This window comes from Cryptomeria japonica, chromosome 6, assembly GCF_030272615.1.
Source record: "Cryptomeria japonica chromosome 6, Sugi_1.0, whole genome shotgun sequence".
Taxonomy (NCBI): Eukaryota; Viridiplantae; Streptophyta; class Pinopsida; order Cupressales; family Cupressaceae; genus Cryptomeria; species Cryptomeria japonica.
Genome location: NC_081410.1, coordinates 47,666,912 through 47,739,000, shown reverse-complemented (window position 1 = coordinate 47,739,000; position 72,089 = coordinate 47,666,912). Strand labels below are relative to the sequence as shown.

The following is a 72,089-nucleotide window of genomic DNA, read 5'->3' as shown; positions in this document are numbered from 1 at the left end:
GGCTACCGGTGCAAAGGTTTCATTGTAATCAACTCCTTCTTTCTGAGAATATCCCTTACACACTAGTCTTTCTTTGTTTCTGACAACCTTACCATCTTCATTAAGTTTGTTTATAAATACCCACTTAGTTCCAATTACATTTTTATCTTTAGGCTGGGGAACTAATGTCCAAGTATTATTCTTCTCAATTTGTCCTAATTCTTCTTCCATAGCTTTAATCCAAAATTTATCTTCACATGCCTCATTAATAGATGGTGGTTCAATTTGAGAAATAAGACATACCTCTTCATTTGCCAATCTTCCTCTTGTCATAACTCCCTTGAATTTGTTTCCAATTATCTAATCTTCAGAATGATTCAATCTTACATACCGGGGTGTCTTAGTTTGCTGTTGTTCTTCAATTATTGTGGAATCTTTTGATGATACCAGGGTAACTGGATCTTCATTCTGTACCAGTGGATTCAGTATAGGTTCATTTGTCACAATTTCTCTTGCCGGTTCAGAGTCTATATACCTTGAAGTTCCTTTGAATTGTTCATCAATCTTTACATTTGTACTTTCAACAATTTTTTGCAATCTTTTATTAAAACATCTATATGCCTTGCTCTTAGATGAATAACCAAGAAATATTCCTTCATCACTTCTAGGATCAAATTTACCAATATACTCATCTCTTCTAATATAACATTTACTTCCAAAAATTCTGAAATACTTAAGAGTAGGAGTATTACCAAACCATAGTTCATGAGGGGTCTTGCCGATTTCACCTTTGATGTGAACTTTGTTGAATGTATAGACAGCAGTGCTAACTGCCTCTCTCCAATACACATGTGGAATATTTGCTTCTGATAACATAGTTCTAGCTACATCTAAGATAGTTATGTTTTTCATTTCAACAACTCCATTCTGCTGTGGTGTCCGAGGTGCTGATAACTGTCTTTTGATTCCATTCACTTCACAGAATGTATTAAAGTCCTTAGATGTGAATTCTCCTCCTTGATCTGATCTTAAACATTTGATTTTCGTACCGGTTTCATTTTCAACCATTGCTTTGAATAGTTTGAACTTTCCAAGTGCTTCTAATTTCTCTCTGAGAAAAGTAACCCAACACATTCTAGAATAATCATCAAGAATTAGCATGAAATATCTATCACCTTGTAAGCTTCTAGTTCTAGCTGGACCACATAAATCAGTGTGAATTAAATCAAGAGCATTATTGGATTTTTCTGGAATACTTTTGAAACTAGCTCTAACTTGTTTTCCAAATTGACATTCCTTACAAATTGTATTATGAGGTTTCACAATTTTAGGTAGATCTCTAACTGCCTTAGAAGTACTAATTTTTACCATGCAATCAAAGTTTACATGACATAGTCTCTTATGCCATAACCAACTTTCATCTATATGTGCAATTAAGCATGCCTTTTCACTGTTATTCAAATGAAAGATATTGCCTCTAGTCTGATTATCGGTTGCAATTTCCAAACCAGTTCTATTCATGATTTTGCATTTTCCATTTCTAAATTGTAACTGAAACCCCTTCTCAACTAATTGACCAACACTTAAAAGATTATGCTTTAATCCTTCAACATAGTAGACATTGTCAGTGTTATGTTTACCATCAAGAGATATTGAACCCTCACCTTTGATTGAACAGGCTTTGTCATCTCCAAATCTTACTAAACCTCCATTGTATTCTTGAAAGTTCAAGAATTTACCTTTGTCTCCAGTCATATGATGTGAGCATCCTGAGTCAATAATCCATTCATCTTTTGTTTCAACTTTAGCTGCTAGGGCTTGTTCTACCGGTTGAGCAGTGGGTGCCAGTTGATCTTCTGTTATAGCAACAAAAACCCATCCATTCTCTGTTGGATCCTCATAAGAATCATCAGTCACACCTTCATCAGCAATGTAACAAGATTTGTCTTTGTTCTTCTTAAATTTGTATCTCTGATATTCAGGATTAGGCTTGTATGTTCTTCTAGCTTCTTCTCTTAGTCTAGCATGTCTATCAGGGCATCTTGAAGCCATATGACCAATCTTATTGCAGTTAAAACATTTAAAGGGTGCTTTACCTTCATACTTACTTCCAATTGGACCTTTTGGCATTTTTCTTGCAAATAGTGCTTCAAGCTCTTCAAGCTCTTCATTCTCCTTTCTGGGTTCTTCAAGTTCTCTTGCATAAAAGGCTCTCCACTCTGATTTGTCAAATGATGGAGCAGATGATGTTGATGCTTTAAAGGCCAAATCAGTCTTTATAGCAACAAGACCAAATTCCTCAATTTCAAAGGCTGAAAGTTTTCCAATCAATGTATCCCTAGTTATTGATGTATTAGGCATTGTTCTCAACTCATTTATAGTAGTAACCTTCATTTAATATGCCGGTGACAAACCTCTTAAGATTTTTGAAACAATTTCATCCTCACTCAAGGTTCCTCCACAACATTTAATACCCAAAACAATTTCATTTACTCTTTCCATAAAAGCAGAAATCCTTTCATCTTCTTCCATTTTCAGATGTTCATACCTGACTCGGAAGCTTTCAAGTTTTGCAATCTTGACCATGGAATCTCCTTCATTCAGTGTTTCCAAATGATCCCAAATAGCTTTATCAGTAGACCTATATGATAATCCCATGATTTGTTGATCTAATAATGCGCTCAAAAGTGTTTCTCTTGCTTTGCAATCATTTTCTTCATCTTTGGCTAAGGTAGTTGGAGCATTTTGACCAGCTACAGCAGCAGTGTAACCATGCTTACCAATGCAATTCAGATGTGTCTCCATTCTGATCTTCCATATCCCATAGTTGGTTCCATCAAGTTTAGGACTGTCCTTCCTGAAATAATTAGTAGACATTGGATCTCCTCAAGTTGGTAAACTTCTACAAAAGAGGACTAGGCTCTGATACCAATTGTTAGGTCCCGGAGACAACTGAGAGGGGGGGGGGTAGGGTGAATCAGTTGTCAAATAAATTCAAAACCAAAAACTTATTAACCAACTTAATGCTCAATACCAGTAAACTAGTTAAGTATGCCGATAGACAGTGTTAACAGTAAATTGCTATATCGATAAGGATTAATGCATGAAACATAAAGTCATCCACAACACATGACACCAATATTTGTATGTGGAAACCCTGTAAGGGGAAAAACCACGGTGGGAAACCTTACCCACAATCAGATGATACTACTGTAGATAGTAAGTGTACATAAATGGGGTCTGCACATGCAGAAAGGCCAACAGCCTAGAGCTCATTGCTCAATCACAAGATGGGAGTCACACTGACTATAGTTGGATGGTTAAATCCAATAAGAATGTACTGCACAAAATAGTATCCTCATATGCTGGATTCAGTACCGGTGTAATGCTGGTATGCTTCTACAAAAACATAGCTTCACCTTCAAATGATGTCTTCATGTATATCCCTGCTTGATTTCACATATACCTTCACTTAATTCTTTTTCACATTCCACACTTGATCTTACAAATAAGATCTTACATTTATACCATACCCTAAGACCAATTTTAGTAGGTCGGCTCTACAAGATATTATAATAAAAATATTTTACATACAATATAATATCTGATGCAATAACTGATTGAACATGTTGGCTTAATGCATTTACAATAATAATAAATCATCTCCATAACATGTCATGCTAATCTGGAAAAGATAAACCTGCCAGTGTAACTCTAGATAACCTGGACCTATTTTGCCAGTAAAAACAAATATGCAAATATGAATATACCAATGATTATTTCTTCAAAATAAAGTGTCCACATGATGTCTTTGACATTACCAAGTGTCTTACATATCATTCTAGGTACCAGTGAACAATATATCATGTCGGTGAACCATATACTAGTAACTGTTGCATAGTTTACTGCTTGCCGGTGAATGTTACTGGATCTCCAAAGTAGGTGTATTAGTAGGTGTTGACATCAATGACAAAACCATACCAAAATACCAACAGTTTCTCCTTTGATATGTACTTTGTTGAATGTATAAACTGTTGTACTCACTGATTCTCTCCAGTAGATATGAGGTAGACTAGCTTCCATCATCATTGCTCTAGCAACATCCAAGATAGTTATGTTCTTCCTTTCCACAACTCCATTCTGCTGAGGTTTCCGGGGAGCAAAAAATTATCTTCTTATACCATGCTTGTGACAAAAGTTATTAAAATCACCGGATATGAATTCTCCACCATGATCTGATCTCAAACATTTAATCTTCAATCCTGTCTCATTTTCCACTTTACCCTTAAAGTATTTAAACTTTTCAAATTCTTCAGATTTTTCTCTTAGAAAAGTAACCCACATCATTCTAGAATAATCATCAATGATTAGCATGAAATATCTATCACCTTGAAAACTTTTAACTCTAGCAGGGCCACAAAAATCAGTCTGAATAAGATCAAGAACATCATTTGATTTATCTTTTATACTTCTAAAAGAGGTTCTGACCTATTTACCCATTTGACATTCTTTACATACCGGATTATAGGGCTTCATAATCTTAGGTATATACCTAACTGCCTTAGTTGAATTGATCTTCACAATGCAATCAAAATTCACATGACACAACCTTTTATGCCATAGCCAACTCTCACCAATCTGTCTAATCAAACATGTCTTCTCACCAGAGTTCAGATGAAATATATTTTTTTTTGTCTATGTACCAGTTGCAATCTCCAAGCCAAATCTGTTAATGGTTTCACATTTTCCATCCTTGAATCGTAATTGAAATCCCTTATCTACCAATTGTCCTACACTCAAAAGATTATGATTCAAACCTTCAATATAATAAATATTGTCGGTATTGTTCATACCATCCAATGATACAGTTCCTTTTCTTTTGATCATACATGCTTTGTTATCACAAAATCTAACTAGACCACCATCAAATTCTTGCAAAGACAAAAACTTCCCTTTATCTCCAGTCATATGATGTGAACAACCATTGTCAATTACCCATTCATCCTTGTCTTCAATTTGGCAGTAAGTGCCTTCTCTTCAGGTACAATCTCTTCTAGTGCTAGATCATCTTCCTTGATAGCTAGGAACACCGATTCCTTCCCATTGCTGGATCCACTAGCAGAGTCTTCTGTCGGTTTATCATTTGAATTAGTAATGCCTTCCTCATCTGCTATGCAGCATGATTTGTCTCTGTTTTTCTTGTATCTATACTTGTTTTGATATCCAGGGTTAGGCTTAAATGATCTTCTAACTCTTTCTTCAAATCTTGAATTCCTTTCAGGACATCTAGATGCAAAATGACCAATCTTATTACATGCAAAACATTTAAAAGGTGCTTTTCTTTCATACTTACTTCCTATCAGTCCTTTCGGTACTCTTCTAGAAAATAGCGCTTCAAGTTGCTCAAACTCATCATCTTCTCTTTTCATATCTTCCAACTCTTTTGCATATAAATCTTTCCAATCTTTCTTACTGGTTGTAGATGTAGATGGATGGAAAGCGGGCTTAGCCTTCATAGCTCAAGAAGGTCCAAATTCTTCAAGCTCAAAAGCAAATTTTTTCCCAACCAAAGTATCTCTATTGACAGATTTATTAGCCATTGTTCTCAACTAATTAATAATAGTAACCTTCATTTTGTAAGATGGTGGTAGGGCTCTCAGGACTTTAGAAAAAAATTCATCTTTGCTCATAGTTTCACCACAACATTGAATTCCCATAACAATCTCATTTACCCTTTCCATGAATGCAGTAATCCTTTCATCTTCTTCCATCTTCAAGTTTTCATATCTCACCAAGTTACCATCAAGTTTAGCAATCTTCACTGTAGGGTAACCTTCATTAAGAGTCTCCAACTTATCCCATATAGCCTTTCTAGGTGATTTGTTGGTTAATCCCATTATTTGTTGATCAGAAAATGCACACAAGAGGGCTTCTCTTTCTCTACAATCATTCTCAAGCTCCTTGTGTAGGTTTGCTAGAGGAGGATTGCTAGATCTCATATTATAGGGAGTGACACCATTCTGTGTGATCTCCCAAATCTCCTTTCCAAGACATCTCAAATAAGTCTCCATCTGAATCTTCCATATTGTGTAATTTGTTCCATCAAACCTCGAAATATCCCTTCAAAAAATAGCTCCAGAAGAACTGGATGAACTTGAACTATTAGTCACCATAGGATCTTCCTCAAGAAGTTAAGCTTTCTTCAAAGAGGACCAAAGCTTTGATATCAATTGTTAGACTGTTGAAATAATCGGAAGACAACTGAGAGGGGGGCGGGTGAATCAGTTGTCATATATTACAGGAACCATTAGCAATTTAAACTTTAATACCGGAATAGCAATTAAACCAATTAAGCATAAACAATAATCACATAATAAATTCCATCCACATAACACCAATATTTGTACGTGGAAAACCCAGTAAAGGGAAAAACCATGGTGGGTAGCCTACCCACAGTCAGATAAAACTTCTGCCGTAAGTATGTGAATTACAATTGAGGGTCTTGCACTTGCAGGAAGGTCAACAACCTAGAGCACACTGCTCATCACAAAAGGAGCCTCATTGACTACATATAAATCTAGACTACAATCCAGAGAAGTGTTGAACTGCAAAAGATAGCATCTCCTATGCCTAATTATAGTTTCGGTTAAGCTCAATACCGAAGGACTAAATCCTCTTACATAAACCCAATGATCGACCAAATCCTCTGCCTGAATGATATTACATTATTCACACACTACATTCCTTGACCATGACCTCTTACACATAACCATGATGATCTACAATAAGATCTTACATCTATATATACAAACCCTCGACCATAAACAATCAGGTCGGCCACTAGATAATAAACCAATTAAATTATTACAAACCATGTCGGCCTTAGACCAAAAAAATAATATCAATACATAAGACATCCCAAAAATACATCAATAGGTCCTATCCACATGTTACATTAAAGCCGGTCCATAACCTAGATCAACCAGGACCAATTATAGGTCTATACGCTACAACAATGATCTCCATCCACCAAGTCTCGAACATGATCACCAACAACATCCTCAAACTCCATCAGAAGATGCACCAACACGACTTATGCAATTCATCAAAGATCTCCATAAAAAGCTCTTCCAGTGAAACCCTCACCAGAACTAGAAACCAATCTTCTAAGCAACCAGAATAGCAACCGATCTCTAGACCAATACCAACTGACCAAATATGAGTATAAGTATCATGAACAAGTTGATTCCATTATGAGACTATACCAGAGCCTACCAGATCATGTCGGATCTAAGTTAACCAGAAACCACTCAACCTATCAGGACCAGAAGGGTGTCGGTAAAGCACCCAAACAACTAGTGTTGACATCAATGACAAAACATCAATGCAACACATAATCAATTCCACCAAATGGCCAATATATATATATATATATATATAAAGAGAGATGGATAGGGAAATAGATAGAGATGTGAAGATGGAGTTAGAGATAGATAGGGATAGAAAGTGATAAAGAGAGTAGAACAAATGGAGGGAGAGATGGAGGGAATAAGTGACATATAGACATAATGAGATATAAATATATATGAAGATAGATCTATAGGGAGATAGGAATAGAGGGGACAAGATAGGGAGAGAAAAGAGGTGATAAAGACAAGTAATAAGTAGGTATAGGAAGGATAAGGTAGAGAGGGGAGATAAATAAAGAGAAGAGAGATTATTAGAGAGATATAGAAATAAGGAGTGACAAGGATAGAGTGGGAGAGGGATAGATAGGAATAGAAAGAGGGAGATATATGTAGAGATAGATGTAACTTCAGAGATATCTATATGGGATGAGAAAAGGATTGAGATAAGTAGAGAAGGATAGATAGATAAAATTATAGAAGTATAGATAGACAAGTGATAGATAGAGGAGGTGATAGGAAAAAAAAAAGAGACTTTGTATGCAAAATTTGTGAGTATTTAAAATTTTAAAAATGAAGGATTAAATTTAAATTATTATAATTAATTTATTTGTCTATAATATAATATAATTACCTTATTCATTTTATAGGTCTTTGAATTACCTTTCTAATGCCTGTAAAAGATCAAAATTTCAATAAGAAATGCAAAAATTATGCCCATTTTACTATAGTATATTTTTTATGTTGAGCAAAATGGATATCCGTTTTGGTTTACATGACATCACAATAATTATGTGACAAAATGGGTATCTATTAATATCGGATATCCGTTATTAACAAATATCCTTTTTGGTTTGGTATTACCAAACCAAATTCAAATTTTGGCCGATCCATACAAAAATTCAAAGCAAAATTTGGCATGTTTGGAAAAGTTTAAAACATGTTTTTTTCCAATTGCCACTTTTTGGCCCCTCATGATCCTGCACATATCCTTATTCAAACAACATACCATATGAAAATTTGATATTATTTGGAATTTTTATTCTTGGATATGTTTGAATCTTCAGGTCATCACGATGATGAGGTTTCTTTAGATGTTCATTCTCCTCCTTCAAAGATAGTTGTTAATTCTTCAACTTCATTGAATCCTTTTATAGAATCACAAATTGAGGTTTCCATCACTCTTGTTTAGTAGGACCATCTCTATCTTTTAGATTTAGTTTTGTGGGATGATCATTTGATAAGTATATTTGATTATTATTACGAGTCTCATATTAAAAATTTGGAAGAAACATTTGAGGGGCTATCTCCCCTCTTTGATGATAGTTATTGAACAACTATTGTCAAACGATCATTGGTTTTAGAAATTGTTATACATTAATTTCCACATAGTCCTAGGTTGTTAATTTCTTTCTTAACTAGGCATTTACTTGATTTAATTGTGACATCATTATCTTTGATGGACATGGTGAAACATGAGAAAATTTTATAGACATCATCACACATCTTCATCCTTATTCCTAGCAATTCCTATTCAAAATGAGAAGCATTCTTGTAATTATACTTAATTTTGTTTCTTCTTGTGGAGAGGCATGTTTTTTGTAGGCATTATTGATCAATAATCTACCATTTTTAAAAGACATTACACATTGTGGGGGCACTACATATACTCTCTCTTTCCCTCTTATGGGGAGGATACCTAATGTATTTTTTGATGGATGTCATCCTTGGGGCTCATGTTGAGTCTTCCATTCATCACTTCTTTGTCACTTATTCATGATTATTCTTTTGTATTCTATCATTTGGAGAGGGATTTTTCTCATGTGTTTTTTCTCCTTTACTCTACTTGCGAGAGATCATTTGAAAATGGGTAACAAACATGACATAGTAGCCAAGAACCATCATACATTCATCTTTGTATCATATGTACATTTTTGCATTTTTCTACTTGTCTGAATTACACTTAATGGGGTTCTTGGTATGAATAAGTTGTTTTACATATCTAGTTCTTCTAGTAGGTCCTATTGAAATTTTAATTACTAGGAATATTTCTAAAAGTCTTAGTTGGCATGAGATCTCATCTTATCTTATGTCATAATTTACTTCTTGCGGTTTAGGTCATTTAATGTTTGTTGTCTCATGTCATAAGATTGTGACACTTTTCATGATCTTGTCCAATTCTATCTCTCACCTTGCCTATATAAGAAAGGCCTCTTGTAAATTTGTATTATAATAGGGTTTATACTATATTTGATCCATTATTAATCATTGTACAAATTGCATTCATAATCAATCAATTCATCTTCTTCCTCTACTCTTTTGTGGAAGGATATATTTTGTCTTGCAAGTGATCCTAGGCTATGTAAGCTCAATATCAACTGCTACAACTATATCTAAATTATAATTAATATATAATTTTATTTTTTGTTAAAAATTTTTTTTAATGGAATAAATGCAATTTTTTTCAAATGCTCTCAGTTATTTTTAAAAATAAGATAAAAAATTATGTAAAATATTTCAAAAATACTCTTAATTTCTCAGAGTTCGCATGTGTGAAATCTAACGAACTACTAGTTTACATTATCTTCAAATTTTTAATAGTTTAGTTATTATCGATAATAGAAAGTGAAATTTCGATTAAAAATGTTAACTCAATATCATACTTTGACTTAAATGTAAGAAACAATATTCTGAGGTCACTCTTGTTATTAAACTAAGTGTCATCATCCCTTTGATTTAATGTATGAAGTGCAAATATCAAACTATCATTATCAACTATCATATAATTATAATTGCTTAATTATGTTTATTTAATTACCCTAAATCAACTTGCATATATAAAAAACCGAATTTATTAGATTAATTTATCTTTTATTAATAATTTAAAAGAAAAAGCAAGCTATCAACATCTAAATTAAGAACCTAGTGAAAAGTCACATGACAAGGGGATGCTTGGTACCTCTATTCCCTGATGCTTTTGGCTAGACTACAAAAGGGCTAAAGAAAACTCTTTCCTTTCCATTCTCACCTAAGTAAATTGGATTATTATTAGTTTATAATAATATTAATTTAATAAATTTGATTTTATATATGCAAGTTGATTTAGGTCAATTAAATAAATATAATCAAGCAATTATAATTGAATTTATAATCAGTTTATTAGTTTATAATTAAATTTATGGTAGGTAGAACATGAGTATTCCGTTTCCACTATGAGATTATATATTTGCTTACGTATGTCTTTTTATTTCAAGTCAATGAGAAAATTATTCGATTGTTCACATTTTGTGTCGCCGACAATATAAACACATTTTTATTGAGCATATGATTTTTTTTTTAAAATTAACTTACATGACGCACCATACAAAACATTAAATACAAAAATTGATGGGAGAATCAAAGAGCACCCGCCTGTTAACATAAAAAATAAATAATGACAAATTTAAATAATCCATTTCATTTACAATTGCCATTTTTGCAATCAGATAAATAACAAGGTTTCTTTTGTGTTGGTATTTTAGGAGTAAATGTGAATAGACTGTAATCTATAATGAAATATACTATTTTCAAAATTTATTTGATTATTCTAAATGTTCTTTTTTAAAGATTATGTTTCAAATTGTGATGGTTTATATTTTTATTTTTATTTTATGTTTTGTGTAGATATTGTAAATGTATAATTTTGGTATTCAATTTGTTTTTTGGTATTAAATTTGAATTTTTTATTATATTATATTAAATCTATCATTTTAATACTAACTTAAATTTCGAAGTTTTTATCTAAACAAATTAGACCAAGATTATAGTTATGTCTTCTTGATAGAAAATATAGTTAATCTGATGCAGGAGCATCCAGTGGTGTAAGGGCAATACTGCATCACCCAAAAATATTTCCTTTTTGTTTAAGTTTTCTTTAATGTTTTTGTTTTTCTAGATACCCATTTGGACGAATAAGAGACGAAAACTTTCAGAATTGACAAGATGCTTTTTTCTAGCCAACTGCCCAAAATAGAAAGTTTTTATTTAAAGGCGGATAGAGCTTGAATTTTGCAGGAAGCTTGAGAATGAAAAAATAAGCACTTTGGCAAAAGAATCGGGTTAAAATAATTTACGATTTGAAATTCATTCAAGTTTCAGTTTCCTGAAAAATCGAAAAAAATTATTCCGAGTTAGATTTGAGGCATTAAACGACTTCAAGTGGCCCCAAAAATGATGGAAATCAACAAAGCGGATTCGTAGCATATTCTTCACTCAGAGAACTAACTTTTTGGAAAGTTTCTAGTTTTCGAATTTGGCGAAATTTTCAAATTTCCAATTTCATGTTTTGGCATTTGTCTGCCAAATGGTAATTTCTAAATTGTAATTTTGGCTCCAAGATGGAGGAAGGCTATTTAGGAAATTTGTAGTCAGTTCTGGGAGTTAGTTTTTGGGTTGGAAAAGTGAGATTGTGAGACAATGGTTTTTCTAGAAATTTGTATAAGTTGTAGTCTGTTATAGCCTGTGAGGATTATTCCTCTTAGTTGCATGTATGCATGTATGGAAGATAGTTTTATGATAATATTAATATAATCTCTTTATTGCAATTTGTTGTGTTTTTTGGTTCTCAGGTTGTGCCCTCATCATAATCCTCTCTACTTTCAAATTTCAAATTTCTGATTTTTGGGCCAAAAATCCTAGAATACATTGTTATCTATGTAAAGTGGAAAATTCAGAGGCTTAGCAAATTTGCCACTTGGAAGGGGAGATTCACTAAGCTCGATTTTCACTTGAGGAAACTTTACATTCAAAAGAGGGGTATGAATCTACTACATCCAATCCTAAAGGATACAAGGACTGAATACTATGTAAATTGGTTGAAGTTGGAATGTAGTTGACCCTCTTTTGTAAGTTGAATAAGTAAAGTGCTGGAAATGAAGACAAAGTATGAGAAAACAATGAGCTACAGATTCGGGATTCAGTTGTGCACCTAGATCTGAGAAGTTTGAGATGATTTGAAGCTGCTCCGCAAAATTGAGCAAAAGTTCTAGGGATCGTGTGTCCGGATAGGAGCACCCTCCAATCGGTCCTCTGAACTTTCTGCGAGTCGAAAAGGGTTTTTTGTCTCTGTGAATAAAGCTTGATTGGACAGAAGTACATTTATGAACCTATTCCTTGCACACAGAAAGAAGAAGAAAGGGGTTGGGAATAGGGGTTTGCTTAAGTCAAACCCTGGTTTGGAATCAACCTTGATTGAAATACTGCAAATGCTTGAAATAAATGATGGAAAGGTATACCTTCATATCTATAATAGATGATGATGATGCTTTGCTTCTTAGATGTAATCACATATGTTGTATGAAATGGCATGAACATGACAAAACCCTAACACACACACATACTTGCAAATGAATGATGTAATGATGCTCCAATGGATGAACGAAGAGTATGCACATAGATAATGAATGCTTGAATGTAGTCTCCTTTCCTTATCCACCTTGTCATGCTCTCACCTTATGATTGTGTGTTATGCTGCTATATCAAAATGAGAGAGGAAGACCTCATTATATACATGCCTATTGTCAAATATTTAATTTTTTGATAAAGGCCGACATAGGGGATTCATTTCCCACTCAAAATTGAGATAGGGCCTAGGGGCCAAGATAGGTCCCAATTAGGGAAGACCAGGTCATGGCATCTTGGTCCTGAGGAGGACCAGGGTGTGGTGCCCTATTCCTACCCTATTTTGGGTAAGGATCACCAGGCTATGGAAGTTGTAAGATGAAAATATGAGGTTTGGTTGCATAGAAGAGGCATAAACAAGGCCCGATCAAGCATGGGGATGAGACCGGTAAGGTGAGGGCCCAAAATGTGGTCAAAATTGCAAGAGGTGCAATTTTAGGATGTTATATTTAGCGCCCACTTTAGCAGTAGTATGAGATTATGCAAATAGTCACGGTAAAGTAGAAGAAAGGGAGATGAAGATGAGGAATGTGTAGAAAAATCACAGAGTATAAGATATCAATAATTTCAAGGAACTAAGCCCCTAATATCAGGATCTTAACTCATTCAAACATATGCAAGGGCACACAAAACAAGACAAAAATAAAAAGACAAACAAATACAAAAAGACAAACAAAGGCAAAGACACAAAGGCACACAAGACCCAAAAGCTAAAGACCAAAAATAAGACCTCAAGTCAACTAGCCGAAGAGACCTTGATATCAAAATGTCTCAACAACTAATATCATTCTTGAAAATGCCATCTCACGAACACAAATGATCACATAAAAGAGCAAAGAAAGTATCATCCATGAACTATCAATAGACATGCTATGAGTTCATGAGAGGAAAGAGAGAGAGCATGAATACATGCTAGATGTATTTTTCCAGGTGATCCATGAGAAGAATGATGATAGAGGGCATGGAATACTCGCCCCTAGATGTTTTTATCTAGGTGATCCATGGTGAGAAAGGAAATAGAAAACTCGCCCCTAGATCTTTTTAAATAGGTGATCCATGTAAGGAGGAGAGTAAGAATAGTCTAGTTGTTTTTATCTAGTTCCACCCATCCTCCTGCGTGTGTGCAAGTGATGTCTAGTTTCAAGTGTATAGCACCCTGCGTATGACTCTTTGCTCTAATTTTTGGTGTGCTTCAATCTATTTAAGACATGTAATGTAAATACAAATTCCAAGGGGCAATTGTGTGTGTGCAAATGTGTAAATGCCAAGTGGAAAAGATACATGCTTGGTTTCGAGGCCATCTTGTTTAAGACTTTATTGTTTTTCGATGATGTGTTAATCCCATCTAAGACATATATCAAATGTTGCATCTAGTTTTGAGTGTGAAGCATCTCGCTCAAAGATTTTTTACTTTGGTTTTGAGAATGAACACCCTGTTTAAGACATGTAAAAATGATATGCAAGAGTTATAGTACAATATTGTACAAGGGGAGAGATGTGGATGACCCCCTCTCCCATTAAGATGTCAACATAGTTTCATGTCGATGTATTAAGGAAGCTAGAGACAAGGATTCCTTACCTTCAAGAACAAGGAGATATCCTTTAGACAACAATGTCATAAATCCAAACTAGAGAGGGAATATTCTTCAAGCAAGGATAAGATAGTTGAAAAAGAGATATCTTGCAACAAGTGTAAAGAGGATCCTTGGAGGAGAAGAGATCTTTGCTAAAAAGACATCTACCTCCAAGAGGAGCTATCTTGAACTAACATTACATCTTCTACCAAAAGAAAGGAAGGAGAACAAGAATTCATACCTTCCTCCTATTGCTAGGTGAAAGGGATTCTTGATGAAGGATGACACAATTTTGACCCAATGTGAGGGGTAAGTTTATGGTAGATATACATTACCAATTGAAGAAGAGGTTGTAGCCAAGGACTTACACCTCTTGTATAAGAGAGAATCCTTGATCAAACAATAACGTCACACAAGGAATGACACCAAATCATGAACAAAACACCACTCCACAAAGAAAAAGTGGATCCTTAGAGAGGAGAGAGAGGAGGAGAAATCAATCATTGCTCCCCAAGTATAAGGACAATGAGAAGAATTACACAATCTTCTAAGGAGAGATTAGGCATAAGGAAATGTAGGTAAGTGCAAGAAGTTGTGTCCACTTAATGTGGAAGTTTTAGACTTAGGAAAAAAGTAAAAATCGGGTGGAGTCAGTAAGAGATGAATCAAGATCCCGATTACGCACGGGATCCCGAGTCTAAAACCCCAAATGGGATCCCATTTTAAAATGAAACGGGATCCTGAGTCTAAAACCCCAAATGGGATCCCGTTTTAAAATGAAATGGGATCCCATGTTAAAATGAAATGGGATCCCGTTTCGAATATATATATATATATATATATATATATATATATATATATATATATATATATATATATATTAGAAAACAAGGTGGAGTTCATTTTTACCATACGAGATCCCGATTGAAGCACTGGAACCCTCCCCAGAAGCCACTAGCAAGTCTTCTAGGTACACCCTTTACCATTTTTTTTCAATATTTCATATTTAAACTAATTTTTTACTTAAAAAAATTAGATTTTTAGTTTAAAAATTATTTTTTTAGTTTAAAATTATTTTTTTGTTAAAAAATTAAGATTTTTTAGTTTAAAAAATAATTTTTTAGTTTAAAAAATAATTTTTTTGTTTAAAAAATTAGATTTTTAGTTTAAAAATTAGATTTTTAGTTTAAAAATTATTTTTTCATTAAAAAACTATGTTTTTAGTTTAAATATTAGTTAAATTTAGTTTGAAATTTACTTTTTTAATTTTTGATAATGAATTGATTAGATTAGGATTTTTTATAAAGGTTAATCTAGAATTTAAAGATAGTAATTTTTTATAAAATTGTTTTTTCATGGTTGATGAATGAATTTAATAAAAAATGTTGAAAACCTTGAAACGAAAAGAAAACCAAAAAAAAAAATCAAAATGAAAACAAAATACAAAATCAAAACAAAAATCAAAATGAAAACCAAAACCAAAAAGTTACAACAAAAATGAAACTATTAAAACATTGTTAAAATTTAACAAAGCGAAAACCAAAACATAGAAATTTAACTAAAACGTAGAAAAACCAAAACCAAAACCTTTTTAAATGAAAATGAAAATGTTGAAAAACCAAAGTATAGGATCACATACATGGCCATAGGACCCATATGAACTAATTTGACCATATAGGATCACAATGGACCCTAAGGGGTCATATGTAGTCCTAAGCGGTCAAGCATGTGTTCCAACACATGTGCGACCGCTTAGGACCAAACATGACCCCACAAGATCACATCACATCCTAAGGGGTCATATTTGGTCCTAAGGGGTCACACATGTGTTTTAACATGTATGCACGTGACACCTTAGGACCACATATGATCCCTTCTAACATCAAGTGTATACAACATACCCCCTATGACCACATACGATCACATCACGTCCTAAGGGGTCATATTTGGTCGTAAGGGGTCACACATGTGTTTTAACACATGCCTGGCCCCTTAGTCCTAGACCACATATGACCCCTTTTAACATTCTAGTATCCCAAGGGGTCATTGAATATGTTGTCCTAAAGGGTCATGTACACATGTGTTCTAACACATGCGTTCAACCTCTTACAACCACATATGACCCCATAGGATCATGCATAGTGTCCTAAGGGATCACACATGCACATTCTAATGTGCATGCATGACCCCTTAGGACACTATATGATCCTATGTGATCATACATGTACATGGTCCTAAGGGGTTGAATGCATGAGTTAGAATGTGTACATGTGTGATGGGCCTTTAGGACCACATTGTGTTCTAACGGGTCATATGTGATCCTAAGGGGTCATGCATGTGTTAGAGCACGTGTGACCCCTTAGGACCACATATGAGCCCTTTTAACATCCTAGTAGTTGGGGTATATTGTATACACTACTAGGATGTTAAAAGGGCTCATATGTAGTCCTAAGGGGTCACTCATGTGTTCTAACACATGTGTGACCCCTTAGGATCACATATGATCCCTTAGAACATAATGTGGTCCTAAAGGCCCATCACATATGCACGTGTTCTAACTCATGTGTTCAATCCCTTAGGACCATGTACATTTATGACCCCATAGAATCACATAGTGTCCTAAAGGGTCACACATGTACATTACAACACATGTGCATGTCCCCTTGAAAGCCATGTCTTATTTTCAAATTCATTCCCCTTTTAAGCCACATGTCCTATTTAGTTTGATCCCCTTTCTTGCCACATGTCCCAATTAGGCCTCCATCCCCAACATAATCCATGTCCATGTATTATGGCATAATAGGTCTTATTATGGAATTGAATAGGACCTATAGATGATGCCATATTATATGGCATATATATTAGGTCAAGTTAGGTCATAAGGGGTATATATTATATACACTAAGTTAAGATGTTAAAAGGGCCCATATGTGGTCCTAAGGGGTCATGCATGTGTTCTAACATATGCGTGACCCCTTAGGATCACATATGACCCCTTAGAACATAATGTGGTCCTAAAGGGTCATCACACATAAACGCGTTCTAACTCATGTGTTCAACCCCTTCTAGGACCATGTACATGTGTATGACCCCATAGGATCACATAGTGTCCTAAGGGGTCATATGTGGTCAGGTAAGGGGTCATGCATGTGCATTAGAACACATGCACATGTCCCCTTAAGCCATGTCCTATTTTAAAATTCATTCCCCTTTTCAGCCACATGTCCTATTTAGTTTGATCCCCTTTCTTGCCACATGTCCCAATTTGGCATGCATCCCCTTAAGCCATGTCTATATTGTAGAATGAGTTACAACACATGCATGTGTGATGGCCCTTAAGGACCACATTGTGTTCTAAGGGGTCATATGTGATCCTAAGGGGTCACGCATGTGTTAGAACACACACGTGACCCCTTAGGACCACATATGAGCCCTTTTAACATCCTAGTAGTTGGGGTATATTGTATACACTACTAGGATGTTAAAATGACTCATATGTGGTCCTAAGGGGTCATGTATGTGTTCTAAAACATGAATGACCCCTTAGAACACAATGTAGTCCTTAAGGCCCATTACACATGCATGCATTCTAACTCATGTGTTTAACCCCTTCTACGACCATGTACATGTGTATGACCCCATAGGATCACATAGTGCCCTAAGGGGTCACACATGTACATTAGAACACATGCGTGTGTCCCCCTAAGCCATGTCCTATTTTCAAATTCATTCCCCTTTTAAGCCACATGTCCTCTTTAGTTTGGTCCCCTTTCTTGCCACATGTCCCAATTAGGCCTGCATCCCCTTAAGCCATGTCCATATTATAGCATGAGTTAGAATGTGTGCATGTGTGATGGGCCTTTAGGACCACATTGCATTTTCTAAGGGGCCACACATGTGTTTGAACACATGTGTGACCCCTTAGGACCACATATGAGCCCAAGTTTAACATCCTAGTAGTTGGGGTATATTGTATACAATACTAGGATGTTAAAAGGGCTCATATGCAGTCCTAAGGGGTCACGGATGTGTTATAACACATGTGTGACCCCTTAGAACACAATGTGGTCCTAAAGGGTCATCACACATGCACATGTTCTAACACATGTGTTCAACCCCTTCTAGGACCATGTACATGTGTATGACCCCATAGGATCACATAGTGTCCTAAGGGGTCATATATGGTCCTAAGGGGTCACACATGTACATTAGAGCACATGCACATGTCCCCTTAAGCCATGTCCTATTTTCAAATTCATTTCCCTTTTAATCCACATTTCCTATTTTGTTTGATCCCCTTTCTTGCCACATGTCCCAATTAGCCCTGCATCCCCTTAAGCCACGTCCATATTATAGCATGAGTTAGAATGAGTGCATGTGTGATGGTCCTTTAGGATCACATTGCATGTTCTAAGAGGTCATATGTGATCTAGGTAAGGGGTCACACATGTGTGACCCCTTAGGACCACATATGGGCCCTTTTAACATCCTAGTAGTGTATATAATATACCCCAACTACTAGGATGTTAAAAGGGCGCATATGTGGTCCTAAGAGCCCTTTTAACATCCTAGTAGTGTATCCAATATACCCCAACTACTAAGATGTTAAAAGGGATCATATGTGGTCCTAAGGGGTCACATGTATGTGTTGTAGCATATGTGTGACCCCTTAGGATCACATATGACCCCTTAGAACACAATATGGTCCTAAAGGGTCATCACACATGCATGCATTCTAACTCATATGTTCAACCCCTTCTAGGACCATGTACATGTGTATGACCCCATAGGATCACATAGTGTCCTAAGGGGTCATTATATGGTCCTAAGGGGTCATGCATGCACATTAGAACACATGAACGTGTACCCTTAAGCCATGTCCTATTTTCAAATTCATTCCCCTTTTAAGCTTGTTCGCCTTGTTTTGACACCACCAAATTTGAACTTTTGATGAGTTGATTAGGTCAATAAAGTGATGATGCCATATGATTCTTGTCTTCATCCATGTTTGGATTATCATTTATATTTGGGTCATTTAAAAAGGAACAATGGTTTTAACAAGAATCCTCCTCCAATTTCATTGAATTCTTGGGAGAGATGATGTAATTTGCCAAGAATCACGAAAATAGCTACATTTGAATATTCATAAGGAATGATGCAAATTTGAAGCATTTTTGGCACAAGAAAAACAAATCAACATTGGTCTTCAAAATGGTCTTCAAAAAGTTAAAATCTCTTCACAAAATATTGGTTGCGGGTTGTTAAGTCATGAAAAATATTCAAAACATCATTTAAATCCTCATCAATTATTTGGGAAATAAGTTGAGAACAAATATCTATGACTCCAAACACTTACATTGAGGATTATGTTATCTTCTAGGAATAAGAAATTCACCGACAAGTTGCTTCTCTTTACCAAAACACTAATGAGTACTAACCTAGTGCAAACTATGAAGTTTCCAAACATTTGCGGCAAACAAGTGCATTTAATTATGGAGGCACCATATGCCAGTTGGCTTGAGTTAATGAAAAAAAAACCAATGCACTTGGGTTCATTATCTCAAAGTAAGAATTCAAATATTGGCAACATGAGGCACTCTCAAAAGTCATCGATGGAGTAAAGGTGAAAAGGATAAGTGAACTATATCGACAAGTTTTTTTATTTGTGGAAATGACCGAAAGGAAGAGACGGCTATGACAATTCATATTTTGGCAACTTGGTCAAGCTGCATAGCTTGCTGGTGCATTTATAATTTAGTTAATAAAACCAAATTTGAAAGAGATGAAAATACTCACGTTGGCCATTTTGCTAAGTTTCACAAGTGTAAAGAGACTGACAAACTTATGGCTATCACCAAGCATGTCGATAATCAAACTACATATGAACCGGCCTTTTCAGCCAATTAAGCAAGAGTCCAAAATTGCCGATGAATGAAAACTTAGTTTTCATTGTGAAAGAAAAGGTTGAAAGAAAAAGTTGGTTATTATAACCAACTCATTATAAGGATAAGGGAAACTTCTCATGGATACCATTTCATCCTCCCTGCCGCGAGATGAGAGCTTTGGAAGACGTCACAAACATCCACAAAAAACACATTGATATGAAGATTCTTGTCAGATATAATAGCTTAGGAATGCACAGGTAGATATACATGCTCAAGGTTGAATCACAGACCAAAAGCCCAAATTATTCGATAGATTGCTTCACCAAACATTGTCATCCCATTAGATGTAATGATTGCAGATCGAGCACAAAAAGGAGTTGTTGAAAATCTTTCAAAACTTCAAACAAATGCAATTCATAGTTGCAGGTTCATGTTGACATGTATGCAAAATGTGTAACCATGGACAAGGCACCAAGGTTATCATCAAATGTTTTAGTCGCTATTACCCTGACCAACATGAATGCAAAATGTGGAATCATATACACACAACTAAAGTGGTTTGCCGAGCTCCTCAAAGGGATGTGATTTCAAGGAATGAAATAAAAAGGTTGCAAAATGTGTATACAGAATGTGTCAAGAATTGTGGTCTCACAAAATGTACGATTTCATCTTACACATGACAGATTTAGTGAGATAGATTTGAAAACTTTTGTTTTCTAGCATTCTTAATGCATGAATCAAAGTTCTTGAGGATATTATTAAGAGGTTTGATCAGTCTTGTGGTGGTTGTGTGTACATAATATTCTTTTATTCCCAACAACACTATGGTATGTAGTTGGAACATCATACATGGAGAGAACTATTAGCAATAAAGACTTGACATCTTGATGGACTGGAATTCATTACTCAAAGGTGCAAGTGTGGGAAAGTTTATGATAGTCAAACAATATCCTAACAATTGGATCATCTCATGATACAAGCTCCAACATGCTAGCTTTCAAACGTGTAGCTGATGGTGCTTTCAAAGGAAGAAAAAAGAGGATTGAAGGTTGTTGATGTATTGGAATTGTTGGATTGGATGTTTCAATATGTGAAGACACTTTGTAGTGCAATCAAAGATCTTTTTCATTCTTATGAAAAGGTTAAAGATTATTTGTGCATAGAGTTGATGATGAAATGGTTACAAAGACAAAAGTTGCAGATGAAGACATGAAGGCCACCTCGACAAAATTGACGTCGAGTTCTTTCTTCAATGTAATGGGCTTCAAATTGCCTTTTGAAAAAGTTCTTATGTCATTTATTGTATTTAAAGTTAGCCTTTTGAAATTAGCTTTGTAAAAGATAGGTAAATCCTAACTTATCTTCAAAAAGGTAGTTATTCTAAGCATTGGCTTAGGTAGTTATCCTAAGTAGCTAGACTAAGTGGTTACCAAAAGTGGTTATGAATTAGTTATTGTAGGATGCATATAAATACAAGGCTATTTTATTTGTAATGGGGGATTGATATAGGGGGGAGATGTTGGAGAACTTTTGGTTTTCACTTTTTGTACACAAAGCTTTTGGACTTGTATATTTTCAAAAGAATAATGAAGAATGCATTGAGTTCGTATTCCTTGAATGTATTCATGATTTATTGTTACTAATGGGCTTCAAATTGCCTTTTGAAAAAGTGACTTATGTCATTTATTGTATTTAAAGTTAGCCTTTTGAATTTAGCTTTGTAAAAGTTAGGTAAATCCTAACTTATCTTCAAAAAGGTAGTTATTCTAAGCATTGGCTTAGGTAGTTATCCTAAGTAGTTAGACTAAGTGGTTACCAAAAGTGGTTATGAATTAGTTATTGTAGGATGCATATAAATACAAGGCTATTTTATTTGTAATGGGGGACTGATATAGATGGGAGATGCTGGAGAACTTTTGGTTTTCACTTTTTGTACACAAAGCTTTTGGACTTGTATATTTTCAAAAGAATAATGAAGAATGCATTGAGTTCGTATTCCTTGAATGTATTCATGATTTATTGTTACTAATTTCTTGTATGTTTAATTAGTAATCCCTTTGTGTATCGGTGGAATCTATCTATTTTCAATTTAATAATCTATGTAACTGACATGATGAAATACATCATTTCTTGCTATATTGACTTGTTCGTGCTAGTATAGCCTATCTCTTCGTATATTGAGAGTTGTTGTGCTTCTTTCATCATCATTGCATATTTTAAACCCATATTATGCTTAAAACCCCTTGTAATGGTTATCTATTGTGGAATCTTAGTGTGTATCCGTGTGTTTGCCATTGGGGTTTTTGTTATCTACTTTCTTTAGTTTTGTGTTTTTCTTTCTTTTTGTACGTTCAAGTTAAAAGTACACAAAAATACCCAAAACCCCCCATCATACGAGGGAGTTTCCCCTCTCAAACGCAGAGGAAGATTGCTGTTTGATTGCAATCTCTCCAATTGTTGGAATGGTTGTCACTGCTCTTTGGGCAAACATGGTCAATTTTGAAGGAGAATTCACAGTGACAAATCTGTTTACCAACAAAGCCACATGTCATATTTAGTTTGATCCCCTTTCTTGCCACATACCAATTAGGCCTGCATCCCCTTAAGCCATGTCCATATTATAGCATGAGTTAGAACACATGCATGTGTGATGGGCCTTTACGACCATATTGCATGTTCTAAGGGGTCATATGTGATCTAGGTAAGGGGTCACACATGTTAGAACACATGTGTGTGCCCTTAGTACCACATATGAGCCCAAGTTTAACATCCTAGTAGTTGGGGTCTATTGTATACACTACTAGGATGTTAAAAGGGCTCATATGTGGTCCTAAGGGGTCACACATGTGTTCTAACACATGTGTGACCCTTTAGAAAACAATATGGTCCTAAAGGCTCATCACACATGCATACATTATAACTCATGCGTTCAACCCCTTCTAGGACCATGTCCATGTTGGCATTTGGCATAACTGAAGATGGATGACTGTATCAGTAAAGGATAGAAGTCTATTTGTGATGAAGAGATTGAGATTCTATGATTAGATGACTTGATCAATTATTTGTGTTGTCATTGATGGCAACTGATGTCAAATCATGTTCCTAATTTTTAGTTTTGTCATCTAAGTGATTTGGTTTACCAGAAGACAGGGTTTACTGACAAAGAACTAAAGTCTGTGAAATAGGACTTTAACCGGTAAAGTAGAGTTGTTTTGATTGAATCAGACAATCGGTGATGTTTGGTGATTTGTAGTTTGGATGGTGAACTTGTATCATGGAAAGGAGTATTTGATCGGAACCAGAACTTGTGAAGATTACCGGAAGGCATGTTTCAAATTTCTGACGAAGTTTTGCTAAGGTTTTAGTAGGGTTTAAGATTGGGGAAGAAATCATTAAACTGGTAATGATTTATATTAGGATGGTGATCGATGATGATTTTACATGAAGGTGGTAACATGACACAACCCATGTGAAAATATTTAATTGTTGTTTTGGCATGATTCAAGGAACAATTTCTTGGGAATCAGTGAAGTGCTTAGTAGAGTTTTTTGAGGGTTTGACTTTGGTACAGATCAGATTTTTGTGATGGGTTATGATCAACCAATAGTTGGTAGTTGGTATTGCATTGTAATTCGTTGTAATGATCTGTATATCAATCTGTGATGATCTCTTATGATTTATATTATAAATTCAAGATGTAATTAGCATTTTGTGGTCAACCTAGTTGAGATGGGTATTTAGGATGGCACAACTAATGTTTATTGTGTCAGTGGTCTTAGAGAATGTGTTGAGCCGTTTAAGTGAAGTATGAGATCTTCTTGAGAGTTATAGAGTGTTGTGTATAATTGGATCTGATCAAGCAAGCAAAGAAGTTCAAATAACAAATTATTTATTCACCGTTGTTCCCTAATAGTTGCAGTAGGTTAAATCCCTTAACCAAGTAGGTCCTAACAAGCCTTAAACATTTAAGTCCCCTAATAGGGCATCTCTTGAAAAAGTGTTAAATTCTCTCATTAGGTTGATCCTAATAGATCATCAAGCTCCTAACCGGGTTGCTAGGCAGATCCCTTAACCGAGTGACTCCTAACAGGGTCCGCTCCTAACTGGGCGTATTGTAAGATCCTAACAGGGCATACTTCAAAAGAGTACAAATATTTTCTGGGTGCCAACTCCCACGGTGGTTTTTCCCTATTTGGGCTTTCATGTCAAAAACTTATGGTGTTCATGTGTGGAATGTTTTTCATGTGATGTTCTTATTTATGTCTCATTTCATGCATTATTTATGAGACACCAGTTATGATGTTTATCAGAGGTTACGAGTACTGATATGTGTTGGTAGAGAAAGTTCTTTGATCTGATTGATGAGGATATAGAATTGGTAAATAATCAGATCTATATGATTGCTTTGGTGGTGAAAGTATTGATTGATGTGGTAAATGATTTGACTAATGTGTATAAGAAAATATGATTAAAGAAGTTGAGATAATTTTAAAATGGTTTCGGATCTGATATAAGTTTTATTTTTGGTTTAAATATTAATTGGTCTTAATACTAATTCACCCCCCCTCCCAGTATTAACCAGATCCTCATATTATTAACAATACATGTGTATGACCCCATAGGATCACATAGTGTCCTAAGGGGTCATACGTGGTCCTAAGGGCTCACACATGTACATTCTAGAACACATGCATGTGTCCCCTTAAGCCATGTCCTATTTTCAAATTCATTCCCCTTTTAAAACACATGCGTCCAGCCCCTTAGGACCACATATATATGACGGTCCCTTAGGACATAATGTCACCTTTTTAACATTAGTGTATACAACATACCCCTTATGACCCAACTTGACCACATAAGATCTCACATTGTGTCCTGATTGTACGACCATCCCCTTAAGATAGTATGCAATTAACTAATTACGACCATACCCCTTTTAACATGTATTATTATGACCATACCCCTTAAGCCACATGTGTGTCCTATTTCATTTTTCTTCCCCTTAAGCAACATACATCCTAATTAGGCCTATCCCCTTAAGCCAATTTTCCTATTTCTAGTTTGATCCCCTTAAGCCACGTGTCCTAGTTAGGCCAATTTCCTTAAGTCATATGTCTTAAATGATTAATTACAAAATTTGTAGATGTTATATTTGAAATTCCTATTCTAAGCACATGAAATTAACTAATTACAACCATACCCTCTTAACATACTATTGCGACCATACCCCTTTTAACATGTACTAGTGTACACATGTACAACATGTACCCCTTATGACCACATAGGATCACATCACGTCGTAAGGGGTCATATATGGCATAATAGGACCTATTAACTATATGAAATTAAGTAATTACGATCAAATTTAATTTAATTATGATCATCCCCTTAAGACACATGTAATTAGAACATGTGTCTTAAGGGGCTGGTCATAATTATTTATTTAAAATGATCCCCTTAAGCCACATGTGTGTCCTATTTAAAGTTTCTTCCCCTTTTACGCCACATACGTCCTAATTAGGCCTATCCCCTTAAGCCAATTGTCCTATTTCTAGTTTGATCTCCTTAAGCCACATGTCCTAGTTAGGCCAATCCCCTTAAGTCATGTGTCTTATGATTAATTAGAAAATTCATAGATGTTAAATTTGAAATTCTTATGTGATCATAAAAACATGTTCTTTATTTCATGTGTACACATGTATGTATATATATGTATTCTTGATCATTTATTTATCTATAGAGCTTGTATGTATGTACATATGTAGATTTGACATATTTTAAAATTATTTAAAATTTATTCATGTTTTAGTTTCAAAAGTTAGTTTTTAAATTTTTATTTGATTTGTAATTATATATATATATATATGTATGCAGAGCTCATATTACATACACATCATCATGGATGAGTTTGACATAGAAGATTTACTTAATGCAGTAGGGGCTCAACCCAACCCCCCCACCCCGCCTCCCAAATGACCCTGGCCATGGTGCACCACCTCCATGCCCACCTCCACCTCCACCTCCACCTCCACATCAACCTCCACCTCCTAGATCTAATGAGGCTCGATATCGAGCCATTATTGATGAGAATGTTGTTTTCATACAAGGAAAAGTTATTGAGATCCTTATAGCACCACATATGCAATGTTTGGCATCGAAGATGCAAAATATTATTGATGCAGCTAGGTCTATAGATGTGGAGATCAATTCACATCAAGCATGGAGAGACGAGAGACACTGGTTTTATTCTAATGGCCTCTCCTATAGGGATATTTTGGACTAAAAAATAGACAAATCTCACTTAGTTCCATATTTTTCAAACTTTGTCAAAGGTGAATCCATTCCACCAAATAAATCTCGCATATCCATGGGGTGGTGTACACATCAAGGCATGGCCGATAACTTTTGGGATTAGTGGCAGATAGTATTTGACTCCCCACCACATACCAAATTTGAGTGCCCTTTATACTTTCTTATTCTTTTTTTAATATCATTAACTTGATAATTACTAAACATCCAAACCGAGGCATAATAAATTTTGTAAGAGGAAAAAATCTTCATGAAGTCTACCTGCTAAGGAGAGGTAGTGCTTATCCCACTTATTCAATTTGGAATCAATTTTGTTTCTAACCCACAACCACATATCCTTCAAACATAGAGAGATGGACAAGGGGATCCCCAAGTGTCTTACCTATTTGCTAGGTCCTCCCCATTGGTAGCCATAATTGCACAACCAGTCGGATGGGTGATCCAACTACCCCAGTAGAGTAGACTTAGTTTGAGAAATCCTAGCTCCAGAATCATCACCAAAATCTCTAAGTTTAGTAACCAATGAGTCCATATTATCTTTTGACAACTCCAAAAATAAAGCAGTGTCATCAGCAAATTGGATATTCAACAGGTCGAACTTGTCAGGAAAGGTAATTCCACTAACTTTGTGTGAGAGGTTGCCCTCCCTCAATAAGTAAAAATTAGCATCGGAGGCAATAAAAAATAAGGAAGGATTCAGAGGGCCCCCTTGTCTGATGGATCTCCCTAGCTTGAAGGCTTGAGATGTGGATCCATTGATTTTAATTTGAGAAGAGGCATCCTTGAGGACGACCTGAATAAACTAGCAAAATTCTTTAGGAAAGCCAAATACTTCAAGCATCATAATGATGATACCCCACTCCACCCCGTCATATGATTTTTCAAAGTCCAACAAGAACATGAATACCTTCTGATTAGACATTTTAGCCCATTCCATGGCCTCCCAACTTGTGATAAGGTTCTCTAAAATATATCTACCTTTAATGAAACCAGTTTGAGTGGAGCAAATAAATTTAGGTAAAATGTCCTCAAGTTTGAGGGCTAAAATTTTAGCAATAATCTTGTAAGAAAAATTTAACAGAGTAATAGGTCGGCCAATTCTTAATCAAGGACTTTACCCCATCTTTGGAGGGAAGTTTGATGGTTCCTTTATTAATATCAAAGCCTAGTGAACCTTGCTCAAAGGCTTCTTCATAAACTCCCAGTAAATCATCACAAATCCAATTGATGTTAGCCTTGTATAACTCGATGGGAAGATCGTCAGGTCCTGGGGCCTTCTCATTCTTGAGGGCCCTAATGGCCCTCTTGATTTCTTCCACAGTGATAGGCCTTTTAAGAACTTGCCTATCCTCATTGGAAATAAGATTTGGAATAAGGTTCCTGTAAAAGCTTTTGGCTTCAGTGGATAAGGGGGTGTCTTCAGAAGTAAAAATATTCTGATAGAATAGGAGGAATTATTCCTTAATCTAATCAACATTCGTGATCTCCCTCCCATCAATCTAGAGTCTATCAGATTTTTTCTTGTATTCCTTTTGCCTTCGTGTGTTGAAAAAGAATTTAGATCCTTTATCTCCATGTTGTAACCAGTGAAGCCTTTCTATGGTCTTATCCCCTGTAACCTTAATCTATTGTAAATTCCTCAATCTATCTTTGGCTTGGGCTAGAGAGTGTGTTAGTCTAATGTTATTAGGCTCCTTCTAGATCAGGAATTCAACATTATGCAAATTATCCATTAGGACTCTCTCTAAAAATCTGTAATCTTTCGCTTTCTTCCTAACAATAGTTTTGAGCAGACATTTCCAATTGTTAACATTCTTATCCACCTCCTAATACTTGATTCGGGGATATTGTTCCACTTATTGATCTTCCTGATCATGAATACAACAATGAGTACATCATGATCCTCCAATAATTTAGTATTTAAGATAAACTTGTATTTACTGATAGCCCTACTAGTCACACTATCCCTCAAGAAAATGTGAGCTACAATTGGATCATGGTCTGAGAGCGAATATGACCACACAACAATAGATACCTTTTTTTATCGAGCATGAAAGAGAAATAGTCCTTATTGGTATAGAACCGATCAAGTTTGCAATAGATTCTTTTATATCCTTTCTGAAAGTTGCACCATGTATACCAAATCCCCTTGTAGACATGTTTCAATCCTTCTAGGGGATCAAAGAGTCTTTTTAAATTCTTCATCTTGTCCCACTATAGTCTTTCACCTCTTTTCCAATCCATGGCCACACATCCCAACTTGTCTTCCTGATTTTCAATTATATTAAAACCCCCCCAATAATCCAAGGGATATTTGGGAGAGAACTCATCCACTTCCATAAATCTGATCTTTCCTTATAATCATTAGGGGCATAAATCAAATAGACTCCAATTGTTAAGCTGTCTGATTTAAAGGTGACCTAGACCCATGTATTAAGGAGAAGAGCCAAAACTCAAAATAAAGTCCCTCCACGTAGCACTGACTAGAAGGACAGTCCTTCCTTTCCCCTTATCATGGTATAAAATTGAGGTTCACCTCCAAGGTGAAATTGACAACTTTGACTTCTTGCAGCATCACAATGTCAACATCCTTGTGAAGGTTAAGAAATATCCTAATGATGTGTTTCCTATCTGGGGATTCAAATCCTCTAATATTCCAAGAGATGAACTTCATCATAAATAGGGGATTTAATTAGAATCCTTGGTAGTCCTGAAAATGCTAAAACATTTGGGGACGTCTACCTTCCCATCAATTATTTTAGGAACATTTTGGCCTTCCTCTTTTTTGTCTAGGGCAGGTGTTAGGATCATTCTCAGCCAAATCATCAACATCCCCACCCTCAATATCACCTTCATATAAAGAATCATCACCATGATTGAACTCCCCACTTGTGACCAAGATGTTGGATGCCATTTATTTCTCCACCTCAGACTCAAAAAAGTCATCTAAATTATATTCCTCACAAGTATTGGCATCAGCCACTCCAAGATTGGAGAGAGTGGGTAGGTTATTAGGATTAGACTTACCAATAGATAGGTCAATAGTAATGATCTCAAAGTAGGCACTATTGGCATTGGCTAACTATCTATATAGAAGAGGTGAGGGTCAGTCCACCAATGAGTTGGGGGGTGGGAGGATCTACCTCACCCCCTCGGGGATCTAGGGCCTCTCAGATTTCAACCAAGATAACATTGACAGGAGGTGTCTCAGACAATATATCAAACTTATTAGATACCTCAATTGTCTTTGCATGATGGGGGGGAGAGGGGGGGTAAATTTCCTTGCCCCTCCCAGCTCATTGATGGCATGTTCTAACCATTCAAAGTCACAAACAATAGATTTGACCAAAGAATTTATATTTTTACCAGAAAATCTAATCTCAGGTGGAGTATCAAAAGCATCATCATCCATGGGCACCGAGGCAGAACCATTATTGGGAGGGGTTGTTTGAGGATTGTTACCCTTGTTACACATAACTTCTCTAATATTATCAAGGGCCAACTATTGGGCGTTCTTCCTCTTAATCTTTCTAGATTTAGGGACCAAAAATTGGAAGCCATATTTATGAGGCTCCTCGAGTTGCGAGATTGCTTTAGAGATCATAGAATGAGGAGGGGGTTCAACAGTGAATGCTCTGAACTCAACCACTTGATCAAGCATAGGAGGCTCCTTGTGAGGCTTAGATAAGGCTTTGTTAACAACCTCCTTGAGGGAATCAAGTTTATCCATAAAAGGGGGGGAACCCACAGGATTGGAAACTAGCGGGGGATGGGGGGTGGTTCCTTGTTACCCATATTATTCACAAAAATCATTTTACTGGACCATTATCATTCTTATTAGCCACTCTCCTAGAGGAGAGAATCAGATAATTTCTTCTAATGTGCCCCTCTTGTCTACACAAGAAGCATGCATTGACCCCACCAAGGGATTCGATACGACACGAGATGGGTTCATCGTCTAGTTTAGTATCGATGAATCAGGGGATATCCTTACCAAGGTTAACCAAGACCAAGACTCTGGCATCAAGGTACAACATGAGACTAGGGGAATTATCAACCCTAATTACTCTATCGATTGGCTCCTTAACCTGCAAAATAAATTTCCACAAAATAGGTGGTAAATTTTTAATTTGAATCCATCCAGGGCAAGCCAAAGCAAGAATTTCATCATTGAACGCATCATGGGAGCAATTTAGGGCTCTAAAAGTGCATTTACCCACAACCCATAATTGTTTTTTGATAACCTCCACCTAAGATTTATTATCTTTGAACAAAATTCAAAATAATCCTTTTTGTATCATTCGACAAAATGAAACATGGAAACCTAATTTTTTAACCGAAACATTTTTAAACCAATCATCCATAAATTTCCTGGCAAGAAATTTATCTACATCCATGACCACAAAGAAAATATCAATATATAATTTTAGTCTATTATTTTCCATATCAATGGCTTTAGCCATGAAATCATTAGGCATGATAGACAAAGTAGTCAAGGGAGAGATAGGGCACTTGCCTCTTCTTTGGCCTCTGTCATCACTCTCAGAACTAGAAGAACTCACTAGAAAAAGCTTAGCCTCATCAAGAATAGGAAAAGTTGAGTCTATCACGACATCTTTAAAAGATTTAACATTATTTCTATCACCCTCATCCAACGAGGCCCTCAGACGCTCGACAGTAAATGCCTCTCCTCTAAAATCATCTCCCATGGGAGACTATAAACCTTCACATGCACAATCTGAACGGAAACCACAAACCATGGAAGATGCAATAAATGCAGAAAGAAAAATAAAAACAAGGAGAGAGGAGGCTTACTAGTGCAGAGGAGGCCTTACCACCTCCTCCACATGCAGGGGACAACCCCTCCGCAAACCCTACCAAGCATTTCTAGGTCACGAGATGCAAAGCATTAGAGACCATAGCATGTCTCAAGCACCGACCTACAAGAACTAATTTCAAGATAGTAGGGTAAAAGCACAATGTTGTGTCACACTTTTATAAAGGAAGTGGCCAACACAACTAAAATTATTTAACTTCCACCGCATAAAAGTGATATTCATAAATTAAATTTCAAAATGATGTAAACTGATCAAATATAGAAATATTAATGAAATTTATGTTTGTTATTTTTTAAAAAAAAAATTAAAAAAATTGACATTTGTTTTATATATTCAAAGACACATTTTTTATTGTTGAAAAATCAGGGGTTCTAGTCGGCATCACCAAACAAAATAAAAATGAACTTATTTTTTGTTGATTTTAATTCTCCAAATAGAGGACATATATATGCAGGGTGAAAAATAAATAAATTAAATTTTGATGTATATTTTTCTCGTAATAATATTTTTAAGTACAATATAGCTGAATTTGGTAGTTTTCATTCGGTGTCACCTTTTGTCTACTAAATTTATGATTATCAAAAAATAAATTACACCCTTTTGGAGAAGATTCTCTCATCTAGTGAAAAATATATTTTAAAAAAATTTAAATATCATTTAATTTTATTTTTTAATTTCTAATTAACGTCTTTTTTAACTTCAAAAACCTACTCACAATGTTTAATTAATAAAAAATATTAAAATTAATCAAAATAATAAAAAAATTATATGTCTAGATTTGTGATTTCAAGCTCTAGAAAAGGGTTTTTTTTAATTTTTGTAACAAAATATTATGTCTGAAGAAAAATTGAGAAGAAGTGAAAATTTTCAGAAATAGAGACAAAATAGGTGATTTGGCTACCACATAGGGGAGTTCGGCCAAACTATTTTGATTTTTTTTGAAAAATTTGAGCTCAAGCACTCACAAAAAGTGCCTAAATGGCGCCAAGAGTCTAGCCAGACTCAGTTTACCCAAACTCTTGGCATCATTTAGGCGTCAGACCAGTGACACGTGGTGCCACGTGGTAGGGTGGTAGTCCGGTTGGACTACCCCCAGTTAGCCCCAAGTGCGACACCACTTCATGATTTTTCCCAATAACAAGTTGACAAGTCATATCCCTATATATACACTATATCCTCAAGAGGAGAAGAAGAAAAGAATGATGGAATAGAGGTGAAAACTAGAAAGAAGTTAGCAAAAATAATTCTTTCATTTCATTCAAATCTACGTTCACATAATAAATAAATATTTAGTATCTATTATTGTAAGGAATGTGGATTTCATATTTATGGTTGTTTACCTTTATATTTGTGTTGGGTTATCACAACTTTCATAGAACCCCAATACCTTTTTCATGAAAAATTATGATATTATATATATGTTAAACTAAATAAACTTAAAAATCATAAGATTTGACTATGAAGATAAGCTCCTAGTATCAATGTGTTCATTGAAAGTGTTTATGGTGAAAATGGATAACAACAATATTGAAAGACTAAATAGAATTCAACCACAAAACCCTAGCCTAACAACAACAAACATCCACCATAACATATGAAGATTACCTAAGACAATGCAAATCAAATGAAATCACAAAGATTATACCATCACATGTCCAATAGGGTTTGGATCTCCATTCTTCCTATCTCCATTGATCTTGCTTGATATATTTGCTCTCATATTTAATGTGCACAAGAGCTCAACAAAGAACGGAAATGTGGTTGCAAGTAGGATCACATATGAAAGTTCAAAAGTGTAGTGTAGTCAAGTAATCATCGAGGCTGAATGCATAGTGAGTTAGTCAGGGGTTGATAATGAAGGAAGTATCCTCTTATATAGAAGACACTATATGAAATGGAGGGATAAGATTGAGAGGTGTAAAAGATAAATGGTCGACTATGATTAGAGGGTAGGTAGAGAAAATAAGAAAATAATGAAAGGGGTAGGTAGTGTATGAATTAAGAGATGAATGGCATGTGTCGTGGATGGAAAAGGCTAATGAATTAATTAATTAAATAAAGATTTATTTAATTAATAGAAGAAGTGGGATCAATTAAATAAATAAGATATTTATTTAATTTAGAAAAGGATAATTTAAATAAATAAAAGTATTTATTAAAAAAATGAGAAATAAGGCTAGAAGAGGATAAATGAATTAATTAAATAAATAAAGATTTATTTAATTAATAGAAGAATTAGGCTAAAGTAATTAAATAAATAAAATATTTATTTAATTAGACATGACAATTTTAGGTGTCTACAGAAAGCACAAAGAGTGACTCAAATTGAAAAAATGATTCTATTCTATCAATGGATGTGAATTCAATAAGAAGAAATTGAGATTACAGTTAAAAACCCTTATATTTATAGGTAAGGGTGAGACAATAGATAACAATAGATTAAGATATATATCTTAAAAATATGACTTGATACATAAAAAGTAAATACCCTGAATAAATTTTATGTAATAAGGTGTAAATAAGGTCTAAATGGTGCAATAGTTAGGTAATATCCCCTTTATACGAATAAAATTAATAAATCTTTGTATAAAGAAAGGAATAGATAGATAGATAGATAGATAGATAGATAGATAGAGCAAATGTTTCATTGAGACGTGATTGACTATGTTACTTAAATATCAAATATAATTTACAAATCAACAATATATAAAATACAAACTAATCCAAAAAATAACAGCATACTAAATTACATACCATAAATTATTATCCATTGAATTTATGTTTTCTACACAATTTAAAAATTATGTTAATTTATATTCAGTAGGTGATAATATTACCTTATTACTATTTGCCTCCAAATATGAGCGATAAGACCCCACAAGTAATGAGTCCAATAATGACTGATAATTTTGGTCACCATCATTTAACAACTGTTTAATACCTAACAGTAGTACAAAAATTATAATAAAATATTCAAAATTGTCTTTTATACGTGTAAGTTAAACACCCAAGTCGTCTAGTACAAATAATAGGTGGGGGGAATCTTAGAAATGTGGCGACAAATGATCGCCTCCGTTGGCACAGAAAAGAATCTCTACTAATTTGTGTATAGGATCATTTCTCCCGTTGATCACATGGTTTTGGTAAAGAGGGGTCGGTCTTAATTTTCATAATCATCTACATAAGACAATTCTTTAATTATTATTTAGTCTTGTTTACACTTATACATGTGCTGGGGGATCTTATGTTTTTGCGTTCACATTTTTCTTAGAGCCAACAACCACCTCATAAAAAAATATCTCCAAACCCCCAAGCAAGTATCTCTTGGCTAAGATATAGCCATGTTTTTTATCATGTATTTCTACTTATTATGTTTAAGTAAAATCATCATAAACATTACAATCATATATAAGTTTATTAAGTAGTAGTGATCAATAATCATAAATTCTTCCGCGAGAATTTATTAGATCATAAACAACACAATTCATCTTCAAGTTCTGAACACTCATCTTGAACACAATTCAATAATTCTATTAGGTAATTCCATCTACCTTTATTTTATTACCAATCTGATGGAGGTATATATGATTTTGTTGGTAGAGGAGAGTTGAGATATCAAAATAAACAAGTTATGCTATTTTTTTTTACGGAAAAACCTTGTTTGCCTTCAAGTAGTGCAAAATGATTGGATACACCTACTATGGAGAGAATAATAAAGATATATATAATCAAGACATTGACGAGAGTCCCAAAGGAAAATGCCAGGATACACCTACCATAGAGAAAGTAATAAAGATATATATAATCAATACATGGAAAATATTCTCATTTGCATTGTGTGAATAAACTTTAGGTAGCCTCTACAATGAGATGGGGTACAAAGAAATTGCATTCAATTACCATCCAGACTTCCAGATCTACGAATAGACATTACACAATGCAAAATAAAATATTATTAACTCCATCAACCTTCAATAGCTTATGCAACATGCTAGAAGGCGGATTTGATAATGTAAGAAGATGCATCAAATTTTGATTTGAGTGGTATCCAAGTGCCCACCTTATTGTTAATTACAAATTTTAATGTCATCATGAAAACATAATTAGTCAAGATATTGGCTTCCCCATTAATCTCTCTACAAACATGTTTGACAATGTACTTCTTCAGTAAGCCCTAAAGAGGCTAGGCACTTTGAAGTATATTATTGATTTTTCCATTGATCAATTTATATACATGATGTAGCTAAATATTACCATAAAATATTATTTGATCTCTACCTTATGAACTTCATATAGTTCACGAATTTGCAATTCGAGGATGAAGGTTTGAGCTTTAGCCTAATTACCCATGTCATCTTTAAGTTTTTCTTTGGTAGTGGCACTAATTAGTTTACTATGTTCATCTCAAAATTGAACAATTGTTGGATATTCTAGAATTTCCTTTTGAAGTACCGTTATAATTCAATTTTGTATAGTCATGAGGAGAAGATCATTTGATTCCTACTCTTAAATTTTAAGGATTAACAATCTCATTCTCTTAAATGGGGGAATTGAAGACCTATTTTTATTTATTGAAGAGTTCTCTTATTTTACTTTAAAATTATTTAAAAGTGTTTTTTATTTTTAATTTACTTATTAAGTTTTTAATCATTTTAAATTTTTAAAAAATAACAATATATTATTATCATTTAATTTTCATGTCTAAGATCACAAAATGATTCTTCAGACCTTGCCATTGTAGAATGTCCCTGAACATAAAGACTAAATCAAATTTGTTTAATAATCTCATAAAATCAAAATAAGCTAAAAACTTTATTTTCATACATTTGAAAATTGATTTGCCAACTAAAAATATTATATCTATTATATTCTACACTCATATAAAGTTATATTATAGAAATTTACTAAAATAAAAAAAATTAATTATAACAAATTTTCATGTAATTATGTAACTAATTCTTTATTATTCTTAAAAATAAAAATTAAAAAGATTTGTAATCTCATTAAAAAAATATGTTGATCTTGAATAATTATTAAATTTGATTATTTGTACATACAAAATACTTCACCCTCATCAACTTAGGAACATACAGAACAAGACAAAAAAATTCATCACCAGCTTTATTATTTGAGGTAAGATCATTTAAACATAGTAAAAAAAAAAAGATGTCCCCCAAACATATCATAAATAATCTTTCAAATATAATAATATATAACAGGCCCTCGTGTAAACTCTAGAACATTTTGTGATCTTAAATAATTATAAAATTTCATTATTTTCATTCAGAAAATGTATTATTCTTATCAACTTAGAACATAGAAAACAAGACACAAAACTCATTATCAACTTTATCATTTCAAATGAAAATCTTCTAAACAAAGTCATAAAATTACATAACATTGTCTGAACTTAAATAATTATCATACAATAAGACAAATTTCATTGTCACCTTTATTATTTGTTGAAAAACCATAAAAGAGTAATTCCAATACTATATTTAAAAAAAAATTACAACGTAGCCACAAATAATTGGCTCTCATGACATGGAGCATTTTTCACATGGTATTGGTAAAGAGGACCCGGGTAAACTTGCATGATCATAAATAATTATTTTACAATATTTTAACTATTATTTACCCATGCTTTACCTATATATATGTGTTGGGGGAGCTCATATTCTGTATCTCTTGTTAAGCAAATACTGGTTGAGCAATATGTCCAGCTCTTATTTGTTTGAAGCCTGGACTGCCATTCAGATTGTAATGGCGGTGGGTTTAGTACTTATCGCCATCAGATCTAGATCATCAAAGAAGAAGAAATACCCACCAGGTTAGCTTCATGTTTTTTTGTCTTCTGTTCTTTGTTACTTCATATGGAAAATGATTAGTGAATGAAGAATTGTGAATGCATGCAGTTGTGGGTGCATGGATGGTTGTGAGGGATCTTGTTCTGTTCAAGGATAAGGTGCCTCATAGGACATTCTACCAGTGGGCTAAATGCTATGGTCCTATCTATTCTGTCCGTACTGGCCTTACATCTGCTGTTGTTGTATTGAATTCAGCCAAAGCTGCCAGACAGGTAAGTTGTTATTATAAATCTGCCCAGTTTAAATCTCAGAAATCTTTGCAGTCACAAAAGGTGTGTTGATGCAATATCAGTTCATAAAGTTATCATGTTTGTTATCTATAAGCTCAATACTTTCAACGTGTTTCTATAAAATCGTTTTTTTTTTCCTCAAATAGAAGTTTTTATAAATCAAGGTTCTTGAGAATGTAAGTGTGGGTTGCAGGCCATGACAGAACATCATTCATCTATTACAGCGAAAAATCTGACCACAGCCTTGAAAGTGCTGTCGTTGGATCAGACAATGGTGGCCTTGTCAGACTATGGAAGAGATCATCGCTTGATGAAGAAGCTCATGGTCTCACACCTCCTCGGAACTGCTCCTCAAGTAATGTCTTTAATCTTTTGTTTCATCACCCTTATCAGATGCATAATTTTATACCCATCTGTGTATCAAGGGAATGGCTTAAATGGCACACATTAAGTTTATATTTCTAAGCTTAAAAGTTTTGAAATTTTTTAGGCTTAATATATTGCTTAAAGTGTGTGGTCACACTAAGAATACATTTTTAAACTTAAAAGTGTTAAACACTCAGACTTGACTAACATTCTCTAAGCTTAATATGTTGCTTAACGTATGAAGTTTAAAACTGACTCTTATCGAATTCCTTAACTGTTTCTTTGATACTCTTGATAACATATGTGTCATCTACTTGTGAAAACAGAGAAATAATGCATTAATGCGAGAGGAAATGGTGGAGAAGCTAATAGCTTCCGTGTATCTGGAGTTAAAGGAGGCTTGCAATGATACAGTGAACATGAGCAAGATCATACTTGATCACTTGTTTCCTTTTGCTCTAAATCAAGTAACTTCTCATAGCACAGTTATCTATAATGTGGAAGCACCAAATATGCAACATGTTAACTTACATTATTTATAGTTTAGTATTGAAACTTGGAAGAACTTATCCATCAAATAAATTTATAATTTTCATAAACAAAAAAGGCAGAATATTTGTTAGGTTATCTGGTAACTTTTTTATACCAAAAAAGCTCAGTAGTTTCAATTGTAGAAAGTTTGTTAGTTCAACTGGTAATATATTGAATTAATTTGGCATGGATTACAGGTGATAGGCAGAACTGTGGAACCCTTATACATTGAAGAACTGGGCTGTAAAGTTGTATCGGTGCAGGACATGTAAAATCTTATAGTTGGAGTTCCTGGAAATGCTGCTCTGGAAATCAATTGGAGACACTTCCTTCCCTTTGTAAACCGATGGCTTCCTAACAAAAATCTACGTAAAATGGTAGACGATGTGACGAGGAGGAGGTCAGCACTTGTGAAGGCTCTTATTCGCCAAGAGAGGGATCTTCTAGCCTCCGGAAAGGTACCATACTATGGCTAAAACCCATTTGTCGTGTATCTGAAATAACAGTTTTAGGGTTACATTTTAACCCATGATATATATTTTAAGGGTTTCCTTGCTTCTTCGAGTGTATATTTATTAGATGATGAAATGTGTTAATGGGTGAAGGAATCGAAAGGATATCTAGATATGCTCCTCGAGGAAGGTGAGATTCTGAGTGAGAGGCAGCTGGAGACTGCAATATGGGAGCCTGTTATTGAAAGCACTACTACAAGTCATGTTGCTATGGTCTGGACTTTCTTCAACCTTGCAAAGCATCCTCACACTCAGGTACTTTTCTGCAAAAGCTTTCCCATTTTTATCAATAAATTCATTCTATTTCAATGCACAATTTCTGAAATTGTACCATGAGTCCCACAGGAACGACTTTACACAGAGCTAAAGCAAGTATGTGGAAAGAAGGCGGTAGAAGAGGAAGATTTGGGCAAATTGCCATATCTTAAAGCAATATTTTATGAAACAGTGCGCAGACATTCTCCATTGCCTCTGGTGCCGCTACGTATAGTCCATGAAGATGTGGAGATCGACGGCTATCATGTTCCAGCAGAATGGGAGGTAAAATAAAAGTTTATCGATCATTAGCTTTTGCACTTAAAATATAAGAATTTAAGAAAGGTTACCAACAATTTCAGTGTTAAAAACAAAACAGTAAACACTTAGATTCATACATAGACTGTTGGAAAAACCATTAAACAGTTAGATTTTAAATCAATTAAAAGATAATTATAATGAGTGACTTCTATAAAATATATTATTTTTTTATGTTAACACAATTATCAATTTAATGTTAAAAAATAATTAAAATATTTATTCATATTTCAATATAGGTGATTACTTATTAATTTATTTTTTCCATTTATAGATTTGTTTTTTTATTTTTAATAACTTGAAATTTTAATAAAAATATAAATGAATGTATATTAAATTTAAAGTAAATTATTTTAAATAAAATGATAAATATTATATTATATCATTTATTTATTAAAATAATAGTTAATTTTTCGTGAAGCTGTCATACATTTACAATTAAATTAAAATAATACATATTTTTAAATTAAAATTGAAATAATTCTTATTATTTTTATATTAGAGATCGAGAGACCGAAAAAGAGTTTATACAAAAGAGTTGAGGGGAGGCAGGGCCTCAACCGTCAAGCAGTGAACCAAAAAGATTTAGACGAGTAGCATACACAGTGATCTACAAAAACTCAGAAATAGGAAACACTAAGGAGTAAATATAGTTATGGTTGTTGTCATAAGGTGCTTAGTGCAAGATATCACCCTTGTCTTCTAGCCACGTGGTCCTTCCATCCAGACCACCTTCTTCCTTTCCATGATCTGTATGCACATGTCTATCCTATTGAAGGGGGGAACTCTGGTATCTTGAAGTCCCTTAATCAGTTTCTTTACTTCAATCTCAAAGGCGGTTTGGTTCTCTGTGATCGTGGCCCATTCATATCCATCTTGCATTTCGTAGACAAACATGGTGGCTCGGCCTTCTTTGAGGAACCGCAACAGTTTTTTTCACTCAACGTTCATCAGAAAGCAAACCTATGTAGCAATTTTGTAATGTGTAAGTTTTAAAATAAAACCAATAAGTTCCCTAACATTACCTTGAAACTTCTCCTCATTTCTGAGTTTCCAAATAAACCAAAGTATGAAAGAAGACAGAATTTGCCAAATTAAGTTAGCATCATTTTTAAGTCTATGGATGAAACCGGTAACTATATCATAGGTAAGGACATGTTTAGTGATAGAGACTCCAAACATTAACCATATCTTTATAGCAAAGGGGCAGTCAAGGAAGATGTGACGAGCGAACTCAGGCTTCTTGCAAACCGAGCAAAGGTCATATGCAACCAAATTATTCCTAATAGGCAATCTATCTAGTAACAATTGCCATTTGAAGAATTTAATCTTAGGGAGATGGGAGATTTCCATAGCTTCTCAAAGGTTTTATGCCAGGCGGTGGGGTTATGGTCGACATTCCACAAGGTAATTTAGTAATTATTTAGTAATTAATTGAGGTAATTTAATATATGTGAAGAAAATCTATCAATTGCGCCTTCTTACCATAAACAAATATGACATATTAGTCATATTTTCTTTAAATCTATTTTTGATTTTATGAAACTACAAAAAAAATATACATATTTTTTAAATTAAAAAAAGAAGAAGATAAACTTAAAATATAAATAGATATTTTCTTAAATTGCCATTAGTTAAGTTATAATTAGATGCATTTTTTTAAATAAATAAATAAATATATTCATAATTCTCAAATAAAAAATCTTAAAAAAAGAATAAGTGCAAATATATATGCCACTTATAAGTATTATGAAAACTCTCGTACAATTAGCTTATTGATGTATTGATCGAATTTAAATTTATTTCTCTATTTTAAAAAAAAAAGCTTTGGCAAATTTCTTTTTGAAAATATGTTTAATTAAATTGATAATTTACTAATTGTTTTTTATTGTTTATTATTTAGATATTAATCAATATATGGGGAGCAAATAATTATGAGGGAGAATGGAAAAATTCCAAGGAGTGGAAACTAGAGAGACAACTAGAGTTTCTAGTAGAAGAGGATATTTATAGGACCATGGTATTTGGAGCGGGGAATAGATTGTGTGCAGGATGGGCACAAGCAGTGACAATAGCTTCCTTGGTTATTGGGAGGATTGTTCAAAACTTTAAACTAAAAATCCCGATTGGACACGAGGAAGACTATGACACAATAATAAACACTGGAACTCACAACCTAAATCCTCTTTTTTCAATCCTCACACCAAGAAATGTATGATTTCCATATCTCCATGTTCTAGTGTTTGGATAGTTATATTATATCATCTTTTATGATTATTGATATCTTAAATGTATGTATAATTTTTTTTTCTTATATTTGAACTTCACTACCTACTCTATCCAAACCATCATTTGTATCTATTTCAGAAATCAATGATCAATTTATTTATGGGACAAAATATCATTTTCATACCTAACCTAAATAGCAAGATATTAACTAATATTAAAATATACATATTTTTAAATTAAATATAGAATGTTAGATTGTGGCATTTTTATTTTATGTCAAAATTTAAACAAAATAAACTTATTTAGTAAAAAAAATATATAGTATTAATCTTAGATTAAAAGTTATGCTAAGGCGGGTGCTTCAATTTTATTGGAATTTTTACTATGGATGGTTTATTCATTATGGTGTATAATTTTGTTTGAACTAATATTTTATTTGGGTTAAGAGTATTTTCTCGTTTGTCTAATAGGGGGATTGGCTTGTTCATACTCCAATGTGCAACCACAAAGCTATTTTTAGTGTATCATAGAGTATACTCATCATAAAACTATTAATATATTTGTTTTAAGAAAATCTTTTAAATCACAAAATAATTAAAGTAGATGTTGTCATAATTTATTAAAATTAAATTAATAAATTAGACTAAATGTAATATTTAAATTGATACACATAATATAATATAAATATAAGGAACCTACCTAATCTATATTAACAAACCCCTATATGTGTAATAACTTCCTAACATCACTAGAAGCATGATAAGATAATAAATAATTATATTTCTCAAAAAAAGACTTGGAAATACCCAATTAAAGTGAGTCCATTTCTATTTACTAGGGTTGGAATAAACTTGCTAAGAATTTCCACTAATTAGATAATATTCAATCTAGTGGGAATCAATATATACATTAGATTGCCAAAAAAACTAGAATAGGGCACATTATATATATCATCTACATCATCATCTCACTAAGGAAATGCATCAAATGACAACTTAATGTATATAGGTAAATTCATTCTCACTAAATTGTGCATAGAAAATAATTCCAAATTGATATTAATGTATGTTGGCTAAGCCAAAGCCTTCTATGATACCGGTTCTTACTAATTTCCATTCCTAAATGATTTATAAATCTATTTCTAAGATCCTTGATTATCATATTGCTATTACCATTAAACAAAATTTCATCCACTAGTTTGAAATAACTTAAACAAAAGAGGAATATATTATGAAATATGTTGCAAAGACTTTATAATGACTAAGAAAAACTAGCTACTTTGAGGGGTGGACCACTAAATATTTCCAATGAGAAAAAAATTCACAATACGATGTTGAAATAAGACTCTCTACCTCCTTTATATACCCTCTATGATATCACCTAGGTCGAGTTAGATATGACTATGTAGGCCTAAGATAACCTAATTAACTAAATAGAAATATACAATGATAATATGACTTAGTTAGGAGTTATAGTAGCCACTTGAAAACTACTGATAAGATCAAGGATGTAGCATGTCCCCTCTTTAGAGAACCATTAGCCTCAATGCTAAAAAATTATAGATTCTTGAGAATGAACTCTTCATCTTATCATGTGACATCTTGAATTGGTAGATTCTTTCATTGAATGAGATATTCATCTAGTGTTCTAGTCCTCAACTTCTCTATACATGTTTGGAGAATGAACTTTGGTCTGATAATATTATATTTCCTTCTTTATTGAGATTTGATGATATTGTCTTTAGGGATGTTATGCCCAATCACTTGCCAAAGGGGCAGCTAGGATAAAAAACTCAAATTCTGAATTATAACCCATTATATTGTATGTCCTTATATATCGCTACGTGAACCAAATCTGGAAGATCACAATAATTAGTCCAGATTTTATATTCTTCGATAATGGACCTAAGGAAGCTAGTCTATCTACAACTTTGTTGCCCTCCCTCCTCATGTGAATTTATTTGACATGGCTAATGCTATGAATGAGAGACTTGCACTTTTCCACCAACCCTTTATATTTCCACTATGAAGAAGTTTCATTTTTTAGGAAGAGGATTGTGTTTCTCGAGTCGCCTTTTATAATGATCCAGTTGTACTTTCTTTCATTAATGATGATCAAACCATGATAAGCAGAAACCACCTCAACAAAGCTTGGGTTTCCACTCCCAAGTTTTCTAATGTAAGCCAACACAACATTGCCTCTGTGGTCCCAGATGATACCACCCCCACCCACTTGACCCGGGCTCCCTTTGGACAAGCCACCAAAGTTTAACTTCAACCAACTAGAGTCGAGGGTGGGCATGTTAAAATAATATGTTGATAAATATCATGAATTTTTAATTTTATAAAGATATATGGAAGTGTAGTTTAATTTTTAATCTTGACAAATGGTTTCAAAATGGACCTAAATAGAAGAGAAATAAATTTTTGATTGGTTTACACAAGAAAACATCCTAGAGTTAAAAATAATAATTATGGATAAGATAACTTTTATATGGATTTCATTAAAAAAATAAATGATATATGTACACTAATAAATGAGGCTGTGAGAGGAGATAGAAGAGAATCTATGCAAACTATTAGAGTAGAAAAAATATATAAAAAATGAGAAAGAGAATTATAGAAAATCATGCACTTTGATAAGGCATTTCAAATTGATTGTGATGCAAACAAAATAACAAATGGTGTACAGTGAGTAAATAAGATCGAATAACAAAACATTTCAATGAAAAGTTGAATAAATGCCAAAAAAGGATATAAGGATTTTATACCATAACTTAAAGGATTAACAAAATGAATACATTTAAACAAGAAAGGAGCATATTTTTTTATCTTTTAGTAACATGAGCGGGAACAGTTGCGGAAGAGGGTCGGGAGCTAGGGTTTGTGCTACAGAGGAGGAGGCAGAGGATTCCGATAGAGGGGATGTCGATGTAGAGGATGCCAATGGAGGCGGGGATGGAGTGGAGGCTGGGATCGTGTTTGAAGGTGGTGGGAGTGCTCTGTTTCCTTTCCCACAGACGGTGTTCATGGGTTTCTGTTGGCCCTTTCTTGACTGTGGCTGCCTCTTGGGAGACTGGGTCACGACCCCTGTTGGCTCCAAGAGGGCTATTGTTTTGGCTAAGATGGGGTCGTGGTGTGGTGAACTGTGGGTGCCTTCCCCATCTTCCTCATAGTATAGCCTTCTGATGGCTGGAAGTTGTGGTTTATTTTTTCCTATACCCACCATTCGTTGTTTCTTCGTGTTGAATCCACTAGTTATCTTGTGTGGGTTTTTTGCCTATGATGTGGGTGGTTTTTGGCTTCCTTTCTATTCGAGGATTGTTGGTCGTAGATTTGTGTGCATTCCTGGGTTTCTTGTTTTCCTTCTTTCTCAAGGATTTTCCTTAGCTTGGTTTATCAAGGTGACCCCATCTCCTATTCAGGTGGACATGTGTCTTGCTGGTTTTCCCTTGACTAGATGCAGGAGGCTGCTCCAGGATGTCATTTTCTTTCTGAGAGAGTTCTTTCTTCCCTTGGTGCCTTGGGAGTTGTTGAAGGTTCAGGGGTCTCGTTTTGCCCTCTTCTCTCTAGTGTTCGGTAGGAGGAACTATTGTTCTAGCCCTGCTATGGTTTTGGGAGCCATTATAAAACCCAATGCTTGTGGTTTGGGGAGCCTATTAAAACCCCATGGGGTGGTTTTTTTGAGTCTGAGCATTTTAGGAATACCCCAGTTTTCTTGTTTCAAGATAAGGTTAAGGGATCCTTCTTAAAACCCTTTCTATTTCTGCTGATGGGGCCAGTTTATCCTTGTCTTCACATTTTGACCCCCATGACTCTTTCTCTCCTATCTATTTCTCAGCACCTTTGGTTTTCCTTGGCTTGTACTATTGAGGTGACACCTTCTTCTATTGAGGTGGAGATGGTTTGTTTCAGGGATGACCTCTCTCTTATTGAGGTGGAGTTGGGTGTTGTGTTTGATCACATGAGCTGCAGATGGTGTTTGGTGGATCTGTTGTTAGGCTGTGGGAGCTTTGTTGAACTCTCATTCAAGGTTGAGGGAGCCTGGAAAAACCCTATGTTTCTTGCTTGTTGCAGGGAAGGGTTGGTTGTTAGTAGTCTTCAAGGGCCCACTGGTTGGAGGAGTCGTATAAAACCCTTTTTAGGTTGTGGGAGCCTCTTAAAACCCACTCTCATGGTTAAGGGAACCTAGAAAAACCCTTGGTATTTTGATTTTATTAGGGACGGGCTAGATGCTGGCAGTTTTCAAGGGCCCAGTTTGGCCAATGTGTGTTTTTTTGGTTAGGATATGTTCTTGTTGCTAGTGAGTTGGAGACTCTATTACTGGTTAAGGGAACTTGGGAAAACCTTGTTTTTTGGCTGAGGATGCTAGATAAATCCTTGTGTTTTGTTTCTCAGATCTATAAGATGGTTTAGATCCGCTCTTGTTGCCAGCCTGGTTTGTTTTATCTCTCTTTTGTGTGTGGCTAGCAGTTGTTGTGCCTCTACAGTCTGGTTGACTGTAGCTTTTCTGTTGTTAGGCTTTGTTGTTCCTCTCTGCAGCGTTTCATTGTTGGTTCCAGATCCATTAAAAATCCGTGGGTTTTAGGTCCCTTCAAAACCTGTTGTACGGGGTTTCTGGTCCCCTCAAAACCTGTTTATCCTAATCAAAAACAAAATGAAGACATTTTTTTTCTTAAGAAGTTTGTGATGTGGATGGATTGGTTGAATTTATACAAATCTATTCTTTTGGATTAACGAATAGTAATGAAAATTTAAATATAATTGTAGATGTATTGACTAGGAGAAATAATTTTCTAATTGAAATAAAATTTCAAGTACTTGTATTTTAAGAAACAAAATATTTGCATGAAAAATGATATTTATTCTATGGAAACATAAAAATCATGAAGGAATCTATAAGTGTGGAAATAAATAATTATATTTATTTGATTCATAATGATATGATTTTTATAGGTAAGGGCGCGACAATGGATAACACTATATTAAGATACATGTCTTAGATTTATGACTTGATACATAAAAAGTAAACACTCTAAGTAAATTGTATGTAATAAAGTGTGAATAAGGTTTAAATGGTGAAATAGTTAGGTAATATCCCTCCTTCACCATAAACCAATCTATGTATAAAGATACGAAAATAAATATATAAAAAATAAGAAAAGGAAATATATACAACCATCTAACACATCTTTCACTAAGATGAGGTTGATTACTTGACTTAAATGTTACATATAATTTACAAATCAACAATATATAGAATACAAATTAATCCAAAAAAATAACATACTTACATTACATATCATAAATTGTTATCCATTGAATATATGTTTTCAACACAATTTAAAATATTATGTAAATTTATTTTCAATAGGTAATAGTATTACCTTATTTTGGTCACCGTCATCTACATAAGACAATTCTTTAATAATTATTTAGGAGGTAGCCGGACTTATACATCTGCTGGGGGATCTCTTGTTTTTGTGTTCACATTTCTCTTAGAGCCAACGACCACCTCCTTAAAAATATCTCCAAACCACCCCCTTGGCAAAGTAACTCTTGGTTAAGGTATTAGCCATCTTCTTGATCGTGTATTTCTTTATCTTATGTTTAAGTAAAATGAGTACAAATGTCGAAGTTATATTTAAGTTTATCTAGTAGTAGTGATCAACAATCATAAATTCTTTTGGGAGAATCTATTAGATCATAAACAACGCAATTCATCTTCTAGTTCTAAACACTCATCTTGAACACAACTCAATAAGTTCATCTACCTTTATTTTTTTACCAATCTAATAGAGGTATATATGATTTTGTGGGTAGAGGAGGAGAGTTGAGTTAGCAAAATAAACAAGTTATGCTAAAAAAATCTAGAAAAATCTTGCTTGCCTTCAAGTAATGGCAAATGCTTCTATCACCTACTACAAAGAAAAAAATAAAGATATAAATAGTCAAGACATTGAAGAGAGTCCCAAAGGACAATGCGAGGATACACCTACCATGGAGAAAGTAATAAATATATATATAGTCAAGACATGGAAAAAAGTCGCATCTACATTGTGTGAATCGACTTTAGGTACCCTCTACAATGAGATGGGATGTAGAGAAATCACATTTGATTACCATCCAAACTTCAAGAAGTCGGGGATAGACATTACACAATGCAAAAGAAAATATTATTAACTCCATCAATCTTCAATAGCTTTATGCAATAAGCTAGAACGAGGATTTGATAGTCTAAGAAGATGCATCAAATTTTGATTTTAGTGGTATCCAAGTGCCCACCTTGTTGTTAATTACAACTATTAATGTCAACATGAAAACATAATTAGCCATGGTATTGACCTCACCATTAATCTCTCTACAAATATGTTTGACAATGTACTTATTCAGTAAGCCCTAAAGAGGCTAGACACTTCGAAGTATATTATTGATTTTTCCATTGATCAATTTCTGTCTATGATGTAGTTAACAATTACCATAAAATATCATTTGATCTCTACCTTAGGAGTTTCTTTTAGTTCACAAATTTGTAATCCGAGGATGAAGGTTTGAGTTTTATCCTCATTACCCATATCTTTTTTTTTCTTTTTCTTTTAAAGTGACACTAATTAGTTTACTATGTTCATCTCAAAATTGAACAAGTGTGGGATATTCTAGAATTTTCTTTTGACTTAACATTAAAATTCAATTTTACATAGTCACTAGGAGAAAACCATTTGATTAAAATTCAATTTCACATAGTCATTAGGAGAAGACCATTTGATTCCCACTCTTAAATTTGAAGAATTAAGACTCTCATCTTCATTAATGGGAGATTTGAAGACCTATTTTTATTTATTGAAGAGTTGTCTAATTTTACTTCAAAATTATTTAAAAGTGTTTTTTTTAATTTTTAATTTACTTATAAATTTATTTTATAGTTTTAGACTTTTTTAAAAATTATATATGATCATCATTTAGTATTTATGGCTACGATCACAAAATGATGCTTCATACCTTGTCATTGTAAAATTTCCTTAAACATAAAGAGTGAATCAAATTTATTTAATAATCATAAAATCAAAATAAATTTCAAAATTTATTCTTGTACATTTCAAAATTTATTTGAAAAATAAAAATATTATATCTTTTATGTTCTACACTCATATAAAGTTATATTATAGAATTAACTGAAAAAAAAATTAAAAAAATTAAAACAAATTATAATGTAATTATGTGACTAACTCCTCTGTAGTTAAATTTTGATCATAAACATTGATGTAACTTATCATGTTTTTCTGATGAACATTGGACATTATCATATTTTCATTAGTGACAAGAATCTCAATAATGTTAAGGTGGAAGCATGGTTCCTTAGAGTTGACATTATGTAAGACATTGATATCTCTATTCTTCTATAATCCATAGTTCCTTGCCTAATGATTCTACACTTACTCTAGAGTAAGGTGAACATTATGGAAATTTCCTAGGTCTAAAGATTAGTAATCAACCATAACTAGGACAAGATAAACATAACCTCATTTCCAATAGGAACACATAAGATAGTATTTTCATAATTATCATATTCTTAAGTTTCTAAAGATCAATATAATGAAGACATAAATTTAAGGAGATCACAATGCATAACCCAATACCATTCCTATATGTTCTAGAAGAAACAATTGAGCACTCTCTCTCTACCATTCCTTTAATAATGATAATGTATTTTAAGAACTTAGGATGTGCCTAAACTTATTTCCCTATTTCTAATATTCATATACTATGAAGGTTATGAAGATAATGTTTATAGAAGATTAGTTATCATAGTTTAAGGAAGGTCACAGTATACCTTTTATGGCCCTAAACACATTTAAATTGAAATACTCTTTTGTCATGTTGTAATATAGTATCAATTCAATTTTAAGGAGGATTTCTAAATTTCTTATTGTCAACATTTAGATGTTAATACTCAAAATATTCCCTCTTAATATATAAAAATAAATAGAACAAAATTTGCACAATCTTTTCTTATAATATTTTTTTTTTAATAAAATCCTTCTTGATAATGAGTTATTGCTTCTACATGTCAAGGGAGCTCATACCAACTTATGTTCTACGCATATAAATATACGTATAATTCCCCAAACTTCCAAATGAAATAAAAATTGACTTAATATTTCTTACTTATACTTCTTTAAGGTTTATCATTATCACATATTTTTCCTATAATAGGTAATGTTTCATTTTGTCTATGACTTTTTTTTATCTAATATACACCATTGATAAAATAAGATAAGCAATGGAAGTTTTAGACATGTATAAGAACATTTGACAAAATGATATTAGAACTTAAAACTTTATTAATCTTAATTTATTGTAACTTACATGAAATATAATTTAAAAAAAAACTAAATCTAAAGTTAATTTCACATCTTGAAAAAAACATTTAAAATGAGATAATATTGAAATTAACTTTATTAGAGTAAATTGTAAATAATAATAATTTATTCTCATTAAAACTTTTCCTTTCTTAGCTTAGGCTTACGTGAGGGATATAAGAGAAAATGGTAAGTCTAAGAAAACTTAGATTCCTTTTTGAAGAGAGTCTTGGGTGGGCTCCTTCTCCCCTCCCATAGGTTTTAAACTAAATATTTGTTTAATGTAAATAATTCCTTCTTTTAAGGATTATCTATACGTGGCAGGAAGTGTATAGTCACCATTTAAAATATTGAATATTAGACAAACTCAATATTATATTATTTTTTACAAATGCCCATACTACAAGATGAAGCAATGACAATAGTCAAATAAAAGGTCGATGGGAGTAATTAAAATGCAAGAGACGAAAATAAAAACGTTCTGTCTTTTTCGCTAGCATTGGGTGGGCCCCAACGGGCATGTATGTTCTGTGGTGAAATGGCAGAGTTAATATTGCCGTGCATGATGGAAGAGTTTGTAGGTTAAGCAAATTTTTCACAATCGACGGTGGCAGACGGTTCAATCGTCTTGGACACCTCTAGTGAAATGTACACCGTCGATTTAATTTTTGAGGTGGTCCATTTCATAGAAGAAGATGCCTTCGACGTAATTATAAAACATACAATAAGACAAATTTCATTGTCACCAGACAAATTTCATTGTCACCTTTATTATTTGTGTTGAAAAGCCATAAAACTATTCTGGAATATTATATTTTAGAAAAGATTACAACGTAGCCACAAATAATTGGACCTCATGAGATGGAGCATTTTTCACATGGTATTGATAAAGAGGACCCGGGTAAACTTGCATGATCATAAATAGTCATTAGACAATATTAAAACTGTTAATTTCACATGCTTTACCTATATATATGTGTTGTGGGAGCTCATATTCTGTATCTCTTGTTAAGCAAATACTGGTTGAGCAATATGTCCAGTTCTTATTTGTTTGAAGTCTGGACTGCCATTCAGATTGTAATGGTGGTGGGTTTAGTACTTATCGCCATCAGATCTAGATCATCAGAGAAGAAGAAATACCCACCAGGTTAGCTTCATGTTTTTTTGTCTTCTGTTCTTTGTTACTTAATAATGAGTATTGAGTGAAGAAAATGTAATAATCTGAAGAAACTGTGAATGCATACAGTTGTGGGTGCATGGATGGTTGTGAGGGACCTTGTTCTGTTCAAGGATAAGGTGCCTCATAGAACATTCTACCAGTGGGCTAAATGCTATGGTCCTGTCTATTCTGTTCGTACTGGCTTTTCATCTGCTGTTGTTGTATTGAATTCGGCCAAAGCTGCCAGACAGGTAAGTTGTTATTATGAATCTGCCCAGTTTAAATCTCAGCAATCTTTGCAGTCAAAATGGTGTGTTGATGGCATATCAGTTCATAAAGATAACAATACATGGTATGTGTTTGTTACATATGAACTCAACGCTTTCAACATGTTTCTATACAACCAATTTTTTCTTCAAATGGAAGTTAGTTTTTATAAATCAAGGTTCTTGAGAATGTAAATGTGGGTTGCAGGCCATGACAGAGCATCATTCATCTATCACAGCGAAAAATCTGACCACAGCCTTGAAAGTGCTGTCTTTGGATCAGACAATGGTGGCCTTGTCTGACTATGGAAGAGATCATCGCTTGATGAAGAAGCTCATGGTCTCACACCTCCTCGGAACAACTCCTCAAGTATATTTCTTTCCAGTCTTCTGTTTCAGCACCATTTTACTCAGCTGCTGCATACTTTTATACCCATTTTCTTATCAAATTCCTTAACTATTTCTTTGATAAGATTTTTTACTCTTGATAACATATGTGTTATCTACTTGTGCAAACAGAGAAATAATGCATTCATGCGAGAGGAAATGGTGCAGAAGCTAATAACTTCCGTGTATCTGGAGTTAAAGGAGGCTTGCAATGATACAGTGAACATGAGCAAGATCATACTTGATCACTTGTTTCCTTTTGCTCTAAATCAAGTAACTTCTCATAGTACAGTAATCTATAATGTGGAAGGACCATCTATGCAACATTTTAACTTACATTATTTATAGTTTAGTATTGAAACTTGGAAGAACTTATCCATCAAATAGATTTATAATTTTCATAAACAAAAGAGGCAGACTGTTTGTTAGGCCAGCTGGTAACTTTTTTTAAACCAAAAAAGCTCAGTAGTTCAATTGTAGAAAGTTTGTTAGTTCAACTGGTAATATATTGAATTAATTTGGCATGGATTACAGGTGATAGGCAAAACTGTGGAACCCTTATACGTTGAAGAGTTAGGCAGTGAAATTGTATCGGTGCAAGACATGTATAATCTTATAGTTGGAGATCCTGGAAATGCTGCTCTGGAAATCAATTGGAGAGACTTCCTTCCCTTTGTAAATCGATGGTTTCCTAACAAAAAACTACGTAAAATGTTAGATGATGTGACGAAGAGGAGGTCAGCACTTGTGAAGGCTCTTATTCGCCAAGAGAGGGATCTTCTAGCCTCCGGAAAGGTACCTTCACATTCTACCATAATATGGCTAAAACCCATTTGTCCTGTATCTGAAATAATAGTTTCAAGGTTACATCTTAACCCATATATATTTTTAGGGTTTGCTTGCTTCTTCGAGTGTATATTTATTAGATGATGAAGTGTGTTAATGGGTGAAGGAATGGAAAGGATATCTAGACATGCTTCTCAAGGAAGGGGAGATTCTGAGTGAGAGGCAGTTGGAGACTGCTATATGGGAGCCTGTTATTGAAAGCACTACCACAAGTCATGTTGCTATGGTCTGGGCTTTCTTCAACCTCGCCAAACATCCTCACACTCAGGTACTTTTCTGCACAAGCTTTCCCATTTTTATCAATGAAATCATTCTATTTCAATGCAAAATTTCTGAAATCCTACCATGAGACCCACAGGAACGACTGTACAAAGAGCTAGAACAAGTATGTGGAAATAAAGCATTAGAAGAAGAGGATTTGGGGAAATTGGCATATCTGAAGGGAATATTTTACGAGACAGTACGCAGACATTCTCCTTTGCCTCTAGTGCCACTACGGATCGTCCACGAGGATGTGGAGATTGACGGCTACCATGTTCCAGCAGGATGGGAGGTAAAATAAAAGAACTTAAGAAAATATACATAATTATTTTGATCATTTACTAATTGCTTCTTTTTTATTATTTAGATATTAATTAATATATGGGGAGCAAATAATTACGAGGGAGAATGGAAAAACTCAGAGGAATGGAGACCAGAAAGACAACTAGAGTTTCCAGTAGAAGAGGATATTTATAGGACCATGGTGTTTGGAGCAGGAAATAGATTGTGTGCAGGATGGGCACAAGCAGTGACAATAGCGTCTTTGGTTATTGGGAGGATTGTTCAAAACTTTGAATTGAAAATGCCAACAGGACATGAGGAAGACTATGACACCATAATAAATACAGGAACTCACAAGCAACATCCTCTCTTTTCAATTCTAACACCAAGAAATGCATAATCCATGTCTCCATGTTCTAGTTTTTGAATAATTATATTATATCATCTTTTATGATGCTTGATATCATATATGTATGTATAAATAAATTAACTTATATTTGAACTTTGCTCCCTACTTTATGCAAACTATCAACCTATTTTGCAAATCAATGACCAATTTATTTATGAAAAAAATAATTAATATATTCATGCCTAATATAAATAACAATATGGTAAATAATATTAAAATAAAATCCCTTAAATTGAGTATAGAATTTTAGATTGTCTCATTTTTATTTAATGTCAAAATTTAAACTAAATAAGTATTTAATAAAAAAAATCCTAATATTCATCTTGGATTGAAAGCTATGCTAAGAGGGGTGCTTCAATGTTATTGGCATTTTTACTATGAATGGTTTCTTCCCTATGATATATTTTATTTTGCCAAGTCAAAGCTTGGGCAACAAACTATTGATTCGTTTGAGGTTGGGGTGCATAGATTGGCACCGGGTTCATTGTTGGGGCACCTATTGGCAGAGGTGAGGGTATGCCTATGAGTTGTTTGTAGTTCCCTTGATTCACCCCTATAGGTAGATTATATCTGATCCATCCTGGGGTTTGATTCAACTCATGGTTCATACTAATTGCTAGCACGAAGACTTTTGCCAAAGTGTCCCTTTGATCTTGGGGAACACTTTTCTTAATAAATATAGCAGTCCAAGGGTCGATAGCTCTTAGATACAAGTCGATCACTACATTGGGTGCTACTTGGTAAGGAGCTTGTAGCCTCTTGAATGCCCTTTGGAAGCTAGTATTAAAAGTTGTTAACGACTCATTTGGTGACTTCTTAAGAGAAGCAAACTAATGGTATAGTGTTCCAGGATCTACATACACTCAGAATTGATCGATGAAAGCCTTCTCCAAGACGTTCCAGCCTATGATAGAATTTGTAGGTAAGGTTAAATACCAATTGTATTCATTCTCCCCAAGTGAATATGGGAAGAGTCTACATACTACATCTTGGTGTTCAATATGGTTACGAACGACCCCATCTTTGAATGCTTCAATATGTTCATCAGCCATTCATCCCCCCAAATAGTAAAATTTGCTTTAAAACTTATCCGGGTTTCTAGGTAGGTCATGTATAACCCCTGGTATGGTTCCTAGTGGTGTGGTGTCTTGGTTAAAGTAGGCCATTGAAGGTGGTGACGGTGGACGTTGAGTCACAAAAGGTGCAACAATAGGCTGAGGACTAAGAATCAATTGATCTTCTACGTTGAGTATGGATGAGTACTGGTGAGGTTGTTGAGGGTTGTTTCTTAGCTTTGTTCATCTTTCTCCTAGTGGCAGGTCCTAACTCTACTAAGTCGGATGGTGCAGAACTACTCCTAAGGACTTGGTGGAATCTCTTGGGAGAGAAAGATGATATATGATCCAACTTAGTACCTTAATTCTCTGGTTGAGGAGGTGGTTGTGGATTTTCTTGTGGATTCTCTTGAGGATTAAGTTGTTTTTGTGCCTCTGCTTCTATATGTATAGCCCTTTGTCTTTCCTTGTCCAAGACTTGTCATTCTCGTAACCAATCATTATAATCTCTTGTACTGTCCCAAGAAAAGTCGTATAGTTGGGTAAGAATGTCATCTTTCTCGTAGTTGAGGTTAGGTTGGGTAAAGGCATCAATCCGTCTCCTGGAAGTACCATATGTGGTTAACCAACGAGGGGACTAGTCTAGGCCCTCCTAGCACTAGTTTCTGTTGACGATTATTTTTGACACACTCGCCAATAGTCAGGTAGCCAATGTGAACACTCACCACCTCTCCTGAAAAGCAATGAATTTGGGAAAAATCACTACCCCAAGGTCTCTATAGTCGGGTCATGAAAGTGATGGAAAGACCAATGGTTGATGTGGTTGTACCTGTTAAGGGGGCCTATTGGTTGCAACTAAATCTTGCTGATCGTGAATGGTAGAACTTCATTTTTTTTGTACTGTATGATTTAAGATTCTCTGGAAAATAAACCGTGAAGAGTAAAAGGGAACAAGAAAATAACAATAAAACCAATACAATAACAACTTAATGAACTACTCAGTTAATTCCCTGCAATCAAAGAAATTATCAAATATTATCCAAGTTAGCATTCAATGACGGACCTCCAGTAAACTTGCAAAATCATCAATTTCACAGACTTATGGAAAGAAAATCATCAACAATATGGCTTATCATAGTAATTCTCATACACCACTGACGTGCACAATATGATTCATAAAGTGATAAACAAAAAGATCAAACCACATTGCTAACTCCAAATAATAGACATTACCAGATTACACAGAACAATCTAGTACAATATAGATGTAGATCAGGCAATCTACAAGCCGCTTCTTATATTAATCTCAATGAATGCATAATAAAATAGCTCAACTTCTTAAAAATCTGCAAAATGCTCTAAAAATCTCTAAGTGGACCACAAATCATCAATTTGGGGACCCCTACAAATAAATCCAAATTCTCAATTTATAGAAGATTTTTTGCCCTATTATCTAGGAAATAAATCTAACCTAAATTAAGAACTGAAACTAGGAGTCACAGTTAACTTGCAAGTTTCTGCCTTGATACTCCAATTAACTACTACGAAATGGGGGTTGCATGAGCACTACGAAGACCATGCTGGATGAGCCACATTTTCATAGTCATGCAGATTTTTGCTCAAAATTGGAACCTGAGTTGGAGCTGTAGCTAAAAATACAAAATTGGGGGTCATGCAAAAACCCTGCTATCTTTAGTAACTGTATGTTCATCCTTCACTTTTTAATAAAAGCTCTATAATTATCCATTATGAATGTGACTGCTTGGATAGGAGGATCAACTACGTGTTTAATTTTAAATTTATTCTTCTTCAAAACTCCATCAGCATGCTTCTTTCCTTTCTCTAACTCCCCTATTGCCTCTGTGACCTCTTGACATTGAGTGATTAAGTATGTGTACCTATCCATGAGGGTGACATCGAACTGGGACGGAGGTCCCAAATGTTGAGCCTTGTATGCATCCCATTGATTCAAAACTTGTTGTTGCTCCATTATTCCGGTACTAGTTAATCCTAAACCGAAGGCTCCAAGCATATGTTTTACAAAATTCTCATATTTCAAAATTTCTCTGAGGAGAGGAACCCGAATCTCTACCACATCCTTCATATACTGCTGAAACATCTCAATCTTCAGCTCTAAAATGAAGACATAGGACTACAAGTTTTCACAACTGTCCCCTCCTAAGAAGTCCTCCTCCATTATTGTCTCTTCCCTTAACCGTAATACTTTATTCAAAATTCAGAACTGCTTATTAAAAATGCTTAGCTTCCATTCCCATTGTGTGGAACAAGAAGCTAAAGCTCTGCTTGCCTATACTACCCTACGATATATCCTCATAGTATCCTACAGAAATAATCTAATCTTTGTTGCATTTACTTGGGGCCATGATTTAGCTGTAGCGGCCACCTGTCTCACCTCCACTAGTGCCTTCACTTCTCCCTCTAGCAGTGATGAGGTCAAAGGTAGGTTGTCAACCCTACAAGAGTCTAGAGGCTTGCTCATTTCAATCAATAGCTGCTTGTTTTGCCCTAGTTGTGCTTTGAGCTCCATGTTTGAAGTATGCTTTTTCTCTACACGCCCCCTAACAACACTTGTGGCTAACTCCAAAGTATCTAGCTCTCCCCACTTGGTTTGTTTACCCAAATTTACCTGGGATATTTGATACTTAGGGGAATCTTGTCCCTTGGCTTGGAGTGGAACTGCCACATCTGTAATCACTACACCGGAGCCCATTTTTTTAATAGATGATGTACGGTTTGTGGCTTCTTAACCTTTGGTGGCTCCTTGGTGATTACTTGTTGCAAAGTGACCTTAGGAAGCTCCGCTTTTCTCTTTTTCTTATCAAAAGTGAACTCAAGCCATTGTGGTATATTTTCATCCTTGTCACCTTGATGTGACACTATATCTGCAGTTATAATGTGGACCTCCGCTTGTTCCTCTGCTTCATGTCTTTCCTCTACCTCTGTTTGCCCGAGATATTGAGGTGAGGTAACTTGGTGGGCTAGATTGGTTTGAAAAGCCTTTTTCTTATGTAATTCTCCCAATTTTCCACTGACCTCTTCATTGAATTTCATCTCTTCCTCACCTGCCTGTATTTTACCTTGCTTGGCTACTATGTCCTTGAGGAGGTCCTCTTGATCTTGAGGGGTTAGAACTAATCTTTCATTCAATAGGTCCTCCACCTCACCCCCTTCTTTCTTTCCTCCTAGTGGTCGATGTTTCTCGAGATCCTCTTCTTCCTAATCTGAATTGAATTCAATGTTCCTAACTCTTATTCCCTCGATGCTAGACCTAAAATGTTGCACTCTAGGTTGCCCTGCAGGTATATTAACTAGTGGTGGTGCAGGGGCATTGGTACTTGGATCCCATGTGGCAGTTGTTGAAGGTGGTTGAGTAGGTATATCTTCAGTAACTTCTATTTCTTCCTCCTGCTCCTAGGTACCCTCTCCTGTAGTCTACCCTATAGGTTTCCTTGGTGGAAGGACTTTAGCCAGTGGTACTGCTCCTAATCCATCAGTGACTCCAAGGTCTGCTGCCTTCTTCAATAGCTCAGACTCCTTCATATTATCTTGGAGTTTCTGCAATAAGTCCTCAGTAGTTTCTTGAAGTCTCTCCCCCTCATCAGGATCGGTGGACGCATTCTATCTTGAGCTTGATCTCATCTTCCAAGCATACTCCTTATAACCCCTCGATTGGGGTACCCTTGAAGTGGACTCCTTTTGTTTCCCCTTTGAGGCACTCGGCCTTACCCTCTGGCTTACCCATTGCTTGGTCCTATTGATGACCACTTGAGAAACCTTTTCAATATCCACATCCTCATTTGCGGACCACCTTATTGGGGAGAGGGGCTTCTTATCAATTTCTAATACTTTACAAGATGCATCGAGCAGGTCTCCATCATCCCTGAGGTCTTTGGGGAGATTGGTCTTGATTTTGAAATCTCTTATCTGTAGCACAGATAACCTATTATAGTTTTTCTCTCTGACCTCAAAACTGTCTTGGAGGTTGGCCCAAAAATCCTCCAGTCTCGGCTTGTGTCCCTCACATGCCTTGGGAATAACTTGTTTGAGCTTCCCGTAGGGATGATAAAATTCCCTAGCATAATCATACTCTTTCAAGTTCAAATCTTGAAGCTCTGGCTCTGCTAGCTTTGCAACCTGTATCTTTGAACATGAGAAGTATCCAATAGATACTAAAAAATCAATGCCTTTTTTATGTTTTGAAGATAAGAGAGATTGGAGGCTCAATAGTTGCCTTACATATTCTAACAAAATTACTCTATCATTGTAGTATCTGGGAAGCAACATTGGGTTTCTGGTGAATCCGTTGACCCTAATGTAAGTAAAGCATTGGTTTTGGATAAACCAAGATACCCACTCTCAGATAATAGCCATGGCCTCCGGGCTAATCCGATATCTTCGGTCTCCTATTAGTTTAATTATTACTGGAAAAATGAAGGCATCATTAATTCTTTTGAAATGAGCCTTTGCATTAACTAGGGGGAGTTGGGAATAATATTCCCATACCTTCTTCTGTCCTTCCTCATCCCCTAACTGACCCTCTACTTGTAGTCCCGAAAACTTTCCAGCTTTGGTAGCCACCCAGATGACATAAGATGTGAAAAAGAATTTTTGGGTCTGGTGGACTTCCTTCATTTGTTTGCAAATGTTGTCAGAGAGGATCCACAGCCAATCAAAATATTTTTTTCCAATTAAGATAGTGGTCATAAAATGGAACATCCATGGATGGAAATGCTTACAATCAGGCTTGCTAAAGGCCCTACTCTGCATAATAATCAAGTCTCTTTAGGGTTCCTTGAAGTCTTCCCTCAGGATCTCTGTTGCCTTGAGACCTATTTTTCTCTCTTCTTCTAACTAGTTTTCATTCATGTGCCTTTTATTTGCTGCAACTTTGTCATTCCATACCTTTAAAGACTCCTGTTTAGTTGAGTCTCTTCTCTGGCTGGGATACCAAACATGAATCTTAGCATGTCAAGAGACGAGTCTATAACTGTGCTTCCCTATGCGTCAATGCACTTTCTAGTATCCAGGTTGTAGAACTGAGAAATTGTCATTATAAATTCTGGTTCTTGCACTAATTGTGGAAAAATAGTTGTCTCCACTAAGCCTGATCTTTTGATTCTCCTATGTAGGGCCTCCAATCTGGTCTTATTTAGTTGGGTTCTAATATCTTCAATTTCAATATGGCCAATTTCCATGTCCATGACCCATTTGACTTGATCATTCAACTATGAGGAGTAGACTTGTCCTTGATAGTGGTATTTCCTAGTAGCTGGAAGTTTGTCAATATCTTTGCTTCTTTTGCTAGAAGATGGGTCTATCTAACTACCTGAACCTGGTGGATCAAAATGCCCAAGAATGCAAAAGAAAGCTCGACAGTTTGGAGGCTCGTGGTGAGGAGGCAAGGAAGAAGGAGCTTTGGATGTACAAATGAATTTTAAAAGTTCATCATTCCTATTTATACCCGCTCCCAAACCTGTCCGTATGAGTGACTTAAACAAGACCCTAGGACTCCAGGGTCCCGAGATTCTGAGCTCATCAAACAAAACATCTGACCCTAGGATTTTGGGGTTTCGGGACTCCGAGAAGGCAAGGAAGCAAGGATCCACCTCAGGACTCCAAGACTCTGGGGTTCCAAGGTGGATCAAACACACATCTCGGGACTCCAGGACTCCAAAGTTCTGAGGTAAAGGACTCCAACACATACCTCACGACTCCGAAATTCTGAGGTAAACAACAAGCAAACAAAAAAACACACCTCTATACTCTGGAACACCAAAGTTTTGAGGTAAAGTAAAAGGAAACAAAAGACAAAAAGAAGGAGACCAACCTTGAGACTCCAAGGTTTCGGGTTTGGTGAAAGAAAAAGGGCAAAAAGGGACCTCGGGACTCCAGGACTCCGGAGTTCTGAGTTAAAAGAACAAAAAGAAAAGGAACCAAGCAAAAGCAAGCAACAAAAGAGGACCTGTTGGCATATGTGCAGAGCTTGATGACATGATGATATTGTATGTTGTCATTGATGTTAATATGCTGAAGTATGAACCTGTATATTGTAGTAAGCAAACCGGCAAGAGAACCGGTATATGTGAAAAAGTGAAGCGATATGTTTGTTCAAGGTGAACCGATATGTTGGAATGAGAACCAGTAAATGGAAGTTTTGTATCGGGGTTTCATTTGGCATGACTACCGGTTGGTAGTCTCAGCTTCAAGGTTTCCGGTTTATGCATTACAAGCCTATGTGATTTAACCAATGACATCTTGTGATGAGTTAGCATTGTAATGAAGACCAGATAGTGTTGCCACGTCAGCCTTGTGTGCATGAAGGATTTCCTTGAGGATCTTGCATGGAGATTGATCCTATCTACCTCGGGAGTGTGCGAAGTCTCTGTAAATGGTGGAGAACGCGTGATGGGCTATCGACTTCCTGAAGTGACAAAGAATGAATGTTGGAGAATGTCTTGAGATTTGTTAAAGACTGTTATATTCAATGCACTGTGATTAATGGTCTAGATTGAAAGGACTGAATTGTTAAACCTAAATGTTTAGGGTTTAGGGTTTATCCTACCGACCTATCTGTTTCCTATAAGGTCAATGATTTTTTTTTGGGAGTTGTTGGCAAATGTTATGTGAGTATGCAAGTGAAGAGATACTTGATTCTTTCTAGACCAGAGAAGTGTGTTGATACTTCCAGAGTGTGATTACAGAAGAGTAGGAGCTAAAGTGGATTTGCCTTGGCATTGAGTTATGTTATCAGATCAATGTATTACCTGTTGACTTCTAACCATTTCAGCAATCGAAAAATCCCTTAACCGGGTAGCTTTAACAGGCTTTTGTGTAAATCCTTTAACAAGGTGACTCAATTCAATGAGTTCTTCAAATCCTCTTGTGAGGTAACCTTTAACAGGGTTCTAACCTTTAACCAGGTATTTAGCCATCCCTTAACTAGGTGATCCCTAGCAGGATTGGTTCCTAGCAGAACCTACTGTAAAAGTCTTTAACCGGACAAGGCTCCTAACAGAGCAGACTTCAAAAGAGTTCAAAGAACAACTTGTGGGTACTCATCCCCACTGTGGTTTTTCCTAGTTGGGTTTCCACGTGAAAAATCAGTGTGTCATGTGTGATGCTTTTCATGTGATGCTTTAATGTTTTCTATCAAATGGTAATGCATGCTGAACTAGTAGTCTTTACATTTCTAATGTATTACCTATTTATGCATATGAGTGAAGTGGAAAAGATATGTTAGGTGTGGTGAAGATCTAAGTGATAACCGGTTTATGCTTGTCATAGTCATTCTTGGTTTCACCGGTAGTACTCTGTTTTGGATCGATGTTACTGTGTACCCGTTAAGTGCAGTTTTTGCAATCAAACTGGTTCAGGGAAAGTTTTTGTCTGTACTGATTCACCCCCCCTTCTCAGTACCAGTTTGGTACTAATTGTTCATCATTATTCATCAATTGGTATTAGAGCATCTTCCAGGTCCTTTGTGTTGTAAGATTAACCGCTTGAGGAAAAGATCCTACTCTAATGATGAAGAGGGAAGGTCCAAAGTTCAACAGAGATAACTTCAAGATATGGAAGGATATAATGAAGATATACATTAGAAGCATGGGTGCTCAACACTGGAGCTATGTTAAAAAATTCTTATGTTATTCCTACCGGTACTCTCACTGATGACCAAAAAGGAGAGATTCAGGAGAATGGGCATGTCATGGAAGCCCTAATCAATAGTCTTTCTCACATTAAGTTTATTGATGTTCAGGATAAAGATAATCCCAAAGAAGTATGGGATGCTCTGGAGAATATCTATGGCGGTGATAATCATGTGAAACAAGATAAGGAAGAGAGCCATAGGGGAAAGTTTGAAGACATGTGGATGGTTGAAGGAGAGACCATTCAACAATATGGAATAAGAATCAAAACTGTTGTTGGAGACATCAAGAGTGCAGGTGGTAAAATAGATGATTCCACTATTGTTAGCAAAGTCTTGAGATCCTTATTACCAATCTATGCAATAAGGGTTGCTGCTATTCAGGAGTTGAGGTCTATAGATAAGACAAAGGTATCCCTAGACTCCAACATTGCTAAGTTGACAGCTTATGAGCTAAATAATTATGATGATAGTATTCACAAGACAAAATCAGCCTTTAGAGCATCTTTTGCACCATTTAGAAAGGGTAAAGAAGGTAGTACCAGTTGTGAACCAAGACAAAGTAGAGAAATGGATGATGAGGAGATCCTGATGGAATTTGAAGCTCTTCTTGCCAAGAGACTTCCTAAGGGAACTGGTAAACATAGAGGTAAGCTCCCTTTGAAGTGCTATTCTTGCAATAGGATATGACACATTGCCGTAAACTATCCTAATGGTGATAATAAGGACAAACCAGAGAAATTCAAGAAGTTCGAAGGAGAAAACAAGAGAAAATATTTTGTAAGTTGATGAAGGTGTCACTGATGAGGAATCAGAAGATGAAGAGAGTGAAGACATTGTGTTTGTAGCAGTTAAGGAAGATGTGTCAGACAAGAAGGCTCTTGTCTCCTGCTTTGATAATTCCAATGAGTGGATTATTGGTAGTGGTTGTTCTCACCACATGACTGGTGACCAGAGTAAGTTTCTGTCTCTGGAAGAGTATGATGATGGTGTGGTCCAATTTGGTAATGATGCACCATTTATGGTAAAAGGCACAGGGTCCATCTCTCTGAATGGAAAAAGCAATGCTGATAATGTTTATTGGGTAGAAGGTCTCAAACAAAACGTTTTGAGTGTTGCCCAGGTGAATGGCAATGGACTCACTCTGGAATTCAGAGATGGAGTGTGTAAAATAAAAGGTAAGAGTGGTGAACTGATGGCCACTAGTATGTAGACCAGAGGTAACCTATTTCAGCTAAATGCAAATATTAGAACATGTCTAATGGCTAAGTTTGATGATAGCTAGATATGGCATAGGAGACTCTGCCATGTAAACTTTGACAATATTATGAAGGCTAGTAAGATCAAGGCAATTAGAGGATTGCCTGTGCTGAGAAAACTGGAGAATCCTTTGTGTAGAGAGTGTCAACTGGGGAAAATGTCTTCCTTAACCTTCAAAGGTAAATCTTTCACTGCAGACAATTTACTCAATCTTGTGCATACTGATTTGTGTGGTCCTATGAAAACTAGGAGTGTGTAGGGAGATAGGTATTTAATGATTCTTACTAATGATTTCTCAAGAATGATGTGGGTCACATTCTTGAAAGACAAGTCCGAAGCTTTTGGAAAATTCAAAAGCCTTTAGAGCACTGGTTGAAAAAGAAAGCGGTAAGAGGATTAAGTGCCTAAGAACTGATCAAGGAGGAGAATTCACTTTCAAAGAATTCAACAAGTATTGTGGAGAGAACGACATCAAGAGGCAACTGTCTGCCCCCCAGACTCCACAATAGAATGGCCTAGTAGAGAGGAACAACCAGACTGTAGTTGAAGCAGTCAAAACAATGCTGATCTAAGGAAAAGTTGCTCACACATTTTTGGAGAGAAGTGGTGAGCACTGTAGTCTACACAATGAACTGGGTACTCATCAAGAAAGGTAAGGATAAAACACCTTATGAGTATTGGACCAGTAAGACTCCTATAGTAAGATACTTTAGAGTGTTTGGTAGCAAATGTTATATCAAGAGGACTGAACATTAGAGAAAGTTTGATCCTAAATGTGATGAGGGAATATTCCTAGGGTATTCCACCAAGAGAAAAGCTCTCAAATTTCAACAATAGGACTCAGAGAATTATTGAAAGTATCAATGTTAGAGTTGATGAAACCTCTGAGAAACCTGAGGAAACCGGTAGTGAGAAAGTGGTAGATGAACCGGTTGCAAAATAGCCTAGTACCGGTAACAGTGCTTCTACACCAGTGGATGTTGATGCTGATGAAGATGAGGATGAAGAAGAATAGTAAGAGGAAACAACTAAAATCATTCCTAGGTATGTAAAGCTGAATCGTGATCAAAAGAAGATCATAGGAGATAAGGGTGCAGGAATTCTTACAAGAAGAAAGGTCAGAGAAAATTCTTGCATGATCTTTGAATTTGAGCCTAAAACATTTAAAGAGGCACATAAAGATGAAGACTAGATCAAGGTGATGGAAGGGGAACTTGACCAGATAGAAAAGAATGGTACATGGTCTTTGGAACCCAAACTTGAGCATAAAAATGTCATAGGCACCAAATGGATTTTCAGAAATAAGCTGAATGAAGATGGCACAGTGGTAAGAAACAAAGCCAGACTAGTGTGTAAAGGATATGCTCAAGAAGAAGGGGAATACTATGGAGAAACCTTTGCTCCAGTAGCTAGATTGGAAGGAGTTTGTATGCTTCTTTCATAAGCAGCTTTCAAGGGATTCAAAGTATATCAAATGGATGTAAAATCTACATTCCTGAATGGAATACTTGAAGAGGAGGTGTATATAGAGCAACCGAATGGGTGGGCCATATTAGAAGATAGTGACATGGTGTGTAGGCTACATAAAGCCCTGTATGGATTGAAGCAGGCACCTAGAGCATGGTATGAATGCTTACACTCCCATCTTATGAAGATTGGACTTGTGAGAACAAGTGAAGATAGCAATATCTATCTGAAGTTAGAAGGAGATTAGATTCTAATCTGTGAGGTATTTGTTGATGACATAATTTTTGGTGGAGATGACAAGATGAGTCATGATTTTGCAGATGAGATGAAAAAAGAATTTGAGATGTCACTTATAGGGGAGATTAATTTATTCATTGGACTACAGATTCAACAAACAAAAGATGGAATCTTTATCACTCAGTCTAAGTCTGTCAAAGAGGTGTTGAAGACCTTTGGCATGGAAGACAACAAACCAGTTGGTGCACCGATGGTGACTAGTTGTAAACTATCAAAAGAGGATGACTCAGTGTTGGTGAATGAGAAGGAATACCAATATATGATTAGTAAGTTGCACTATGTAGTACATAGCAAACCAGACATTGCACATGCAGTAGGGATTACTGCATGGTTCCAGAAAAGTCCAAGAGAATCCCACTTGGTAGCAGTAAAGCGGATTCTTAGATATCTGAAGGGAACTATTGACTATGGATTATGGTATCCATACAGTAATAACTTTAACCTAAAAGTATTTATAGATGTTGATTGGGCTAGTAATGTGGATGACCGAAAAGCACAACCGGTGGTGCATTCTTTCTTGGTGGTAGACTAGTCTCATGGATGAGTAAGAAGTAGAGTTGTATTTGGATGAAGCATGTATTGAGTGGCTTCAAAGTTCCTATATCTGAACTGGTAAGTATATTTTGTGACAACACAAGTGCAATCAACATTTCCAAGAATCCGGTTTTACATGCTAGAACCAAGCACTTCGAGCTCAAGTATCATTTCCTGAGGGAAAAAGTTCAGATCAAAGAGGTTGTACTGGAACATGTTTCTAGTAAGGAGCAGTTAGCAGACATATTCACCAGGCCTCTACCAAAGGCTACATTTACCTATTTGAGAGGTGAATTAGGGGTGCTACCCCTTCAAGAGGTGAACTAAAGGTGTGTGCTCCCCATCAGTCAGGTATTGCATTGATAAATCTTTTTTAGGATTGGTGTGTTGAAGGATGCTACTCCTTAAGGGGAGCAACATAGTGGGACATAGCTGTTTGTTCCTCCACTTTGGCATTCCTATCAAAGGGGGAAAAGATGTGAAGTGGAGAAGATATCTCCAGTAGTGGGGAGAAGAAGATATGAAGTAGATAGATATCTTTGTATAATGCCATCAATGCCAAAGGGGGAGATTGTTGGCATATGTGCAAAGCTTGATGACATGATGATATTGTATGTTGTCATTGATGTCAATATGCTGAAGTATGAACCAATATATTTTAGTAAGAAAACCGGCAAGAGAACCAGTATGGTTGTGAACTGGTATATGTGAAAAAGTGAAGTGCTATGTTTGTTCAAGGTGAACCGGTATGTTGGAATGAGAACCGGTAAATGGAAGTTTTGTATTGAGGTTTCATTTAGTATGACTACCGGTTGGTAGTCTCAGCTTCAGGGTTTCCGGTTGATGCATTCCAAGCCTGTGTGATTTAACTAATGACATCTTGTGATGAGTTAGCATTGTAATGAAGACCAGATAGTGTTGCCACGTCAGCCTAAGGATCTTGCATGGAGATTGATCCTATCTACCTCGAGAATGTGCGAAGTCTCTATAAACGGTGGAGAATGCGTGATGGGTTATCGACTTCCTAAAGAAACAAAGAATGAATGTTGGAGAACATCTTGAGATCTGTTCAAGACTGTTGTATTCAATACAGTGTGATTAATAGTCTGGATTAAACCAACTCAATTGTTAAACCTAAATGTTTAGGGTTTAGGGTTTATCCTACCAATCTGTTTCCTATAAGGTCGATGTTTTTTTTTTGGAGTTTTTGGCAAATGTTATGTGAGTATCCAAGTGAAGAGATACTTGATTCTTGCTAGACAGGAGAAGTGTATTGATACCTGTAGAGTGTGATTATAGAAGAGTAGGAGCTAAAGTGGATTTGCCTTGGCATTGAGTGCTATTATCATATCAGTGTATTATCTGTTGACTTCTAACCATTTCAGTAGTCGGAAATCCTCTTAACCGGGTAGCTTTAACAGGATTTTGTGTAAATCCTTTAATAGGGTGACTCAATTCAATGAGTTCTTCAAATCCTCTTGAGAGGTAACCTTTAACAGGGTTCTAACCTTTAACCAGGTATTTAGCCATCCCTTAATCAGGTGATCCCTAGCAAGATCGGTTCCTAGCAGAACCTATTGTAAAAGTCTTTAACCGGACAAGGCTCCTAACAGAGCGGACTTCAAAAGAGTTCAAAGAACAGCTTGTGGGTATTCATCCCCACCATGGTTTTTCCCAGTTGGGTTTCCACGTGAAAAATCAGTGTGTCATGTGTGATGCTTTAATATTTTCTGTCAAGTGGTAATGCATGCTGAACCAGTAGTCTTAGCATTTCTGATGTATTACCTATTTATGCATATGAGTGAAGTGGAAAAGAGATGTTAGGTGTGGTGAAGATCTAAGTGATAACCGGTTTATGTTTGTCACAGTCATTCTTGGTTTCATTGGTAGTACTTTGTTTTGGATCGGTGTTACTATTTACCAGTTAAGTGCAGTCTTTGTAGTCAAACTAGTTCAGGGAAAGTTTTTGTCTGTACTGATTCACACCCCCCCCCTCTTAGTACCAGTTTGGTACTAACTGTTCATCATTATTCATCAGGGCCCATATTGTAACTCAAGGAAACTAATGGGGAGTGGATATGCAAGGCATAACAGGAAAGACTTAGACCTTTAGAAATAGGTATATGAAGAAATTTATTTCAAGAAGGAAAAAGAAATTAAATTTCTTTTATTGATCTTGTTTTCCAAAATTGTTTTCACTTCAACTTTTACTATTATTCATAGTTATTCTAGTTTATACAAATGTTAAAAGAGATAAGTTAAATTTTAAATCGACATGTAGTAAGTCACTATACTCCAAAAACTATATATATTGTACCTATAGAGATAATAAGAATAGCTCCTACAAGCTTGTCTCATTTCCCCAGTGTAGTAAGTCATTATACTCCAAAAGCTATATTGTATCCATAGAGATGAAAAAAATTGGGAAATAAAAATAGTAATATCAAATGGATAAATTTATGTTATGAAATTTTCCTGAATAACTAATAGTGTTGTGTTTACAATCAAGATTGAAAATGTTGGCATGAGTAACTAATTTCTTATTGATAACTTTTTAGCTTGTCTTGAATCTCTTAGTATTGTTACTCCCTCTTTCTTCAAGTAAACCATTACCTTAAGAGTCCATGATATTCTTATTCTAAAAAGAGTATGCAGATTAATGGTCAATTTGGTATCTCCCAATTTCTTTCTTGTCTCAGTCTGATCCTCTAATATTTCTTCCTCCTCTTCTTCCTAACTTGGAACTTTAATTTATAATAGTTTCCTTTTAGTACATTTATATGCCTTTAGGTTTATTTTCTATCATAGATAAACTGTAAATCTTAATCTCTCTTCTATTCAATTTTTTGTCAAGTCAATCTACTTGGTTGAGGGAGTGATCATGTATAGGTCTGAGAGATTGTGTCCCCCTTATATCGAGAAAACCTTTCCTTCTATTGGCCACAAAGTTTTTCTCCCCATACCTTTCCATAATCATTCCTTGGGACATAAAATTCATATAGAACATGTGTATCTTATATTTGATGTGGTTCTTTTAAACCCCTTAGTAATAATTCCTTTAGGTATTTCTCTACCAAATAATTCACTTTTAAAGATAAAGTTTGACATTTTCTAGTATAATCCTTCACCATTATTATTTACATAAATTTGGCGAGTTACTTAAAAAATTTATCCATAAGATTTACAATATAATGTGTACTAAGATCATTTTGGAAAATAGATTGTGTGATAACATACTCTTTATTTTTCTTTTCTTTATATGAAAATGATACCAAATGAATTGATCTAGTTACAAGTATAAGGATTCCATTGTAATTTTGTGTTGACATGCAACACGATAAAATATTAAATAACTACTCCATTTGGCAAAGGAAATTGGTTGGATCCTTTCCATCAAAATTTTGCATACCCGTCTTTAATGTGAAATTCCTAGTTATCTAATTATTTAGGAGACAATCCATCTTTAGATCCAATTTGAACCCAAAAGAATCATGCGCTTTAGAAAACACATCTTCTTCTTGAATATCATTGTTGGAAAAATGGTGTCTCAACCTTGCATTTATGCGAGGTTACTATTTATAGTAAGTTTTCATTTGAGCACGAAATGGTGTGAAACTCTCCTTGAAGCTTCTGGTTGGCTAGATAAGCATTCCGGTAAAGTTGCGTCGCAAGGTCACAGCTAGTTTTGAAGATATTAAAGTTTTCGTCTTGGAGGGGTGCAATAAAATGTTTAAACTTAATTTTGGGGACTTTAGAGGCTCCGAAACGCCCTGAAAAGTGGCCGTAACTAGTGAAGCGGGTTACGAGGTGATAGAGCACTTCACGAGCTTTCCACCGCTTCAAACGGTTCGTCAATCGGACACCTGGTTCTCAAGTTATGGCCTCCGGAAGTTTGTACTCTTGAAATAGGAAAAATAATTTGTATCGAATACATAAATGAGCTGTAAAAAGGGAGTGACACGTGTTGATGTGTGCTTTAACATGTCATAGGGTATCTAGAAGGAAGATAAGGTCGGCTACACCTTATTGGGTGGTTTTAGCCCATGGTTTTGTAATACCGTTTGACGGTTTCTTGTATTGTATCTCCTATTTATGAGGTGTGAGAGATAGAGGTTGGGTGTAAGAGTCCTATGGCTATTGAGTTGCCTCTGAATCTCTGATTAGTGCTACTCCTGCGAAGAGCTTGCTCTGCAAGTATGTTGTAATCTGTTTTTGATTGCTGAATAAAATATTGAGCTGCTTTTGGAGGGTGGGGTTTTTCTCCCGAAAGGGTTTTCCCCACGTAAATCATTGTGTTGTGGTATGAATGTTATTATATCTATTTCTATTTTCTATAACTGTTGTAATGATCTGAAAAAGTTTTGCATTACCCTCCTCTCAAGGTTAGTGCAGGAAGTTGTTTCCGCTACTTAACTTCCTTACAAGTGGTATCAGAGCCTGATCACCTTTGGTTTCAATTGTGGGCAGTTGGGTTTTTTGAACTAATCCAGATTTGAGTGGGAGCTTGTGCATAAGACACTTTTTGATCTTGTTGCAGGAATATTCAGATGGCGAGTTCGTCAAGGAGAATAGAGGTGGAGAAATTTAACGGAAGTAATTTTGAGATGTGGAAGCTGAAGATAGAAGATCTGCTAATAGATCGAGATCTTTGGGATGCTGTTGATGTGAATGTCCAAAGGCCCTCAGATCCTACTGCGGCAGCTCAGTATGATGTTATGGACCGAAAAGCCAAGGGTCTAATCAGACTGTGCCTGGCAGACTCTGTTCTAATCAATGTCCATGAAGATAACTCTGCAAAGAAGCTATGGACTAAGCTTGGTGAGATGTATCAAGTGAAATCTTTATTAAATCAAATTTTCTTAAGAAAGAAATTGTATTCCTTAAAGATGGAAGAGGGTGGACGAATTGCGGACCACCTGGAAGCATTCAATATGTTGGTGGCTCAATTAGTATCCGTCGGTGTTAAGATGGACGAGGAGGAGAAATGTCAGATCTTGCTTTGTTCTTTGCCTGATTCGAGGGATTCTCTTGTTATGGCTATTGGTAGTACTTCTGTTGTTTTGAAATCTGAAGATGTGGTGGGTGCCCTACTCGGTGAAGAGATGCAAAGGAAGGTATCCATCAGTTCAAAGGAAGCCCTAACCATTCGTGGAAGACCTAAGGAGAAAGGCAAGAAGAATGAGAAGCGCGACAAGTCCAAATCCAAGGGAGATCGAAATCTCCTGGAAAGTCCAAAGTCATTTGCTGGAACTGCGGTAAACCGGGTCACATTTGTAAGGACTGCAAAGAAGAAAAGAAGAAGAAAAAGAAAAAGTTTGATTCTGATTCTGAGTCCGACAAGGAAGATGGCGATGCATTTATTGCGGCTTTGGCGACTCATGCAGGTAATGATGCCTGGCTAATTGACTCAGGTGCATCTTTTCATATGACTTCCAATAGAGATTGGTTTTCTGAATATGAAGGATTTAATGGAGGTAAGGTGTACTTGGGTGATGATTCACATCTAGACATTGTTGGTCGAGGTAAAGTTAGAATCAAGTTTTCTGATGGTAGAATAAAAATGATTAATGGTGTGCTGCATATCCCTGGATTAAAATGAAACCTGTTATCTGTGAGCAAACTGATAGATGCAGGTGTGCAGGTAGTCTTTTCTGAAGCAGGATGTAAGATGATTAAGGGTGCTATGGTAGTTGCTAGAGGTGTCAGGTTTGGCACTTTGTATAAGCTTGAAGCATACACTGTTGAATGTAATAGCACTTCTGTAAAAAGAAAATCTGCGGATACTTCACTGGAAGATTTGAAGGTTTCACCTTCAGTAGATGGAAATGGTTTTTGGGTACCTAAGGGTGCTCTTTCGTCTGAAGCAAAGTTACCTGCAGAGAAGACTATGTTATGGCACCAGAGACTTGGCCACATTGGAGAAAAGGGTCTAAGGACCTTGAAAAATAAAAATCTTGTTGAAGGTTTGAATGATTGTAATCTTGACTTTGATTTCTGTGAGCATTGCATTTATGGAAAACAAAACCACTTTCAGTTTTACTCGAGTTCTCATAAAACTTGTGGTGTTTTGGATCTTATTCATTCTAATGTGTTTGGTCCAGTA

The 72,089-nt window shown here is 35.2% G+C and overlaps 4 protein-coding genes across 4 annotated transcripts; all 4 read left to right on the top strand.

The window, feature by feature from the left end:
* The first annotated feature begins 37,132 nt into the window (after window positions 1-37,132).
* LOC131079392 (ent-kaurene oxidase-like protein 1) lies at window positions 37,133-37,727 on the top strand. Its single transcript, XM_059221901.1, has 3 exons — window positions 37,133-37,260; window positions 37,346-37,509; window positions 37,692-37,727. The coding sequence occupies exons 1-3, from the start codon at window positions 37,146-37,148 to the stop codon at window positions 37,725-37,727; spliced, it is 315 nt and encodes a 104-aa protein (XP_059077884.1). The 5' UTR covers window positions 37,133-37,145.
* On the top strand, window positions 37,727-38,714 carry LOC131856015 (ent-kaurene oxidase, chloroplastic-like). Its single transcript, XM_059207071.1, has 3 exons — window positions 37,727-37,882; window positions 38,220-38,360; window positions 38,622-38,714. The coding sequence occupies exons 1-3, from the start codon at window positions 37,799-37,801 to the stop codon at window positions 38,694-38,696; spliced, it is 300 nt and encodes a 99-aa protein (XP_059063054.1). The 5' UTR covers window positions 37,727-37,798; the 3' UTR covers window positions 38,697-38,714.
* An 84-nt stretch (window positions 38,715-38,798) lies between these two features.
* LOC131079390 (ent-kaurene oxidase 2-like) lies at window positions 38,799-39,485 on the top strand. The gene is made up of 3 exons (XM_058017307.2): window positions 38,799-38,882; window positions 39,030-39,191; window positions 39,282-39,485. Exons 1-3 carry the CDS (start codon window positions 38,799-38,801, stop codon window positions 39,483-39,485), a joined length of 450 nt encoding a protein of 149 aa, XP_057873290.2.
* An 11,606-nt stretch (window positions 39,486-51,091) lies between these two features.
* LOC131079398 (ent-kaurene oxidase, chloroplastic) lies at window positions 51,092-53,800 on the top strand. The gene is made up of 8 exons (XM_058017317.2): window positions 51,092-51,244; window positions 51,344-51,507; window positions 51,731-51,892; window positions 52,042-52,182; window positions 52,444-52,704; window positions 52,862-53,023; window positions 53,114-53,308; window positions 53,384-53,800. Exons 1-8 carry the CDS (start codon window positions 51,130-51,132, stop codon window positions 53,696-53,698), a joined length of 1,515 nt encoding a protein of 504 aa, XP_057873300.2. The 5' UTR covers window positions 51,092-51,129; the 3' UTR covers window positions 53,699-53,800.
* Window positions 53,801-72,089: the final 18,289 nt, after the last annotated feature.

Excerpts from the sequence above, each read along its gene's own strand:
- LOC131079390 (XM_058017307.2), top strand. The coding sequence starts at position 38,799 with ATGGTAGACGATGTGACGAGGAGGAGGTCAGCACTTGTGAAGGCTCTT. Across the intron at positions 38,883-39,029 it reads ATCTTCTAGCCTCCGGAAAG|GAATCGAAAGGATATCTAGA; the intron begins GTACCATACTAT and ends TAATGGGTGAAG. Across the intron at positions 39,192-39,281 it reads CAAAGCATCCTCACACTCAG|GAACGACTTTACACAGAGCT; the intron begins GTACTTTTCTGC and ends TGAGTCCCACAG.
- LOC131079392 (XM_059221901.1), top strand. The coding sequence starts at position 37,146 with ATGTCCAGCTCTTATTTGTTTGAAGCCTGGACTGCCATTCAGATTGTA. Across the intron at positions 37,261-37,345 it reads GAAGAAGAAATACCCACCAG|TTGTGGGTGCATGGATGGTT; the intron begins GTTAGCTTCATG and ends GAATGCATGCAG. Across the intron at positions 37,510-37,691 it reads CAGCCAAAGCTGCCAGACAG|GTTCTTGAGAATGTAAGTGT; the intron begins GTAAGTTGTTAT and ends TTATAAATCAAG.
- LOC131079398 (XM_058017317.2), top strand. The coding sequence starts at position 51,130 with ATGTCCAGTTCTTATTTGTTTGAAGTCTGGACTGCCATTCAGATTGTA. Across the intron at positions 51,245-51,343 it reads GAAGAAGAAATACCCACCAG|TTGTGGGTGCATGGATGGTT; the intron begins GTTAGCTTCATG and ends GAATGCATACAG. Across the intron at positions 51,508-51,730 it reads CGGCCAAAGCTGCCAGACAG|GCCATGACAGAGCATCATTC; the intron begins GTAAGTTGTTAT and ends TGTGGGTTGCAG.
- LOC131856015 (XM_059207071.1), top strand. The coding sequence starts at position 37,799 with ATGGTGGCCTTGTCAGACTATGGAAGAGATCATCGCTTGATGAAGAAG. Across the intron at positions 37,883-38,219 it reads TCCTCGGAACTGCTCCTCAA|AGAAATAATGCATTAATGCG; the intron begins GTAATGTCTTTA and ends TTGTGAAAACAG. Across the intron at positions 38,361-38,621 it reads TTCCTTTTGCTCTAAATCAA|GTGATAGGCAGAACTGTGGA; the intron begins GTAACTTCTCAT and ends CATGGATTACAG.